Source organism: Pyrus communis, chromosome 13 (genome assembly GCF_963583255.1).
Source record: "Pyrus communis chromosome 13, drPyrComm1.1, whole genome shotgun sequence".
Lineage (NCBI taxonomy): Eukaryota > Viridiplantae > Streptophyta > Magnoliopsida > Rosales > Rosaceae > Pyrus > Pyrus communis.
Window position 1 is genome coordinate 20,973,048 of NC_084815.1, and position 70,069 is coordinate 21,043,116.

General features: G+C 38.0%; 9 protein-coding genes across 11 annotated transcripts; 2 read left to right on the forward strand and 7 right to left on the reverse strand.

Annotated features, from left to right (window-relative positions):
- Window positions 1-7,453: 7,453 nt before the first annotated feature.
- On the reverse strand, window positions 7,454-10,097 carry LOC137713629 (leucine-rich repeat receptor-like serine/threonine/tyrosine-protein kinase SOBIR1). Its single transcript, XM_068452952.1, has one exon. It carries the CDS (start codon window positions 9,877-9,879, stop codon window positions 7,981-7,983), a length of 1,899 nt encoding a protein of 632 aa, XP_068309053.1. The 5' UTR covers window positions 9,880-10,097; the 3' UTR covers window positions 7,454-7,980.
- A 6,702-nt stretch (window positions 10,098-16,799) lies between these two features.
- Window positions 16,800-20,262, reverse strand: LOC137713995 (protein SIEVE ELEMENT OCCLUSION B-like). Its single transcript, XM_068453355.1, has 7 exons — window positions 19,990-20,262; window positions 19,764-19,868; window positions 19,106-19,563; window positions 18,913-19,022; window positions 18,675-18,817; window positions 18,097-18,576; window positions 16,800-17,692 (listed from the first exon to the last, which is right to left on the reverse strand). Exons 1-7 carry the CDS (start codon window positions 20,218-20,220, stop codon window positions 17,072-17,074), a joined length of 2,148 nt encoding a protein of 715 aa, XP_068309456.1. The 5' UTR covers window positions 20,221-20,262; the 3' UTR covers window positions 16,800-17,071.
- Window positions 20,263-22,537: 2,275 nt separating this feature from the next.
- Window positions 22,538-24,546, forward strand: LOC137712877 (protein-L-isoaspartate O-methyltransferase 1-like). Of its 2 annotated transcripts, none has more exons than XM_068452057.1 (4): window positions 22,538-22,792; window positions 23,202-23,529; window positions 23,696-23,860; window positions 24,168-24,546. In XM_068452057.1, the coding sequence occupies exons 1-4, from the start codon at window positions 22,544-22,546 to the stop codon at window positions 24,416-24,418; spliced, it is 993 nt and encodes a 330-aa protein (XP_068308158.1). In that variant the 5' UTR covers window positions 22,538-22,543; the 3' UTR covers window positions 24,419-24,546. The 2 variants fall into 2 exon arrangements, with proteins under 2 accessions (XP_068308158.1, XP_068308159.1); XM_068452058.1 differs by having other exon boundaries at window positions 23,259-23,529.
- LOC137712878 (28 kDa ribonucleoprotein, chloroplastic-like) lies at window positions 24,509-27,036 on the reverse strand. Its single transcript, XM_068452059.1, has 4 exons — window positions 26,445-27,036; window positions 26,234-26,335; window positions 25,043-25,324; window positions 24,509-24,855 (listed from the first exon to the last, which is right to left on the reverse strand). Exons 1-4 carry the CDS (start codon window positions 26,886-26,888, stop codon window positions 24,790-24,792), a joined length of 894 nt encoding a protein of 297 aa, XP_068308160.1. The 5' UTR covers window positions 26,889-27,036; the 3' UTR covers window positions 24,509-24,789.
- A 347-nt stretch (window positions 27,037-27,383) lies between these two features.
- Window positions 27,384-29,087, reverse strand: LOC137712336 (putative pentatricopeptide repeat-containing protein At5g37570). The gene has a single exon (XM_068451433.1). It carries the CDS (start codon window positions 29,085-29,087, stop codon window positions 27,384-27,386), a length of 1,704 nt encoding a protein of 567 aa, XP_068307534.1.
- A 956-nt stretch (window positions 29,088-30,043) lies between these two features.
- On the reverse strand, window positions 30,044-30,445 carry LOC137712337 (uncharacterized). Its single transcript, XM_068451434.1, has one exon. It carries the CDS (start codon window positions 30,443-30,445, stop codon window positions 30,044-30,046), a length of 402 nt encoding a protein of 133 aa, XP_068307535.1.
- A 2,308-nt stretch (window positions 30,446-32,753) lies between these two features.
- Window positions 32,754-34,448, reverse strand: LOC137712590 (aldehyde oxidase GLOX-like). Its single transcript, XM_068451688.1, has one exon. The coding sequence runs from the start codon at window positions 34,446-34,448 to the stop codon at window positions 32,754-32,756; it is 1,695 nt and encodes a 564-aa protein (XP_068307789.1).
- A 975-nt stretch (window positions 34,449-35,423) lies between these two features.
- Window positions 35,424-40,371, reverse strand: LOC137712721 (E3 ubiquitin-protein ligase RGLG2-like). Its single transcript, XM_068451865.1, has 12 exons — window positions 40,156-40,371; window positions 37,949-38,237; window positions 37,637-37,721; window positions 37,421-37,561; window positions 37,215-37,331; window positions 37,028-37,125; window positions 36,811-36,890; window positions 36,628-36,733; window positions 36,392-36,519; window positions 36,109-36,286; window positions 35,942-35,998; window positions 35,424-35,852 (listed from the first exon to the last, which is right to left on the reverse strand). Exons 2-12 carry the CDS (start codon window positions 38,216-38,218, stop codon window positions 35,772-35,774), a joined length of 1,341 nt encoding a protein of 446 aa, XP_068307966.1. The 5' UTR covers window positions 38,219-38,237; window positions 40,156-40,371; the 3' UTR covers window positions 35,424-35,771.
- Window positions 40,372-55,849: 15,478 nt separating this feature from the next.
- Window positions 55,850-61,551, forward strand: LOC137712515 (rhodanese-like domain-containing protein 11, chloroplastic). Of its 2 annotated transcripts, XM_068451590.1 has the most exons (5): window positions 55,850-56,099; window positions 56,208-56,303; window positions 56,785-56,859; window positions 57,006-57,096; window positions 57,282-57,424. In XM_068451590.1, exons 1-5 carry the CDS (start codon window positions 55,938-55,940, stop codon window positions 57,287-57,289), a joined length of 432 nt encoding a protein of 143 aa, XP_068307691.1. In that variant the 5' UTR covers window positions 55,850-55,937; the 3' UTR covers window positions 57,290-57,424. The 2 variants fall into 2 exon arrangements, 1 of the variants encoding a protein (XP_068307691.1); XR_011065228.1 differs by lacking the exons at window positions 55,850-56,099; window positions 56,208-56,303; window positions 56,785-56,859 and adding exons at window positions 58,509-59,277; window positions 59,365-61,551 and having other exon boundaries at window positions 56,874-57,096.
- The last annotated feature ends 8,518 nt before the right edge of the window (window positions 61,552-70,069 follow it).

Below are 70,069 nucleotides of genomic sequence, written 5' to 3' on the forward strand. Positions count from 1 at the left end.
CACAAAAAAAATAAATAATGTTTGACGCCAGGCTGACATCACATAGCCTCAGGCTCTCGGGCTGGCAATTCTCCACGGGCTCGGAGCTCGGGCCTCCACCTTCACTCGGGCTTGCCCACACTGGAGCTGATCCTCCGGGCCTCGGGCCCCTGTTCTGTCCCCTGTCCCCCGAGCATTTGCCCACGCTGGGCTTGCTCTAATTAATGTGGTCCAACTTTTGTGCCTTGTCGGCTTATTTTTTTTAATATTATTTTTTATGGAGAAAAACTTATATATTACAGGTTCAAATCCTTTGTTTCTACCTCACACATTACTTGCAGTGCAGGTAAGTGTATGAACATGCATGCGAGTTTTTCTTATTTTTTAGGGTATATTTATCCGTTGGTATCTCTATTTAGTTGTGTGGCGGAATTTGACTCGATACATGGCTTGCATAAAAGAGCGCTATTTCTCTTCCATGGAGGAACGTTAATACACTACTTTCAAGCCTGTAAACCCTAATTTCTCATCCCAATTCGCACCCAGAAACGTTTAATTCCGTTTCCAAACACTTTGATTGGCTTTTTAGGGTTTAATTTATGCGTTTTTCAAGATCGTCTAGTCCAGAAGAGCTCTCGGTTTGAATTCCCGGCCAATTTCTGTTCCTTTCTCCATCACTTTCTAACTTCTTCTTTCTCACATGACTTGTCCATTTCTGTTTCCGTTTCCAGAGTGTCAAATAGACGAAGTCGCTAATAGTTTGGACCGCGAGGCAGTACTAACTGTTCTTCCACATTTTTGTTAATTGATTGCTGTTAAACTTTGTGGAAGTAATTTAGGGCAAGGAAGATTAGATTTCTGCAGCATAAACCCTAATTTTTGGGATTTACTGATATCAAATTCTGATTGGTGCAGGCCGGTCTCCGTTCCGCGATTGTTATGCAGTCTGTTGGGGATTAAAAATGCTTCACTACTTGGAGATGTTTATCTCACAAAGGAGATTGTAATGCAGCGGAATTTGATAGGCAAGAGAAAGAAAAAATCACTCAAAGTGTTATACAAAATTTTTTTTCTCACACAATCTTAATACAAGAGGAAACACTCAAACACACTCACACTTCACTCTTTTTCTCACTTCTTGCTCTCTTTCTTAGTTCTTGCTACATGGCAACACACACACACACACCTAAATTTATAGGCATGTTTGCCGACTTCACTAGCACTTTCTAGTGCATGTTAATGCACACACTGCACCGACATATGGCTTATGGCCATATAATATTACAACTTGCTAGAATTATCTAGCTTATTATGCATGCCTAATGCACCGACAACCTTTTGCTAGAATTTTCTAGCACATTTCATGAGTTTTCTATGGGCTGGATCATCTTCTTGGGCTGAAGACAAGATTACCATTCAACATCCCCCCTTAATCTTGTCTTGTGACGCCGATTGAGTTTCTTAGTCTGACAAAGTCTTCTTGTTTGAGGGGCTTGGTGAATATGTCTGCGATTTGGTCTTGAGACTTCACGTATTCCACTTGCACATCCTTTCTTGCAATGCACTCTCTTATGTAGTGATAACGGGTATCTATATGTTTGCTCCTGTTATGGAATACTGGATTCTTTGCTAGAGCTATTGCAGACTTGTTGTCGACATAGATCTTTGTTGGCTCTTCTTGTCGCATTCTTAATTCTTTCAGCAAGTTTCTCAGCCAAATTGCATGGCAGACACATGAAGTAGCAGCTACATATTCAGCTTCGCAGGTAGAGAGAGTGACAATCGGTTGCTTCTTCGACATCCATGTGAATGCAGTGTCTCCCATGAAGAACACAAATCCAGTAGTGCTTTTTCTATCGTCGGAATCTCCTGCCCAATCACTGTCGCTATATCCAGCAAGTTTGTAGTTATCAGAACTTGAATAAAACAAGCCAAAGTTAACAGTACCTTTGAGGTATCGAAGAATTCTTTTGGCCGTTTTCAAATGTGTAGTTGTGGGATTCTCCATGTGGCGACTGATTAATCCGACAGCATAGAGAATATCTGGTCTTGTGCAAGTCAAGTAGCGCAAGCTTCCAACTAGACTTTTGAAAAATGTTGGATCTACGCTTTCTCCTTTGTCATACTTGGTTAGTTTGACTCCGCACTCCATTGGCGTGCTCACGGGCTTGCAGTCGTCCATTTTGAACTTTTTCAGTATCTCCTTTGTGTAGCTTTCTTGGGAGATGAGAATTCCTTCTTCGTTCTGCTTGACTTCAATGCCTAGGTAATATGCCATCAACCCGATGTCGGTCATCTCAAATTCTTTGGTCATCACTCTCTTGAACTCTTCAAACATGCTTGGATTACTCCCAGTGAAGATTAGATCATCCACATATAAGCACACAATCAAAATATCTTCATCTTTGACTTTGACGTAGAGAGCATGTTCATGAGGGCACTTGATGAAGTTGTTTTCCTGAAAGTACTTGTCGATGCGACTATTCCATGCTCGTGGCGCTTGTTTTAACCCATAAAGGGCTTTCTTCAGCTTCAAAACTTTGTCTTCATGCCCTTTGATCTCATAGCCTGACGGTTGCTAAATGTAGACTTCTTCTTCAAGGACTCCATTTAGGAAGGCGGACTTCACATCCATTTGTTGAATCTTCCAACTGTTTTGAGCTGCCAAAGAAATTAGTAATCGTATAGTTTCCAACCGAGCAACGGGTGCGAATACCTCATCATAGTCGATTCCGGCTCTTTGACTATAGCCTTTCGCCACTAGTCTTGCCTTGTATCTTTCGACCTCTCCATTGGCATTTTTCTTTGTCTTGTACACCCACTTGACTCCGATGGCTTTGTGTCCTTTCGGAAGAATAGCGAGTTCCCATGTATCATTCTTCTGGATTGCTTCAATTTCTTCATCCATTGCTTTCCTCCACTTAGTATCTTGCACTGCTTCTTGGAAGTCGACTGGTTCACAATCAGCAAAGAGACAGAAAAGTGTAGGATTATCAAGTCTTTCAGCTACTTCATAAAGATCTCGTATACTTCTTGTGCGTGGTACTTCTCTTTCATTTAGACTCCCACTTGACAATGCTGATGCTGATGAATTACCATGATCGGTTGATGTTGGTGAAGCAGGTGGAGTAGTGGATTCTTGTTGAACCTCTCTTGCTTGCTCCATCATCCCTTGTTCATTCTCTTCTTCAAATTGAGGAAAAAAGTGAAGATCACCTGCATGCGGGCCAAAATCCCATTCTCCTTCTTCATCGAACATCACGTCTCGACTGATCACCGTCTTCCCATTGTTTGGATTATACAGCTTATAGCCTTTTGAATTTGTGTCATAGCCGATGAAGATGAACTTCTCACTTTTGTCGTCGAGTTTGATTCTCCTCTCGTCTGGTACGTGTACATGGGCTATGCTTCCAAAAACTCTTAGATGAGAAATACCTGGTTTTCTTCCACTCCATGCTTCTTGCGGAGTTTTTCCCCACACACTCCTTGTTGGAGACCGATTGGATAGGTAGACAGCACATGCTACAGCTTCTGCCCACAATTCCTTAGGCAATTTCTTACTTTTGAGCATGCTTCGAGCCATGTCGAGGATGGTTCGATTTTTTCTTTCCGCCACTCCATTTTGTTGAGGGGATCTTGGAACTGTCAAAGGTCGACGAATTCCATTTTCTTCACAAAATTCTTGAAATTCCTTCGAAGTGAATTCTCCTCCTCGATCAGATCTCATGGCTTTGATCTTGCAACCACTCTCTTTTTCTACAGCGGCTTTGAACTTCTTGAATGCTCCAAAGACTTCTGATTTCTGCTTCAAGAAATACACCCAGGTTTTTCTTGAAAAATCATCAATGAAGAGAAGGAAATAATTATTTTTACCCAAAGAGCTTGGTTTTATTGGACCGCACACATCGGTGTGAATGAGCTCGAGTGGCTTCTGGGCTCTTGTGGTCGACTCCTTTGGAAAGCTTTTCTTGAACTGTTTCCCAAGTAAACATCCTTCGCAAACTTGATCAGGGTGGCTGATACGTGGTAAGCCTCTCACCATCTCCTTCTTGGATAATAACTCCAATCCCCCAAAGTTAAGATGCCCAAAACGAAGATGCCAAAGCCAAGATATGTCTTTGTAACATATCTTGAGACACTTTGCAACATCGTTTTGAATGTTCATGGGAAACATCCTATTCTTTGACATTTTCGCCTTGGCAATTAATCTTCCTTTGTCATCTCTAAGAAAAAGGATATAATTTTTCGTATGAAAATCATAACCTTTTTCTAAGAGTTGACCCAAACTCAAAATGTTGCTTTTCATATTGGGCACGTAGTAGACATTCGAAATTAATTGGTGACCCCCATTTTCCAGGGGAATAAGGATGTTACCTTTTCCTTTTACGGGTATTTTGGATTCATCTCCAAAAGAAACGTTACCACTCACTGATTCATTGAGCTCTACGAAGATGCTTCTTCTTCCGCACATGTGGTTGCTGGCGCCGGTGTCAAGGTACCATGTATAGTCTTGGTCTCCATCATTGTTCTTGCATGCTAGTAGCACAACACCATTCTCTTCTTTCTCTTCTTTCACATAATTGACCTTCTCATCAAGTCTGTTGTTTGGAGCTCTACATTCCCAAGCATAATGCCCAAACTTTTGACAATTATAGCATTGAACTTGAGATTTTTCATACCTTGAGTTTGAGCGTCCTCTTCCGCGACCTTTTGTTGAGCTTTCTCCTCTTTCGTAGTTGCTATGGTTGTTTAAGTTCCAACCACATCCACGCCCATGTCCACGTCCGCGACCTCGACCACGACTTCTTCCGTATCGGCTTCTCTCGTTGTCGAAGCTTTCTTCTTTCTTCTTTGGCTGAACATGCGTCTTAAGGAGCTGCTCATCATTCCCTTGCCTCTTCTTATGTTTCTCTTCATATGCTTGTAGTGAACCCATTAATTGCTCTATACTAATTTCTTCCAAGTTTTTAGTTTCTTCAATCGTCACGACAATGTGCTCGAACTTGGGGTCCAACGAGCGTAGTATCTTCTCCATAATTCTAACATCTTCTAACTTTTCTCCGTTTCTTTTTAATTGATTGGAAACGGCTAAGACTCTTGAGAAATAATCAGAGATTGATTCAGACCCTTTCATTTGTAGAGATTCGAACTCACCTCTTAATACTTGAAGACGAACCTTTTTCACTTGTTCGGCTCCTTTGTAAGAGGTTTGAAGCTTCTCCCATGCTTGCTTGGCAGAGGTTGCACTCGAGACCTTCTCAAAGCCATTGTCATCTAATGCTTGGTAGATAAGGTAGAGAGCCTTCTTGTCTCTCTTTCTTGAATCTTTCAAACTCTCCTTCTGGGGTTGAGACAGAGTAGCTTCATCTTCTGGCTCAGTGTAGCCTTTCTCCACGACTTCCCAGACATCGTGTGCACCCAAAAGGGCCTTCATTTTGATACTCCAATTATCGAAGTTGTTGCTATCGAGCACTGGAACTTGGAAGGCTGCCATAGCATTGCTAGCCATAGCTCTGGTACCACTTTGTTGGGGATTAAAAATGCTTCACTACTTGGAGATGTTTATCTCACAAAGGAGATTGTAATGCAGCGGAATTTGATAGGCAAGAGAAAGAAAAAATCACTCAAAGTGTTATACAAAATTTTTTTTCTCACACAATCTTAATACAAGAGGAAACACTCAAACACACTCACACTTCACTCTTTTTCTCACTTCTTGCTCTCTTTCTTAGTTCTTGCTACATGGCAACACACACACACACACCTAAATTTATAGGCATGTTTGCCGACTTCACTAGCACTTTCTAGTGCATGTTAATGCACACACTGCACCGACATATGGCTTATGGCCATATAATATTACAACTTGCTAGAATTATCTAGCTTATTATGCATGCCTAATGCACCGACAACCTTTTGCTAGAATTTTCTAGCACATTTCATGAGTTTTCTATGGGCTGGATCATCTTCTTGGGCTGAAGACAAGATTACCATTCAACACAGTCAATGGAAATGCCTTAGAATTGAGCTGTGAACTTCTCCGGAATTTAATCACAGGTTCGCACTAACTTTTGGTTTCTTAGTTGAGATTGAATGTGATCAGAAGTTATGTGTGCTTATTCTGAGATTTTGAGAAGGATTTTGTGTTGTAGCAGAGGCTGTGCAGCGTGCTGCTACGATTGCTGAACCTGAATCGGAGGGCTTGAGTGAAATTGAAGAAACTCACTTGGAGCGGGTTCTCCCACAGTTGCTTTTGGGTTTTTGAGGTTCATGAGGACCCTAGCAGTGGCCAGGATCGGTGGCAGCCCCTTCTCTTTCTTCTTCCTTTCTTGCTTCTCTCTTTTCTTCTCCCTTCCTTTCCTCTTCTGCCCATCTGTTTCCGGCCTAATTTTCTTCTTCCTCTTGCCTCTGATCTAACTGACATTAGTCCTCCATCCGAAATTTCCCAATTCTGACTTTCCTTTTTCTCTTCCCTCAGCTGTTTTTCCACATCCATGATTCTCTTCAACCCATTTTTACCTCTCCCCAATGGTTTCGGCCTCTGTCGATCCCACAATTTCCTAGATTTGTAATCGTTCTTTTTCATCGCGTTTCGCAGCTTTCTAGGAGGTGTGTAGAGCTCCAATTCAGGTAATCACATCTCCACCTTCCATCTGTGTGCCATCGTTGACACTATTACTTGTGGGATGTATTTCCATTTCCTTTCCTCGGTGGATGCAGATTCGAGTTTTGTGGTTTAGTGGAGGAGGGTGGATTCTTCTTCTTTTCTGGAGGCTTTGTTTGGTTGGATCTCCTGTGGCTGCAAGAGGTGTTGGTCCGTGGTCGATGGTGTTGGACTGAGTTCCTAGGGTTTTTTGATTTTCTGTTTGTATGTATTGGTCTCAAACTTTGAGTTGGACCTTTTTGCTTTGGGGGTCCATATTTTATTTTTGTGCTTAATTGTAATTCGGCTTCCGTTTGTGTATGTTTGCATTGGTCAACAAATATGCTCGAATTACTGGAAAGGATAATGCTAGAGATAAGATAGAATTAATAAGACAAAAACATGTTTGCTTTGCTCAAAGGAGACCACCACATCAGTGTTAAAAGTACTTGCCACAGAAACGAAACCGAGGTCTTGAGTCAACCCTCCCGTCAACTTTTATCTACTTTGCCTTTGGAAATTGGAGTTTTATGTTTTGCTTTGAATTTCCTCTGGCACCATATGATTCACATGGTGCACCAAGAATTTTGTATTGTTTTGTTTGTGTTAAGGCAAACCTGTGGATAGTGATATTCGTAGTGCTTAGAATACTGTTCTTATCACGGAGCAAGGCAATGAAAAGCACTTACGCGGGGAAGTTGATTTGTTGCTTCATAAAAAGCACTTTCCTTTTTCTATGGGGGACAGTAAATTGAATGCATTTACATGGGACCTTCATTTCCATGGAGTACGCTTAGATGGACTTTTTATTTTCTCAGTGGAAGTTCCACTTTGTTTTGAAGCATGAATCTGAGGAGGCATGTTTACTGATGTTTGTGTTAGATGAGATAGACATCCGAATACGATTACGATTATGAGATAGACGCTGCAAAAGAGATAGAGGAAGACCTAGAAAAACTTGGAAAGAGACTTTAAGATAAGACATGGAGTGCTTATAGCTAACCGAAGACTTGGCACAAGGCTTAGATGTTGTTGTTGGTCACTTCTCGGTTCCCTGATTATCGAACAGGCTATAATGAGGTATGTGACTACTGGGAGTCTTCCTTGCCCCTCATTCCACTCTTCTTCCACTCACTCAACTAGCTCCACTAGGCGACCGGAGACTGGATTGGTACAGATGAGCTTTGTGGAAGATAGGCAGGGATCGAACTTCAAACAATGTCGGAATATCGTTCGAAGGGAACGCAATATTTTCTTATCCGTCCTGCTATTTTATAACATCATTTTCATTAAGAATACATATGAGATACAATTTATCTAGTTGGACTCCCATTGATTACAAACATATACTTGGATACTTAGTGCTTGATCTGAGCCAGCATACACCTAACGTCCTTACTGTTAGGCCTCTCTTTCGGGTTATCCAAAGTGCAAAAGCAAGCAATCTTGAGAACCAGGAGCATTTGCTCCTCATATCCGTTTCCTATCAATTTCTCGTCGATTGCCTGCTTAGGTTTCTCTGAAGTCATGACATTCCTCATCCACTTAACCAGACTCATCTCGTTCGTGTTCTGGAAAAACTCGTCGGATGGAAGCCTTCCCATCACCAGAACCCCCAACACCACCCCGAAACTGTATATATCACACCTGTCTGTGAACTTGAATGTCTGATGGTATTCTGGTGCGATATATCCAACAGTTCCCATCACATTCGAAGTTGAAATATGAGTATGCGCGTCCGGCATTGCTTTTGCAAGCCCAAAGTCCGCAATCCGAGCTTCCATATCATCATCCAGCAGGACGTTTGCTGGCTTGAGATCTCTGTGAATTATGTGAGGGGTGTTGTTCAAGTGAAGGTATTCAAGCCCTGCAGCAATTCCCAGTGCAATTTTATGCCTTGTAAGCCAGTCCAACTGTCTTGTTCCGTCCGCAACTTGATTCAATATGTCTTGCAAGCTCCCATTCTTCATGAACTCATAGACCAGGTAATGACAATCCAGTCGAGACACGTGGGCTAGCAGAGGAATAAGATTCCGGTGCCTAATTTTCCCTACAGTGTTGATCTCCGATCGGATTTGACGCATCTTCTTGTTCATAAGCTTACTTTCCTCATCAGCCGTCAGTTCATCGGCATCTTTAGGGGGTTGAATTATCTTCTTTATAGCAATCATTTTGCCGTTGCTTCCTGGCAATTCGGCTTTATAAACCTGTCCACATCCACCGCTTCCTATGAGTTCCAAATTAGCCAAGCCATCTTCTTTTTCCAGGAAAGCCAAGTCCTCTTTACTTTTGATCAGAGAACTGAAAATCGCAGGACCGCCATCTTTGCCGCCACCTCTTACCACGGCCAAGAGCAGTTTAAACAGCAGAGAGAACATCAACCCGGATACAAATCCGGCCAGTGCTCCGGCAAAAAATCCGAACAGCCACCCTCCTACCTTCTTTGTGTTATTCTTCTTCTTGTGCTTTGGTGTTGCAGATGGACCTGGAGCTAGAGCATTAGTTGGAGCTTGAGCAGTAGCAGCAGCTGTGGTGTTGTTGTGGCCTTTTGTGCTTGTATTCTCATCCAAAATGTAACGTTTTGGCACATCGGTTCCTGAAATCTCGACGCTTTCCATCGTTGGTAACGAGCCATCGAGGAATTCGTTTCCAGCGAAGTTGAATAACCGAAGATTACGAAAGGAACGAATGGAAGCTGGGATTTTCCCAGAGAAGAAATTGTCAGCAATGGAAAGGCTTTCCAGGTTGGGAAAATGCTTTAGGAAGCTCAAATTCCCCGAAAGCTTGTTAGAAGAAAGGTCGAGGGTGCGAAGGCGAATGAGGTTAGACAACCCGGCAGGAACTTCCCCGGAAAACCGGTTGTCTCCGAGGTTGAGAATCTCAAGCTTCCGGCAGTCTACGATTTGAGATGGGATTTGGTCACCGAGGTTGTTGTGAGCAAGAGAGATCTCTTTGAGCTCGGAGAGCCGCCCTATTGCCGGGCTCAGAAAGCCGTCGAGGCGGTGTGATTTGAAGACGAGCCGGGTGATTCGGAGGACGTAGGTGTTGTTTTCTGAGAGCCTGCGCTCACAGAAGACACCGGGAGTATTGCATGGGGCTGGTTGACTGATATGGAATTGGAAGCCCAAGGTTTTTTGGATGGTGGAGAGGGCTTGGAGATCGGAAGGGTCGAGATTGAGTCTTGCGTGGATGAGGAAGAGGAGGGAGAGGAAGGTGAGGAGGTAGAGCTGGGCGGTGCTGCCGGATAAGGCTGCCATTTGTGACCGGAATGAGTTTGAACTTTGAAGTAGTACTAGTTCGTACTTGTGTGTTGATTGGCTCGGTTGTTTGTATTTGTATTATATAGAAGGAGGATGTGGAATAATGGATGGAATGTGGAGGCCGCGGAGCCTCATTCACATTAAATTCCGTCTACGCGTTTTCACTTTGGTCATTTATCTCTAATTTGTGGGTTCATGTGCACACATACTGAGAAGAAGCTGCGAATTCTTTGGTTATTCTTCCATGAATCATCCCAATTTATAATGTTTTTTCAATAAATTATGGCTATGAAGGTCAAATATTATGAAAAGATCTTCATTTGAGTATAAATGTAAGAGTAGGTCGAAATTACGTTTTGATGATTCAGAGAAATGTGCTACTTTTGAACCTGTGTGAGTTTTGTTCACACATTTAAATAGATTAAAGTTAAACTAGATTAACGAGATTAAGATTGTTAAACGCCACTATACACGCTAACGGTAGATTGCCAAGTGCCAAATGGATTGTGTTTCATGATGTCATGGAATGAGGATCCTCTTTTTGAGAATTTCGGAGATCCTCTAATCGTATATGTTTATCTTACATCGTGTGGTCAGTTTTCGTCAAGTACTGTTTATATTTAATTTTAAATAACAAAATTTACAATGATTTTTAATCACACGATATACGATAAACGGATGTAATTAAAAGATTCCTGAGATTCTCATAAATTAGATCCGAAAATGATCCTCATTCCACATTTCCATGCTCCCTTCGCAGGGTTAAATAATTTCCTTGACTTCAAAGTTTCCAAGTCACCCCCTTCAAATCTCCATCGGTCAAGTCAACACAAAAGGGAAAGGCAAGTCTTTGCGATGTTTCTGGCCGTTAGATCAAGAATTTTAAATTAATTATTTGATGTTAATATGAAAGAAATTACAGAATTAATGGTTCCCGCCAGCTCACTGCTGGGCTCCACTCCCCCCAAGTCCCCTGCTTGCAATTTCTTATACGATCCGTTAACACGACACGAAAATAACGGGTTTCAGATCAACACGATAACTAATCAGATCATTATCGGGTCACACGATAATAACCCATTAATAACGGGTCCTTAACAGATTTACACGAGAATGACACGCAGGTAACCTGTTTCGACACGATAAGAAAAATGCTATTTTGATGATTTTAATTTTTTAAACTGCTAAAAAAAAACTTACTATAAAATGTATGCAATACATATAATGAATATGTATATATTGTTTATTAATTATTATTCTATATAAATTTTAAAATTTAAGTTTTATTTATTTATTTATTTTTATAGTATATTATAGGCAAAGATTGAGATTAAAAATCATAAAACACATTAGAAATAAAATTATCAAGTAATTTAAAAATACCGAACACATAAAAAATTATAATAATTAATTTCCCGCCTAATATTTCAAGAATTTCATCCATTTCCTGCCTAATGTTTGGGAAATTTTGCAGCCTATATCCATTCATTTCCTGCCTAATATTTAACCCAAAGAAACTCTAAGCGTTAGTCAATGTATCGTTTTGATGGGATACATATCCTATGAATCTAATTTCAATGATCCAACCGTCAAACTTGTTTATATATGCTTCGAGATCGCATACGCCAAAATTTACAAAAAAAAAAACATTCAGAGATCAAGTAATGAGACAAAACTTTTCGACGGTTACAAACGAAAAATCACGATTTAACGGTTATTTTAACTTTGAGTTTGATGATTTTTTACAGCTACACTCCTTGACCCTATAGGAATACAATGAATTAATTCGATCTTCAATTTAAAATATTTACACTAGTGGATACCACAAAATCTTATGTTATACTTGATGAAAGTATAAATAAACTCTTTAGTGTTAGAGAATCTATCGTTTTGATGGAATACGCATCCTACGAAACTAATTTCAATGATCCAACCATCAAACTTGTTTATATATGCTTCGAGATCACATACGCCAAAAATTGCAAAAAACAAACATTCAGAGATCAAGTAATAAGACAAAACTTTTCGACGGTTATAAACGAAAAATCACGATTTAACGGGTTATTTTAACTCCGATTTTGATGATTTTTTACAGCTACACTCCTTGACCCTATATGAATACAATGAATGAATTCGATATTCAATTTAAAATATTTACACTAGTGTACTTGATGAAAGTATAAATAAACTCTTAAGTGTTAGTGAATCTATCGTTTTGATGGGATACGCATCCTACGACACTAATTTCAACAATCCAACCATCAAACTTGTTTATATATGCTTCGAGATCGCATACGCCAAAAATTGCAAAAAACAAACATTCAGAGATCAAGTAACGAGACAAAACTTTTCGATGGTTATAAACGAAAAATCACGATTTAACGGTTATTTTAACTTCGATTTTGATGATTTTTTACAGCTACACTCCTTGACCCTATATGAATACAATGAATGAATTCAATCTTCAATTTAAAATATTTACACTAGTGTACTTGATGAAAGTATAAATAAACTCTTAAAGTGTTAGTGAATCTATCGTTTTGATGGGATACGCATCCTACGAAAGTAATTTCAACAATCCAACCATCAAACTTGTTTATATATGCTTCGAGATCGCATACGCCAAAAATTGCAAAAAACAAACATTCAGAGATCAAGTAACGAGACAAAACTTTTCGATGGTTCTAAACGAAAGATCACGATTTAACGGTTATTTTAACTTTGATTTTGATGATTTTTTACAGCTACACTCTTTGACCCTATATGAATACAATGAATGAATTTGATCTTCAATTTAAAATATTTACACTAGTGGATACCATAAAATCTTATGTTATACTTGATGAAAGTATAAATAAACTATTAAGTGTTAGTAAATCTATCGTTTTAATGGGATACGCATCATACAAAACTAATTTCAACGATCCAACCGTCAAACTTGTTTATGTATGCTTTGAGATAGCATACACCAAAAATTGCAAAAAACAAACATTCAGAGATCAAGTCATGAGACAAAACTTTTCAACGGTTATAAACGAAAAATCACGATTTAACAGTTATTTTAACTTCGATTTTGATGATTTTTTTACAGCTACACTCCTTGACCCTATATGAATACAATGAATTAATTCGATCTTCAATTTAAAATATTTACATTAGTGGATACCACAAAATCTTATGTTATACTTGATGTATCCTACGAAACTAATTTCAACGATCCAACCGGCACACTTGTTTATATATGCTTCGAGATCAAATACGCCAAAAATTGCAAAAAAAAAAACATTCAGAGATCAAGTAACGAGACAAAACTTTTCGACGATTATAAACAATCACATTTAACGGTTATTTTAACTCCGATTTTAATGATTTTTTTACAGCTACACTCCTTGACCCTATATGAATACAATGAATGAATTCGATCTTCAATTTAAAATATTTACACTAGTGGATATCACAAAATCTAATGTTATACTTGATGAAAGTATAAATAAACTCTTTAAATGTTAGTGAATCTATCGTTTTGATGAGATACGCATCCTACGAAATTAATTTCAACGATCCAACCGTCAAACTTGTTTATATATGCTTCGAGATCACATACACCAAAAATTTCAAAAAACAAACATTTAAAGATCAAGTAATGAGGCAAAACTTTTTGACGGTTATAAACAAAAAATCACGATTTAACGGTTATTTTAACTCCGATTTTGATGATTTTTTACAGCTACACTCCTTGACCTTATATGAAAACAATGAATGAATTCGATCTTCAATTTAAAATATTTACACTAGTGGATACCACAAAATATTATGTTATACTTAATGAAAGTATAAATAAACTCTAAATGTTAGTTAACGTATCGTTTTGATGGGATACGCATCCTATGAAACTAATTTCAATGATCCAACCATCAAACTTGTTTATATATACTTCGAGATCGCATATGCCAAAAATTACAAAAAACAAACATTTAGAGATCAAGTAACGAGACAAAATTTTTCGACGATTATAAACGAAAAGTCACGATTTAACGGTTATTTTAACTCTGATTTTGATGATTTTTTATAGCTACACTCCTTGATCCTATATGAATACAATGAACTAATTTGATCGTCAATTTAAAATATTTACAGAAGTGGATACCACAAAATCTTATGTCATGATGATCTATGAAAATTGAGGATTTTGTAAAAGGAATAATAACATGTAAGCCTTGAGTTCCATTGGCAAGGTTACATGGTCGTTTAGATATTTAAAACCCTCCAATTCTCATGAACAATGTTATTTATTTGAGTGAAAAATTAATAAAATTAATAATAATTATTGTAGAAGTGTGAAAAATGTAATCACTCGTAATAAAAAGCTTTAAAACTTTCATTAAGGGGTCAACTCCGAAATTTAGTATGTATATACTAATTTAGTATTATGTTTTACATTTTTTCGGGTCAAATTATGTTTTTCATTTTCATTTTTATTGATTTAAAATATATTTTTCTTAACGGGTAACGGGTCGGGTCATATTACCTGAAAATATTAACGGGTTGATTTCGGATCGGGTCATATTACCCGTTTACTTTAACGGGTATTACACGACACGACCTGTTAAGCTATCGGGTATGACACGAACACGAGAAACATGACATGAATGCCAGGTCTACCGTCAAGGCGTCAACCCTCGTCTCTGCTTAATCTTGATCTTGTTGAATTACCAGGAAATTATTTATTTGTTTTATCCTCTTATATTATCTGTAGGCTTCAGCCACTGCTGTAAACACTGATTTCTGATTGGAAAATATTTGCCACATAACGAGTCATTTCTCGTGACAGAATGGTAAACCTGTAATTTTCAAAGTTGTGTTTGAATATGTATTAGACAATGATTTACAATTGAAGATCAACATGTAAAAGTCTATAAATGTCATTTTATTTATTGTAGAAGTAAGTGTTGGGTTTTTTTTTTTATATTGAAAAGCACATTGGCATATAACGATTTATTCATCTGTATTAATAAATTACAGTTTGATATGTGACATTAATTATATTTGAATATGCATTTGATTGCTTTTGCACGTAAAAATAAATTGGTCTATTAGTTAAAATAGTTCAAGAGATTAACATAATTCCTCTATTTGGTCATTGACAATGAAAATCGATAGAAGTGGTCATGAGTTTGTCATGTACATCATTTTAATCATTTCGTGAAAAATATGTTAGTATTCTTGTTAAGTGGAAGAGTTGGTTTGACAAAAATAATCTTAAAAAGATGATCACGTGGTTGTTCATGATGTCACATGACAATTTAATGAGGATATTAATAGATTTTTCACTAAATGATTAAAATGATTTACGGTGGACGAACATAGAAACTACTGCTATCGATTTTCATTGTCAGAAATCAAATTAAAGAGTTTTCCTGTCACAAGTTATAAAATTTGAGAGAACAAAGATTTATATAGCTATATTGTTGCTGAACGTTATTGTAACTTATGTTTTTGTCTCTTTCCTATAACATCCCTTTGGAATATCAACAAAAGCCACTATTTAAAATTGCCACTATGTCATAATGTAATATGCCCTTCCAAAGTAAACCAGAATTAATTAACAAATGAATACATAAACAACATATACCCAAATAATATAAGTGATTAAACAAATCAACCTTAAGAAACAACGTTCATCTTCATCCTCGACCAATTAATGCGGTCCAGCTTTTGTGCCAAGTCGGCTGATTTGTCTTTTTTTTTTTTTTAATGGAGAAAAACTTACATATTTCAGGTTCATATCATTTATTTATATCTCACACATTACGTGCAGTGCATGTGAGTGTACGAACATGCATGAGAGTTTTTCTTCTTTTTTTTAGGGTATATCTATCTGTTGGCATCTCTATTTAATCGTGTGGCGGAATCTGATTTGATACATGGCTTACATACTCAGCCAGCACTCTTGGAAAACAATCAAATCGAGGGTCCAGGGGAGAATTGTCATTTAATCTTGTAAACTAATCTAGACCAAATTGGAAAAAGAGATACCCTAACTTCTATTTCCCCTTTTATTTAAATAATTTGACCTCTGGTTTAACCCCCTCCCCTATCCTGACGCTTAGAAAATTTTGAGCTCCAAGGCTTTGATATCTCATTCACTGCCCGAATTCTGCAACTGGTCTAGCAACATACTGAAGCCATCTCGAGTTACTATATTCCCAACAAAGCCTTGTGCTATCTCCAACCAGGTGTATTAGTCATGAATAACGGAATCCTTCTTTCTAATTCATTCACTTCAAGACAGGTTCTGAATGCCACGCAACATTATTCAACCAACCTCCACCGTATGTGTCTTTGGTGCGGCCACTGCAGAATTGTTTATACACTAAACACCTGTTTATATACGCTTGCTAAAAGACTTACTTTCATCTTTAGGGCAGCGTGAAACTAAGAAAGAGAGAGGTGCTTGAATAAGCTCACTCTTGGTTAGCTATGAAACAAGGAGTGATGAATCGCTAAGGCCAATCATTCCCTAGTCTCTCCTATATCCTATTGCTATTTTAGCTGGAATACTCTCTCACTTTAAAGTACGAGCCGCTACTTCATTTCGTATAGTGGTAACGTTTTCTCTTTCTTAGCGCTCTGCCCTCCTATATATTAAGGGAAATCTAAATTATGCGGCTTTCTCTTATACAATTAATTCATAGTTCAATTTCTTTCCCAATCATTAAAACTCAACCAAACGTCTGGTTTTGTTGGAACGAGAAATAGATTCACATTTCCGTTTGAGATTCCGACCAAACAAACGTGGCCTTATCATTGACAATCCGATTGTATGTGATTATATATTTATGGTCAAATTGTTTGCTAACCTTAGAAGTTGGCTACAAAATAGGCCTACAATAGACCGTTAGACTTGAAGAGGCAAATAATATAGATAAGAAATAGAGTAATTTAAGTACTGAAAATATTTCAAGCACTATTATTCCACATTCAATTAGGGTTTATAGCAACCCAATTAGCCAAAGACTCAGCAGCCCAAAACTTGGTGCTTATAGAGTCCTGGCAATTTTTCACAAGTTCACACAAACATTTATTTTTAATGCATGCCAAAACATATAGCTGTCTGGTGAAAGAGCACCATAAGTAATGTAATAAAACATGATTAACAACAACATTATCATGCTTAAGTAACCATGTCTCAATCGAGACAGCAGCGGAACATGAAGAACTTCTCCATCTCGCGGCCGCACTCAGCGCAAGCTATTTTGTCCGGTATGTCAGTACCGAACCCTGGGATGACCAAACGAGTGCAGTGGTGAGGCGTGTGACGGCGTAGCAGTTCATTTTTGAGTGTTGGGACGAAGCCTGAGTCTGCAGCTGCGGTTTTCCATGCATCAAAGTCATCCAAAGTGAGTAGAGTGAGGTGTCCGTTGGCCCTAGCCGTCTCATTCGAGCCTCTCCACACCATAACCCAACCTTGGTCACTTCCGTCATAGCTAAGCAATGTCATCACCTCCCTCAGTGTGTCATCGTTCTCTAGAGTCTTGCGCTGTTTCACCTTTGAGCACCGCATGCTGTCCATTCGGGACCAGAAGAACCAGTTTGACACGTAATCAGGCCAGTATCGACTGAGGTTCTCTGTTTCGATGACCTTGTTCACTTTCCTTATCTTCTCCTTGGTGGATGTGCTTCTTCCTACGTAAACTAAGTCCAAGGAGATGCCGGCGAGTTTTGCAACATTTTTCGCTCTGTTTGTGAACTTTCGAATCCAATCTAAGTCATCGCTTCCATACAAGCATATGTATCTCCCTTTTTCTATCTGACAAAGCAAGCAATTCCACGTTAGTTTTAAATCCCTTCAAAATTCTTAATGAGTAGATAGTTTTGAGAACGTGACGATGTCATCTTATCAGACAGTCTGACATGTTATACTATCAAATAATCAATTTGAATAACAGATTTATATGGATTCTTATTCAGGTGCTATTCGAGACAGAATATTTTAACATGTCACGCATCACGTTTCTTTGTTTGTTGATGTGTTGTCCTATCATGCTTGTATATGCACTTTTTCTTTTCTATTTATACGGTTGTGGTTTATGCACATTAAACATTATAATTGTTTTTAAGTACGTTAATATGTTATCTTGTTTGATAGTCTAACATGTTATGTTGACAGATGATCAACTTGAATGATAGATTAGTAACATGAGTTCTACTTACCCCGTCTAGAATGCTTTGATCAATGCCATTGGCGACGAGCTCAAGCCTCCAGCTCTCTGCATTCCACAGGAGTTGCTCTCTCTCATCGGTGAAAGGGTATGCTACATTGCCCCAAATCCACAGCATGTGGGTGGCATTCAGAGAGGACACCCTTCCTTGTGGATCCAATGCCACTACGATCATCTTCTTGTCAAATTGCCAATCATTTCTGACGAACTTGACCACCGGAGGTTCGATGATTAGAGGGTCATACACTGCATACCACGGCATCCTTGACTTCAAGTCCTCGAATCTAAAGCGCTTCGCTTCATCCCAAATATTTGGGTCCACGATGGGAAGCCAAACAAACTCGTATTCAACTTCCGGCCTGTTCTGCTGATCTTTGTAGATGTGATCGAGAACTAAAATCTCTTCGTTGCTCAGACTAAGATCTGTAATTAGCAGCAACACATGCTTTCTCCTCAACACTTCAAGGTTAAACTGTTTTTGCCAATGGAAGGATACATGAATAAATTTGAGGGTTGGTTTGGTTGGTCAGAATGTAAGAGTGGGAATACAAGATATAAGTAGACATTTACCCTTGACTTCGATGTGCCGATTTGGAGAGGTTGAATATCATCTTTGTGTGAAATTAGTGCGCGTAAATTCTTCATGTTGTCGAGTTGGAGGCTTCGGAAGAGGCGTCTCAGATTCTCATATTCTTCGTCATACCTCTTCGTCACTGGATCCCACAGTAAATTATGTTCAGTACTTTGTTACATTAAGTTGCAAGAGATAGAAGTCAATAGTTCTAGAGGTGAAAATTCAAGAACTTACCAATGTGTCGGCGACAATTTTCAAGTTCGTTCGAGAGGTGATCATGTATGTTGTTCAGCTTATGAGCCAAGCTCGAAAGTTCCCACACCTCTGAGGTTGATGCAACGTACCTAAAAATGAGTGGAAAGGAGCTGCTATTAGCTTAGGCATAGCTCGAAATGGATGCGATGAAATATGTTTTCGAATGGCTTACTCGTGCCTACTGCCAGTAAGGATGGCAATGTGGGAGGCACTAGCCAGTATGCCTCGAATGACCCAATATGTAGCAGCAGGAATATGCGCCAAGGCAATTGACAGCGGTGGTGTGTCTTCTGAAACGTAGTGAGACTGCATCTTGACCATCTCGCCGTACTCCACAATGCGCTTGGTGACATTGAGAATCGCCTTGATGAGGGTGTCGATTGCCTCAAGTTGAGGTTTTACTGAGGCAGCATGCTCTACAATGTCCGAGAGTTGCTTCAAGATTGCCACGGACTTGGCTAATGGATCGGTAGTGCAAAGCTGAGCCACCAGCCAGAACTCTCCATAGTTCACAGAAAATGCAGCTAGGGTCAGCACCACTTTCGCTTCCCATGGGTAGCTCGAAAGGGTCCTGAGTAACTCGATTGCACTCGCGTGGGCATCAGGGCCGCCTGAGCATTGGCAAGTTATCTGCCAGTACATGGAAGCACCACGCTTATGATTTGTATATTGCATAAAAGAATGTAACAGAACAAAGTAATTTTTTTCCAATGCTGAGCAGAGAATTTAATATATCGAAATCAAAATTTAACTGTACTCGAAATAAGTATGATATGCGTTGCATAAAAGTTCTTAGCCTTAGCAAAAAAAATTCTATGCTTAAAGAAAACCTCGCAGTAGATCTTTTGTATGAGATAAGACAATCCATGGAACACGACATCTACACTCGACAATGTGGTCCTGTCCTCCACAGTCTCTAAGTGTTCTCGAGTACCCTGCACCACAAGTAAAGCAATTTCGTGACCGAAACAAGCAGAGCTACTGCAATATATGAAGTGTTCTCATGCAACTAGGCAAAAACTAGCACAAAATAAAGAGAACGGGGAAAGGGACTACAAGTAAAACACCGGCATGGCCATGAGAAGCGCGATGAAATATTTCCTCGACAACTTGGAGAATTTGGTTGACATTGACGCTGTTATCGGATCTTCCTGGAGTATGAGTGTCCCGGATTTGCCTCACCAATGAACTGTCATCAGTAAGTGATGAGGATGATGTTCTTTTATCCCTCGGATTCGAAAGCTGAATCTGCTTCGGAGCTGTCAGCTGTTGTTGGCGGCTTGCCATTTTTCGGAACTTTGAATTAAAATGCTTAAGGGAGAGTGTAAAACTTTGGGATTGAGTGGCTTTACGGTTTCAAGAAACTGAGCCTTTATATAACAAGAAGATGATGGAATAAAAGTTAAAGCCTGATGAACAAGTACCTTGCTTGCAATTAGAGTCTAATTACAGTAAAAGCCAGGCAAATACTTGATAAGGATACAAGTTTTTTGTTACTTGGCAAATATGCTGCATTATCTTGAATCTGAGGTTTTCTGTCGAAAGGTATATTTAGAAATAGAGCTAATAGGTGAATAATGTCGAACACTCCAAGAAAGGAAAGATCCAAACTCGCATAAATATGAATGAACAATAGTCAGTCGTTGATATGTATGAATCTGATGTGCTCCAAAACGCAAGATAAGCACATAGAGGTGACATTTTAAAATTGAGAGAAAATGTTTAATCGTGTCAACCTCTCCAAGGGAGGAAAAATTTAAATTTGCACCAAATACAAATGTACGATCGTTAATTGTTGATATATATGAATGTCACGGTCCGAAGCATCGCTCCGACTCCAAAACTCGAAATGTTTCTTGTGAATATATGCCATGTCAATGTGCATACCTCAGTCATTTTAGGGCTAACAGTAACGATTAGAGAATTTTAATTAACTAAATTTCCAAATGTCTTAGTCGATTGATTCCTAAGAAAGAACCATAAACCCTATTTAAAAGTTGGGAAATCAAACTTTTGTCAAGCATCCAATTAAACATTAGCATTCTTTTCTTTTTCTCCCTTTTTCTTTTCTTTCTTTTGGGAAATTACACTCTAAATAGATTGCAGGAAAATCTGCTCCCATTGGTAGTCTTTTCTGCATACTTTATTATTTTTTTATACTGGTGTGAAGCATTTGGACTTTTTTTATATCAAATTAAGCAGTGAACTGTAAGCTTCCGTCCCAAACCAGTAATGTACGATCTTGAAGAAAGGAATCACGTGAAGAGACATTTCTGAATGAAAGAGAAAAGCAAGGGACACAGGCAAAGTTGAGGTGACTGAGATACTATATACATGACTATACTAGGAGGAGGAATTTGATGGTACGGGCGCACTGTCAGTCACTGGCGATTTGTAACAATGCTACAATGATACGGTACGGACAATGATTGAAATTTCTCTATACGGTCGGAAAAATGAGAGAAAATATGAGGAGGGGGGGGGGGGGGGTGTGAACTCTAAACTTCACTCTATGTCGAAGAAACTCTTAAATTTCGGCTAAAATATATCGATTTCGTCGATATTCCTGACATGTCGCCATATGACATTCCCTAAAGTTTCATTTTAAATTTATGTTTTTGGACAAGTTTTCATCATTTACATTGAAAACAACCTATATCAATATCGATATTTCACCAATACTACTGTGTACAATACAACATAATTAAAGTGCACCTGTATCATATAAGTTGTTATTCTCTTCTAAAATTCTTCTTATCACAGTTTAAACCGACACGTAAGAAGGTAGTAAGAACAAAAGATAGACTAAATGCTTGAGTTTTTTTCTTCATTCACTTTTCCTATTGTAGGATGCAGTGCAAGGGAGCAAAATGAACAAGAGAAAAAGAGAGATTCCACCATGCTTTTGTTTGGCATTTGGTAATTGGAAAACTTTACCACACAAATCACGTGTGCTCTACAATACACATGCTTGTTTGATCCCCAAGGCATGAAAAAAAAATTGGGCACCTCCTACCATGGACCACCATATAAAGACATGGGCTTGGGTTAGCATATGGGTTGGCCCAAGAACCAAACTAGCTAGGCTTGCAATAGAGGATGATGTAAATTGGGCTGGACCAAACTGGCCCATCTCAATATTTTGACCCGACTAAAGTTGGGCCGAGTGCATTTTCATTGTTGTATTGCCCGTCCATAATGGTTTTTAGATTTGCATTTTCGTTCGATCAAGATTTAACCCTGACCTCAAGTTGCTTTGTTTGTTTGTTAAGCCTCGATGCCGGTTGAAGAGATTCCGAACGGGTCAGCGCTTCATTGAATCCGAACTTGAATCCGAGTTCGGATCAAGCTTTCCTTGGACTAGTATATCAAATTTTGGGCCCTACAAACCATCTCTACATCTAGGGCTTTAACAAATCCAGCCCAAAATCAAACAAACAAAATGGCCCAGCAAACTTGACCCAATATGTGTGCGGCGTAAGTCGGTGATTGGAAGACAGAGGGAAGGAAGACACGTGTAAAGTGGATTCTTGGCGGTGAAAGAAGAGAGAAGAAAGAGCTAGAGAGAGAGAGAGAGAGAGAGAGAGAGAGAGAGAGAGAGGGAGAGAGTATGTGGCAAATGAAACGCGGTCTTTTTTTATCCACCGCAGCAGCAAGAGCAACAAGAAGTATAGCTTATGGTTCCCTCTATCCAGCGCACACTGTGCAACACCGCTTAACCTTCACCACTCCCTCTCATCGCCATAGTCGTCGTCACACGTTCGCACTCCTTCCAACTACCGCTCTCTCCTCCTGCCCCCTCCTCCAAAACCCTAATTTCCTGACGGGGAACCGTAACTCCCCCTTCCGCGGAATGGAGGTATCTCTCTCTCTCTCTCTCTCTCTCTCTCTCTAAACGGAGCATTTGAGTTTCTGGATTTTTGTCGTTTCAGCTTATGACCGTATAAAAAATCAATCTTTTTGTTTGTATTGATTAGTTTCTTATACTTTGTTGTCAACCCATTAGAGCAAAATTTCATTTGTTATTTGGTATTAAGTTGGTTTTTATGATTTGTTAATTGTGGTATCATCTAACTCTTGTAGTTTTGTTCCCAAATAATATGGATTTGTGATCATTTTAGTCTTCGATTTGAATCGCTTTGTTGCTTGTTTGTGTTTGTAATCTGATTAATGATGGTAGGATTTGGATTTTCAACCTATTTCCGATGTGGGTTCTTCTTGTTTGTGTTTCATTTGAATCATTTTGTTAGTTTTGAATCTTTTGACAGTGGAAACTACACCGAAATCGGGTTTTTCTTTTCGCACTTGTTTTGTTTAATTTGCAGCGATACTGCTCCGGGAGTAGCATTAATAGGAACAAGGGGATGGTGGATCATCTGAAAAGTTATGGAGTGATTAAATCCAAAAGGGTTGCTGAAGTGATGGAGACTATTGACAGGGCTTTGTTTGTGCCTAGTGGGAACCCGCCGTATGTTGATTCCCCCTTGTCAATAGGTTATAATGCCACCATTTCTGCACCTCATATGCATGCAATGTGCCTTCAGTTGTTGCAAGAGAATCTGCAGGCCGGAATGCGTGCTTTGGATGTTGGCTCAGGCAAGATTGTCTATTACGTGTTTGCAGATACCACATTCTCGTAAATGAAATTCACGTTTTGACGTTTGAATACTATGGAAACCGGAATAGTTTGCAATTGATATGCTTCATGTTGAAGGCAGTCATAGAGATCCTGACACTTCCTTTAATGTATTTTGTTTTGCAGGGACGGGATACTTGACGGCGTGTTTTGGGTTGATGGTTGGGCCGCAAGGCCGTGCAGTTGGTGTAGAGCACATTCCTGAGTTGGTTTCTTCTTCAATTACGAATATTGAAAAAAGTGCTGCCGGAAAATTATTGAAAGAAGGTTCCCTTTCTGTACATCTCGGTGGTATGTTTCTGAAACCCAGGGTCACACCATTGGAATTGAAACCAAGTAAAAGGAAAAACAAAACTTCACTACATCTTGTCAATTTGTAACGAGAAAAATTGCTCAGCTGTGGTTTACTAGTGTGTTTATGCACCGGAAACAAAACACAAGCGTTTCATCCAATTTGTTGCCAAAGTTTGGCTGCTATTCACATGATGTATCGAGTATTACCATTCGCAATACGTCTTTTTTCCATTATCTTAAGAACGATTTTACTCGTGCAGAGTGATGATTACTCGTTTTATTGATTCGACAATTGTTGATGCAGATGGACGGCAAGGTTGGCCGGAATTTGCTCCTTATGATGCCATTCATGTCGGTGCAGCTGCACCAGAAATCCCGCAACCACTTATTGACCAATTGAGGCCGGGAGGCAGAATGGTGATTCCGGTGGGAAACATATTCCAGGATCTGAAGGTTGTGGACAAGGGCTTGGATGGTTCAATCAGCGTCCGGACTGAAACTTCTGTTCGGTATGTTCCTCTCACAAGCCGAGATGCTCAGCTGCGAGGCTCTTGAGGTGCCATAGCCACGATCTCTGTGTACAGATAGATAAACTTTTGCCTGTTTGTACTATATTTACCCGTCGTGACGGTTTTGCTTAAGATCTTTAGTTCGTGAAATGAAATGATTTCAGTGTCATACAATACAAATGAAAATATAATGCGTTTCAATTGCTCCACGCTTCATAACAAGATAGTAACCACAACAGCAGTTCCCCAAAATTAATGGAGTCAAAACTTGGACACTACGTATCGTTTCGGACTCGAACAATAATCCTACAAGTAGAAACCACAAAAAAAAAAAAAATCCTCGATGAAGACGGCTAACATATAACTCATCTGAAGAAAAAGGAACCCAAACGGAACTTAGGTTTCATCACGGCTTCGTCAATAAGGACTGCGCCTTTGTCTTTCTTCGGCAACATTTACTCTGATCGCCCTGCCATCGATACTCTGCAGCGCAAGCCAACTCAAGTAAGACGGTATTTACGTCGTTAAGCAAAATCGAACAAACGATACCAACCGTAATTAACTTAACTCCTGTCATGACATCTTCCGAATTTGGTTTATCTTTACATGCATGATGCAGAATTACCTAAAAAAACTGTACATGAAGGTGGAAAATGTAAACGCTTAATACCTGTCCATCGAGCGCGCCAATGGCATCATTCATTTCGCTTTCACTGGCCATGGTAACAAAGCCAAAACCACGGGATCGTCCAGTTTCTCTGTCAAAGACTACTCGAGCCTCCACAACGCTACCATGTTCACTGAAAATCTGCTCCAGTTGAGGAGTATCCACAGTCCATGGCAGGTTACCGACATAGATTCTAAAAGCAGATTCAAATGAACGGGGTGGGCGTTCTTGGCGTGTTCCTCTTGGAGCAGCCCTGTTGACAGTCAAGAGCCTTCCATTTAAATCCTGTTCGAAGCATAAAACCGCAAAAAATTAGAAGCAAAGAACCCTAAAAACATTATATATAATCCTTTCATTAAAAACTGATATAATAGTATGGAAACATTGAGAGCAATATACTTGAATAATACTCTATTCATAAGCGGCAGAAGTTGAACAAGCAAGCTAGACATTGATTGGAACCTATGAGCAACATACTTAGTGTATTATACATCCGGAAAACCTACTGAGCACTTCTCAAGACATACACGAAAGCACATATTGGAAGGTTTTAAAAAGATTCACCATAAAACAAGTGAACAATACTATTCTATGAGTATGAGGTGCTTTAACACCAACCCGAGGGAGAAATTGCCAAGAGAATGACAGAACTGGTTTGGCGACATGTAATGCCATAGACATTGGCAACTTCATATGGCTTCGGTTTATGCATTTTGCGGGAAAAAAAAATTGAGACTAAACTAATTGTTCGATGTTTAAAATAGCTAAGATGCAAATTTTAGCACTGCAGGGTTGGGGGAGAAAAACAGTTTGGCAACCCAAAATTTGTCTTGTGTGCCAAATTTTAGCATTTGGCAACTCCCCATTGGAGTTGGTCTAAGAACACCTAAATTCGTATCAACAATGTACGAATCACCTTGCAGGTTAGACATTAGTATGACCAATTTCTCCTGAATACACTGACTTTTTTTACTTAAACCTGCACCCCAAAGCGATTCATTATCAATTACCCTCCACAAACATAGGCCATGTTCATCCATCATTTCATTGGAGTTTACTTTATCATATCAAAAGATTATATCTTTCTCGAAATATATCGAGTCTTATTTCATTTCACATTCATGCCATAACAACATAGAAATCAACATCACTAAAAGAACCAACTTCGAGAACCAAAATCTATAAGCGACTTACATAACGACTGAACAGTTCCACAGCCTTATCAGCTTCCTCAACAGTGCTCATGGTCACAAATCCAAACCCACGACTCTGATCAGTGTCCCTGTTGTAAATAACCTACGAACAACAAAAACACAAACAAAAAAAACCTCAAATTTCCGAACACCATCAAAACCGAAAGACAGGAGCTTTTCCAAAACAAATCCAAAGAAATTCAAAGCCTCACCTCAGCAACCTCGACAATTCCAGCCCTTTCAAAGAGCTCAGCCAATTTCTGACTATCAACATCAAAAGGCAAATTCCCAACAAACACCTTGGCCTCCTCCGGAGGATCGACATTCGACACCTCCTCTCTCTCCTCAAAGACCCCTTCTTCCTCACTTCCCTCCGCGCCGTCAATGGTGAGCGTGCTGTCTTCCTGACCCCAGTCCGAGGTCTGGGCCACAAAGGCGGCGACGGAGGAGAAGTGGGTTTTTCTCCCGAGGGGCAGCGGCAGCGAGAAGCGCGAGGAAGGGGTGCAGGTGAGGCGGAGCTTGATGGGTTTGGAGGGAACTGAGAGAAATGGGTTGGAGGTTTTGGCGGCGGAAAGGTAAGGGAGGGAGACTAGGCATGAATCCGCCATCGATAAGGTCTTGAATAGATTGGAAGTTGCAGAAGAAGCCATAGCCATTTTCTGTGGGAGAGGAGAGGGAGTGAAAGGGTTTTAGGAGGAGGTGTGAGAGGATAAGGGTGGAGGGAGAGGTGCCAGAGGAGTTCGAAGGAAATAAGGGTTATTGGGAAGAAAGAGGAGAGAGGAGGTTTTGTTTTATGGGCTTTGGGATGTCCAAGCAAAAGTTGTAAAACTCAAGGCCCAATTTGTGATGAAATTGTGGGTTGAATTTAAAACTCAATCTATTCAAAAGAAATAGAAACAACATGAATAGGGCCCCATAATGTTATAGTGTAACTTTGTAAGTGATTTCGGGTTCGTTTGAGAGTGTTTCTGTAGGAGTAATTTTACTCGTAAGCGGTTTTGGACTTCCTGGTTTTCAACACCCTAAGAAGAAACACCATTGTAATGACAACGTAATTCACGTCTGTCAGTGGCGGCACCAGCAACATAAAGTGTGCATTATAATGCAATTCAATGAGAACAGCCTGCCAGATTCGACCATAGAATTGCTATCTAAGTTTGGTTCGTCGTTTGAGCTGCATCACCTTTGCTAATTTCAACCCAACTGCACCCAGGAAGCTTAAGTGCATTTTCCCCGTTCATTGCTTCCCGCACTTTCCTAGCTTTATCCCATTGTTCTTTCGACGCATAAATGCTTGAAAGTAGCATATAATTTCCAGTATTCCCAGGTTCTAAAATGAAGAGTTTCTCAGCAACACTTTCTGCAATCTCTACATTTCCATATGTTCTACATGCTGCAAGAAGGGCTCCTAATGCTCCTGGCTGTGGGCCCATGGGCATTCCCTTGACCAAATCGCAGGCCTCATTTAGTTTCCCAGCTCGTCCCAGCATATCAACTATGCAAGTATAGTGATCAGCATCAGGCTCAATGTTGTAACCTTTAACCATGCTTTCCCAGTACCTCATTCCATCTCCAACAAGTCCTGCATGGCAACAGGCTGTGAATACCCCAACAAATGTAATGCGATCAGGTTCAATATCTTCTGCCAGCATTCTCTGGAAGATCTCCAGCGCTTTAACCCCATGACCATTTGAAGCAAGACCTGTGATTATTGCACTGTAGGCGAAAGCATCCTTTCTGGGGATCTTCTCAAATATGGCGCATGCCTCTTCCATATTCCCACATTTGGCATGCATGTCAACTAGTGCAGTAAGCACTTGTTCATTCTGTTCTATGCCTTCTCTATCCACATATGTTCCAATCCAGTTTGCCAGATCTGCACGACCCAACTGTGCCAATGCAGAGATCACCGCTGTCATGGTGAAAGCATCCGGCTTTACTCGTGCCTTTTCCATTCTCTGGAAAAGTGAAAGCGCTTCACTTGGCCTCCCATTTTGTGAATACCCTGATATCATAGCCGTCCAACAAATCAAACCTTGCTCAGGCATTTCTTCAAAGAAACACTTAGCCTTATCCATAAGACCGCTTTTAGTATACCCCACCAACATTGTAGTCCAAGAAACAGCATTCCTCTCAGGCATCCTATCAAACACAGCCCTTGCCGAAACCAGATCCCCACTATTTACATAACCCACAACCATGGCGTTCCAAGATATCACATTTTTTCCTAACATCCCCTCAAACAAAACCGAAGCACTCTCCATATCCACCCCACCTCTCGCATGAGCCCCCAAAACCGCATTATAAGAAACAACATCTCTCTCACACATTTCATCAAACACCTTCCGCGCCCTCAACACCTCCCCACATTTCCCATACATATCAATCAAAGCGTTCGAAACCGGAACACAAAACCCAAAACCCATTTTCACAATGCGTCCATGGACCTCAATCCCACCACAGAGATCACCCATCGCAGCGCACGAATTAAGCACGAAAGGGTACGTATAGTTATCGGGTCTAATCCCAACCGAGACCATCTGCGAATACAAACTCACCGCCTCGGAACAGAGCACGGAGATCTTAGAGAAAGCCCTGACAGCGTGGTTGAAGAGGGATAGATTTGGGTTGGGGAAAGAGGTGAAGACGAGGTGGGTATAACAAGGCGAGGAGGAGAGAGAGGCGTAGAGAGAGATGAGAGTGGAGGCTAAGGAGGCGTTCCCGTGGAGGTTTGAACGGACGATGTGGGCGTGGATTTTTTTGAGGTGGCGGAGCGATGTGCAGGATTTTAGCAAAGAGGCGGCTCCGTCTGCTTTGTTGTTGGGATGGTTTTTGGCGACCGTTGCTGCGTTCATCTCACTTCTTAGAAATTTCAAAGTTCGTTGGTTTAACGGCTCTTTTCTCTCTATTCTTTCCCGGTAAAAGGAGAGCGTAAGGGCATTTCGGTCTTTTTAGCCGTGTGCGGAGCTGCATGAACTCACTTGGATGTTAAGAATTTCATGCATGAAATTTCTCATTTGGATGAATTCACTTATTTTATTTCTTATTTAAACTTCATTTATTTTTAGTGAATATGATTTTTTGTCGTTATGTTATCATTGTTTGTGTATCTAAACTATAACTTTACTTTCTTCTCATAAAAAAAAAACCTATAACTTTACTCTTTTTAAAAAAAAAAAAAATTATTTTACATAAAGATTGTCGGACATAAATAATATCGTAATATAGTAACAATACACATAGCCCTAATTTCTCACAACATACTTGATGTTCAGAGTGTGAATTCCATCATTTCTAGTCAATGTCATATTTTACATCGCTTTATTTTCTTCAATTTTTTCTCCTCAGACCTTTATTTTGTCTTACATCGTCACTGTGTTAAGATTTAAATTAATGAAGATTAACTTCAATATTTAAACTCGGATCTTCAATTCATACCAAAAGAAACGAGGAGAAAAATGTATAAGAAAGGAAAGAGAGTTATTTGTTGCAACCTCTTAAAATGTTTGATAACTTACTTAGCGTGTCATGTCAAGCATAAGGACATCGAAATAAAGTGATGCAAAAAAAAAAAATTATATCAAAAGCAAAACAGTAGAACTTTCATGACTTAAATGTCGGCAGACATTTAAGCATCTTTACACCATCCATGAACATATGAAATCAGCACAGACAATACTACAATACATGTGTTTACTTCAGTTGCTTAGGACATTGCATCCGCTCATCCTTTGCTTTTTCATGGTTTATAGAAATTTATAATATCGTCTTATCAGAGGGGGCGGATTGATACTGCTGAGTAGAATTATGCTCAAGCAAATTTTTCAAGAGGATACCTTGAGGGGAAATTACCATGACACCGATGACCCATATTATAAGGTCTCTCACCACATTTGAAAGGAAGAGGGTTTGCCTGCATGAACAAATAGTTCCCACCAAACAAGTCATTCATGTGAGCCTGCCCATGCTTCAGTCTCTTCAAAGCTTTGCTCCACGAAACTTTAATCCTACTGAAAATCCTAGCTTTTCTCCTCAGGAACCTTCTCAATCCCTGAATCCGAACCCTCGGCCGCCTTCGACCGGTTAGCTTCCTGATCTTGGACCAACCCCTTATCTTCTTGAATTTAATTGCTGTGTTTTGCTGATCTGTTTCTTCATCAAAGAGACCTTCGTTTCTCAGTCTTTGGTAAGCAAGTTCTGAGACTGAAGCCATTTCAAAGTGGAAATGGTTATGAGCTAGAAGGAGTTGTGAGAGGAATTAAATCAGTCTTTTTTTGTTTTAGTTTCTTTAATTTTGTACAATTTAAAGTGAAAGAAAGTAGTTTGCAATGAATGCAGCTGAAATATTTGGTAATGGTAGTTAAAATTCCGTGACAACTTAAGGCTTCCTAGGCTTTATCATGCTACGATCTCTTGTGATATTTCTCTTATGTTGAAAGATGTTTCAAGTTCAAATTTCTCGTGCCCCAGTTATATGATAATCAACAAAAAAATATCTTGCCAAATAGTCTAGAGTATGCAATGTTATCGAACTATAATATTTCAACCACACGTTTAATTAAGAACTTATCAGACTAATATTCAGATTGATAGTAGAACATAACATACATAACTATCTAACAAAAAATTTCCCATGGTTATTTGGGAATAGTGGCTGTTTTGGGCATGTGCAATAGGTGCTCTTGCACAAGACTCCCAATTCTAAAAGCCCCCTAAAAGATGGTATCATTTACATATGTACCAACTTAGTTTGTGGCAAAAAAAATTCATCAATTTTTCTAGATTCTGTATGTAAATAAGAGAAATATTGCCTTCATATGCATAAGAGATCATTTTTATATTTTTAGTAAGATTATGCTGGCTTTGCTTTAAATTTTGTTTTCATTTATTTGTTTCATGCTTTTTGTTGATTTAAACTGTAACTCAAGTAATAATTCTTCATTTAGATCTTTTACTAAAACAACTATGGACACATAAATTAGTTTTGTAGCAAAAATATTTGTATAATGGTCAGTTTATTATCTTCCCACATGACCCCTAAAATGTAAGAGCCGTCCCAATCTAGAAAGTCAAAACGAATCAGGATGTATTGAAACTGGACGTAATTTCGTAGAGCTGCTCAACCAAAACCGTCCCCACCCTTAATTTATACGAAATTGACTTTCATGGCCCAGAAACCAGCCACGTGCGAACGCACCAACGTCAATATCATCTTCTGTAAGCATAAGTGCGCAGGTCTAATAAAGGCCTGGTTTAAAAATACTTAAAAAAAAAAAAAAAAAACTTTTGCTCATAAGATCATCTCCAACCCTTGGGCTAAAAACCAAATTTTTTAGCCCGAAAAATTTACCTTTTAGCTCAGAAATAGTTTTTCTACTCCAACTCTTCTGGCCTAAAATTTTAGCCCGGGATTATTAAATAATGAATTTAGGCTAATTTTTTTCTTAAATTAACTTCTTTTTTAAAAAAAAAAAAAATTATGTACACTATCATAAATTAATTTTATGAACATTTTAATCTAAAAATATTTAAATTCCAATCAATATTGAAAAATCACTAAATCTTTCCACAAAGCAAGCCTTAAACGTCACCAATCTTTTAACTTTCACCAAACTTTTGTATGGATGTTTGAACAAATACATAGGTATTTATAGAGTTTTTTTGGTGAATTTTGAGTTAAATAATTTTTGAAAATTATTTTAGCTGTTGGATTTAAATTTGGGCCGTTATTTTTATCGTTAGATTTGATTATATTTGATCTCAGTTGTTGGATTCAATCTATTTTAAAATAACATTTAAAAAAAAATTGAATCTAGATTGTTGGATCAACCAACGGTCCAATAATGTCAACCGCCTGATGAACAAAAGATCCGTTGGGCTCATAATTGCTTCCAACAGCGGCCCTGACAGTGGGTCCCACCTTGTCGGGCGCTGAAGGCTAACGCCCGCGTGGTGTGAGTGGCACTAGTGACCGGGCTGAGAATGGGCTGGGCTTGGGCGCGTCCACGCTTTTCTGGGCTAATTCTTGGGGGGAGTTTGGCCTGGCTTTGGCATTTGGCTTTTAGCCAATGATTCGGCTTGGATTGAGTTGGGTTTTTTTTTTTGGGTGGGGGGGGGGGGCCGAGGGGGAATGAATGGGGTAATTTGGCTTTTACCCCAGGGTTGGAGAGAGTCTAAGTGCTTTTAAAAATATATTAGTTTTTTTTTTGTCACTTCTTGGAAGCACGTTTAATTTTATTTTTATTTTTTATCAAATATAATAAAAAATAATTTTGATAGCGCTTTTAATTATTTTTAGCACTTTTAAAGAGGTTTGTAAATTTTTAACAGAATTAAAATAAACAAACAGATAAATAAATAAAAAAAATAGAAAACCCTTTGGTTATAATCATGAGAAATACATTAAAATGGCTTCTTTCTTTTGCAAACATGAATTATTCTCATCCCCATCTAACATTTTTGGGGATCATAAAATGGGGATCATATATATATAGTAGCAGTACTAAAATCAACAGAGGACCTCAATGATGCATGAACCTAACCCACTCAGACATGCTAGGAGTCCCACCATTCACAACAGTAAGCATGTAATAGCCAGGGGGTGCAACATTAGCAGATGGAGGAGCCTCCACAACTGCGTGTACCAAACCACCCTGCGCCCTAACCAGACTCTTGCACCTCAGCTTGAGCAGTCTCTGGTTCATGGATATGGAGTGCGTCGTGAAAGGCGGCGCGTATGCGGTAAACTCCACCACATCGCTTGGCTTCCTCTCCAAGAGAAACGTCACATTAAAATCTTCCCCATACCTCACACCATTGTAATTATTTTGACCATATTGTATGGTCACATTAGTAGGTCTATATGTATGGTATTTCCTTCTCATGTAGTGTGGGACAAATGCTTGGAGCCTAAGCTCAGTTGGGTAGGTCACATTGCTGAAAGTGTACCTGTCATGAGGGTTTCCGCCACCAACTAAAACCCGCCCATCGGGCAAAAGAACGGCTGAGGAGTGATACATTCTTGCAATTTTCGTGGACTTGAGGACCGAGAACCTTTTGCCTAGTTTGTTATTTGGTTTGTAGAGGTAAGGCCGGAGTGAAGCATTTCTTGCATTGTTCCATCCACCCGAGCCACGCTTCGCACCGTTGATGATTAGGACATTTCCGGTTGGGAGGATGAGCATGTCGTTGAGAAGGCGAGGGCCGGGCATGTTCTCCATGTTCCACTTGTGACTGTTCCCTGTGATCACCATTCTTCCACAAGAGCTCAGGCCTTTCAAGAACCTGTTTTGTCTTGTTGCTCTGTAGGCTCCTGAGGCAGCGCCGCCACACACCATGACTTCCACTTTTTCAAACCTGTTTGCATGGTCCAGAGGGAGGATCACTGATGAGCCGGAGCCTGGATAGTTCCTTGAGCCATCACCGGGAATGCGTGGGAAGGTCTTGATCACCCTGTTGCGTTCATAATCGAAAAGAATGGAGTTTCGGTTGGCAAAGATGAACAAATTTCCATCTGATGAAAGGTGAAGGAAGGGATAGAGGTTGTTCCCTCCTTCGTTTCGGTCATAAGTTTGGTGCAAGAACGAAAGCTCATGAGAGCCTTCATTGGATGACATTTTTGGAACAAATTCGTAAGTAAATGTCCTTCTTCCACCAACCACAATAACCCTATCATGTTCCGGGAGCAATTGATTTGAAGCGTACCAACGATCCTTAGATAACGATCTTTCTGACTGCCTCCAATTACATTTTCCATCACCACAAGGTCTATAGTATCGAATTCTTCGCGTGCCACTCCCATATCCGCCTGTCTGCAGAAGTGTCCCGTTGCTCAAGAAAGACCCCGAGGAGCACCAGGTATCAGTGTACAGCCTCAGAGGCCTAACTTTGTTGCTAGAAATGTCGTACTCCACGGAGTGAGCATAGCACAACGAGTCTGCTACGTCATCACGGTTATCTGTGCATCTGTTTCCGTTGTGGCGCCTTCGAAGCCTGTACCCCGAAGGGCCTGCTTCTGTTTGATCAAACATGATGACAGTGTTGTGGTGTGTCAATGCCATATGCATGGCCACCACACCGGTGCTGTTTAGTAGCAGTTGCCATTGCCCTTTCCGGCTTCCTGCAACCGTGCCGCTAAACCCGACACAATGCAGTATGAAGAACAAAGCAGTTATCATGGATTTGATCACAAAAGGGAAGTGATTGTGGTGCGCCATGAGAGAGTATGAGTGTTTCTTTGCGTTTGATTGATGTGAAAGACTGCAGTCTTAAATATATAGGCTAGTTGGCTAAAATTTAGTCTGCTCACTCCCCCAAAAAGTAGCAGAATTTTTTGAGACAGATTCTTTATGTGAAAGTTTTGGAGCTTAATATGGGGCGTTTGGTTATGTAACGTACAACTTATTCGTTCTTCATGCGTTTGAGTTCAAATCTTATGCACTCAAAATTCTTTGTGACCTCTCTATGACTTATTTATTTGAGTGAAATGTGTCATTTAGACTTAATCTATCTTTAGTTTTTAATTTTTTAATTGAGAAGATAAATTGAAATACTGCTAAGTGGAGTTTAAATAAATGACCATGTGTCAACAATTAAGATAGATCACAGAGAGACCACATAAGGTTTTGAATGCAAGAAATTTGATCTTCATGCGATCAAGAGTAATTTTTTCGTGTGACTATCACACTTGGTGTTACAATTTCACATGGGTTATAAACACATATTTTATTCATTATTGATATAAGTTAAAACTAGGTTGGAAAAGTATCAATTCTAACATTCCGTCATATTATAACACGTGAATTCTAAACATCACGTGTTACTATGAGGACTCATTAATCTCAGTTATAACTTAAGTTGGAAAAAACCAACGTTTTCATCTATCCATATCATAAAACGTGAATTAAAAGCACCATATCTGGAGTGACAACCACACTCAAAAGTTTCTCATGAAAGTATTTGTCTTCCCAGAAAATAAGTCATCTTATCCTATGAATTCTCCATGTTTATTGCTTATGAAGAGTGAGCCTTTGGGTGATACCACAAGACTCCGCCAAACTTGGGCAAAATGTAGGTAATTTTATTTATTTTTTTAATTTACAGCGTCAGTAGGTGCACGACATGTCATTTTTATGTTTGTATTAGGACATAGTTGGTCTCGAAACGACATGCTATAGCTGATGAGTACTTGGTAGATAAGCCACAAGGTGAGATTTACTACTGACTCATTACAAAATATGTCTTGAGTACATATATGAGGCATACAACCAGTTATATGTTGAATTTAATTGGACAAAAGTGGAAATAAGTAGACGCGAAGACAACGACATGAAACACAAATGCAAACACAGAAGTCGCCATAGGAGCAATTCTAGCTGTGGGCGTCCAAGTCCGACCAATATCTCCAAATGTCGACATCCTTCATCCAGGAAAAGGGAAGATACGTACAAGGGACTCAGTTCCTCTTGGTGGAAGACATTGCAAGGAATGGAAATGAACTCGGAGTTGAAGTTGCAGCGGTCCAAATTTCATGTCAACATTTAATAGAGCTTTATTCGGGTGATTATGCTGGTTCTGCATATGGGACATAAGTCAAGATCTTCTCCACAGTCACAGCATGTCTGCAAACAATATTAATATCCAACTCAGTTATTCGTTGTTCAAACTTTCATCCAATTCCATAAGGTGTAAAAGACGTATAAAGCATTACCTGATGTCCACAACCAAATGCCATATTCTTCGGATCGGTTAGGCAAATGGGACAGACCTGCAAGAATCACAAAAATTGTCTAAACTTGTCATCCTGACGAGATTTTGCTGTCTGTGCCATAATATATTAATCCTCCTCATAAAAAGAAGTAGAAAGAGGGCAATTACATGATTGTCAGAAGTTGAACCGGCAGGATGTGCTGTGCTAACAAACTCATCACGTTGCCTAGAAGGTGCACTTGGACGAAAACTACTTGATCGCGAAGTTTTGGGGGAGCTAAAAGAAGATAAACCATAATGAGGTGGGGGCAGAGGTACCCTATCTATAGCCTTCCCTCTTGTGGCACTGTATAAGCAATGAAACGAAACAATGATTTGCAAATGAACTTATGTCACCCAAAGCTGCAATAGCAAATCCTCAAAGCCCATTAGACTTAAGTTAGATTATTACCCTAATATATTAAGTTCTAGTGTTGCTTTATACTGTGAAGGTATTTCCATCAGTGCTGCAAGAGCAAATTCTGCTTCTTTTCTCGAACGGTCAATATTCTTTGCCATAATTTCCGTAAAATTCACAAACTGCAGAGGACAAAAGAAGCACTTTTCAATTAAAGTTTGAAGAGATAATAGATAATAAGGCATACATACTCCATCAAGATGATACCCTCTATCCCTAAAAATACTTGCCTGAAAGTTATCGAAGGCCCGAGCAGGGATGTTATCATCAAATTCTTTCATCATATCCCATGGTCCATCTCCGACACCAACTAGTATAATTGATAAGGGATAGTCGCTACAATATAACAGGAAAATCATGAAATCTTTCACTGAAAAGAACAAGACTGAGGAAACAAACATTCTAAGATTTACCTCGCTTTAACAATTGCTTCAACAGTTTTCCTTTCCTGCGGGCTTAACTGGCCATGCCCGGTATCAACACTTCTGGTCACCTGTGACAATTTGTAGTCTACATTATACAAAATAATTAAGAGCGCAATCATATTGCTATGCAAATCACTTCTGCTCAATCAGAATTTTTCACACGGGTATAAGTATAACTGTAAGATAGAGACGAGAAGCAATATACCTGCCCATCAGCTATTATCACCAACACATGGTACTGACCGCCACTTTGCTCAACAATAGTGATGCCCATTTCAATAATAGGGGCAAAGGATGTGGGACCTGCCACGAGAAAAAAGGGTATGAATCTCCATAAGCAAATAACCAACCAGGAAAATAAAAAGGGAGAAGGAAGTGAAACAAATGGCAACCGGCAAGTCGTAGCTGAGGGACTAATTCTCTATATCGTCTCAATACGTCTTCAAAACCATTGCAATAAGATCCCTCATCCGGGTAGAAACTGAAAACTTCTTGGTCATGGGTAGATGCTGCAAATATATGAAAATCATGTAAAATCTCTATTGCCAAAACTCGACAAGCTAAATTTGAAGAGTAAGACGACTGTTAGATGAAATACCATCTCCAAATCCGAAACAGGGAATCAAGTTATCTTCATCAAAGGAAGACAATGTTTTCCCTATAATTGCTATTCCCTGTTCATAGGGATTTTGCTCTTCTCCAATGTGATGCAAGCTTTTCCGATGAAATGACCTTGTACCTGATGGAAAAGTAAGTCAAGAATGTTTCACTATAACTTAAGAAAAGACTTCTAAGCACCGAGAGCAGGGCAAACCTGTCCACTCGTTGCTTTTTGTGAAATCAATGCCAACAATAAGATTGGATGACTCAAGACCAGCACGCGCCAATGCATCTGTGACCTATCGAAAGACAAAAGTGAGAATGTCATGATAATTACTCAAGTAACATAAGCAGTTACAATGATTTCACATCATATTTGCTTCAAAGACAGATGCCATCAGTATAACTATTGAGTACATTGTGACTAAAAGAAAGTTCTCCGCGACAAAAGAAATTGGCTGCACTTCTTTTCAAGAAATGTTCGGCAATTGTATCAGTTCAATTACCATAAAATCTTGCATTTTACCTGGTCCAGGCTATTGTAATCATCATTTATTCTCCCAAACTTCGTACCCAACCCTGTATTCGACCCTGTTGGCCAAGCACTGCCATGGCTTTGAGGTGGAGGTGCATAATACTGCTGTGGCCGGTAGTCCTGGCTTGGCGGTGCATATGATGGTATCAGTGGTGGCTGTGCATATGGTGCCTCTTGATAACTCTGATGACTCCAAGAACGTGATCCGGTCCCAAAAGAAGGATGTCTCGAAGTTGAACGTTTTGAACTCTTCCCACCCATCAGTTATTCTACTAGAACACTGCACATTCAACAAACATGAATTAATAATTGTTACAAATCAACCTCCGTTTGAGTTCACACTTTGAAATGCTCGTTCTTTTCATCTAACAATCACTAAGGATCACTTTACAGGAAATTAACTAAATCAATTATCCCGTTTGATTCAAATATGAACATATCATATAAGGCTTTTTATTCAAAATGATCCCATAACTCCTCGCTTTTGTCCCTGACAATGAAATCGATAAACATGGTTCCTAAGTTTGTCCATCGTAAATCATTTTGGTATTTCCGTGAAAAATCTGTCAATATTCTCGTTAATTAAATTGTCATGTGAACGACCACGTGATCACTTTTTTAAAGGTATTTTTGTCAAACCAATCCCTCCATTTAACGAGAATATTGACAAATTTTTCACAGAATGACCAAAATGATTTACGGTGTACAAATTCAAGGACCACTCCTATTGATTTTTATTGTTAGGAAACAAAGTGAGTAGTTATGCCAATCTCAAGGACTATTTTGCTAAAAAGCCTATCATAGAACCCAAGAAACAGAAAGATTATAATAAGGGTTATTATACAAAATGTTCCTGAGATTTGCATGATCAATAGAAATGGTCCCTGAAATTGTCCACCATCCAATTTTGGTACTTCCGTTAAAAACTCTTTGGGCAATTTTCAAAGTTTCGTAACTCAATCAATTTTTAACCAAATTCCACCCATAATATATCAAAAATGAAGATAAGAAAGTGTAGAACAAGATTATACCTATTTGGAAGCCCACTGATTGCCGGAGATGGCCGGAAAATAGCCTGAAAGGTGACTGTTCCGCAGGAAAACTGGAAAACTCACCGGAAACTGGGTAAACTTTAAACGTTCATAACTTCTTCAATACTCAACAAAATCGAGTGATTCAAAAACGAAAATCATACTTCTCGACGAGATGAAGAGAATGATATCTTTCTTTACTGCTAACTTGCCGTGGTTTGGCCGAAAAACTGCTCAAAAGTGGCTAACTCGAAAATGGTTAGCCACTTTCGAGCCGTTGTCTGACCAAACCACGATGAGTTAGCCTTCGAAAAATGTACCATTCTCTTCGTCTCGTCAAGAAGTATTATTTTCGTTTATGAATCACTCGATTTGGTTGAGTATTGAAGAAGTTATGAACGTTTAAAGTTTACCCAGTTTCCGGCGAGTTTTCCAGTTTTCCCGCGAACCAGTCATATTTCAGGCTATTTTCCGGCCATTTCCGGCCATTTCCGGCAACCACTGGGCTTCCAAATAGGTATAATATTATTCTATACTTTCCTATCTTCATTTTGATATATTATGGGTCGAATTTGGTTAAGAAATGATTGAGTTACAAAGCTTTGAAAATTGTCTAAAATCGTTTTTAACGGAAGAACCAAAATCATAGATTGTGAACAATATCATATACCATTTCTATTGATTTTGAATCTCAGAAACCGTTTCTATTGATCATGTAAATCTTAGAGACTATTTTGTATAATAACCCATAAAATAATCTCAAGAAAACTGAACAAAACAATTAACACAACCAGGGCCATCCATTCCAATTTTCAAGCTTCATTCACAGACAAAGAATCGGTCCGAATTCGATAATGCCGACAAAATTAAAACGATTTCATATTTGAATTAGTGAAATTGAACACAAACCAGAAGACATCAGCACAATTCAGGCCAAAAATAAAATGCAACAAATCAAATACATCTTTTAGCCCCCTATAAACAAATAATGCAATTTCTTGTTCCAATTCATGATAATTATCAATAAAGACCCAAACTTTTTCACAACCCACATTCCATTTCAGAGAAAGACACAAAAACCCAAATCATTAAAATAAAAAAAATAAAATAAATAAAAGACTTAAAAAAAATTACAAAAATGGCAGGAAAATGAAGAAGAATTGGTACCTCTCAGACCGACATTTTTCGAGAGGAAGATGATGCTTTGGAACATATCCGAGTTGACGAGGTTGTTGTCAATCAGAGGGCGGAGAAGTCTATGGGCTGAAGTGGTAACTGGGCAAACGTTTGTTGTTGTTGCAAGTTTGCAACTTGGCGACTGAAGAGCGTAAGTCTGAGTCTATGAGAGACAGACAGGTCGACACTTGCGTTCGTAGTTTACTGGTGAAGGTTCCTACGTAGTTTCCTTCTAGATAAAAAAGGTCCCTTGCAGTGTTTTTTCTTTTGTGTTTTGGCTGGTAGTGTTGCCCTCCACCGAATTGGCTTGGTTGCTTTTTTGGTGCACATTACATGGATGCATATCCTGAATTCGTACATGAGATTTGTAGTTTAAGTGATTCATTATTTAAGATCTCGTATTTGATTTTTGTTTTTATAATATTGAATTGGTCAAGAAATGGATGCTACGTTGTGTTATGTGGCACGGAAATTTAGTTATTTAATATTTTTGAAATCGTATTGTTGTTAAATTGATTCAATGAAATTTATCTCGTACAACTGAAGATTTCTTAAAGAAAAAAAAACTATTATTGTTGTTAAGACTTGTTGGTGAATATTTGATCCTTAGGATCTCAAATTCATCTAATTTCTTATATTTTTTTATGTGTTTTATTTGTATTTTTATTTTATATATATAGATATAGATATACACACACTTGGTTAAAAATGAAATGATGGTTAAATATGATAATCATGTAATGTCTCAATGTAAACCGAGTTAAGACGAAAATGCAATGAGACATTTCTAATAACAGTACCTTATGAATTTGAAAATTTTCCAATCCAATTTGCCAATCATCTCCACAACAGTAGGAATTTGAGGCACATCGAATTGGATTTAGGGGAATAAGGGTAATTTTTTGTTATTTCCTTTTCTTCCGTCGAGAATATGATGAATAATAGGTTTTATTATGTAGGTATTTTATTTGAATCAAACACTACTACAAAAGGGGGCTATAGTGTCGGAGGGTGGTGTCGCTTTAATCTAATATAGTAGCGGATTAGGCAGTTGCGACACTAACTGAATATGACGTCGGATTTACTGTCGCTTATAAGCGTTATTAAATGTTTATGTCGCTTTTAAACCGACGTAAACATATATTTTAATAATTTTTAAATACTAGTGTCGCTTTTAAACCGACGTAAACATTATTTTAATAATTTTTAAATACTAGTGTCGCTTTTAAGCGACATAAAGTGTGTATATATATATATATATTAAATTAAATTTTATATCCCTAAAAACTATAATAATTATATATATATATATATATTAAATTAAATTTTAAAAAATTGGTGATCATTGGATTGGCTTAAATATACATACGATTCAATTTCTTAAGTGTTATACATACAAAATAAATTAATTTAAATCTACTTAATATATATATATACACACACACCATTAAACTTGATTGGATACGAATTCTATGAAACTAATTTCGACAGTTATAAACGAAAAATCACGATTTAACGGTTATTTTAACTCCGATTTTGATGATTTTTTACAGCTACACTTCTGACCCTATATGAATACAATGAATGGATTCGATCTTCAAATTAAAATATTTACATAAGTGGATACCACAAAATCTTATGTTATACTTAATGAAAGTATAAATAAACTCTAAGTGTTAGTCAATCTATTGTTTTGATGGGATACAAATTCTCCGAAACTAATTTCAACGATCCCAACCGTCAAACTTGTTTGCATATGCTTCGAGATCACATCAGCAAAAAATCACAAAAAACAAACATTCAGAGATCAAGTAACGGGACAAAGCTTTTCGACGGTTATAAACGAAAAATCACGATTTAACGGTTATTTTAACTCCGATTTTGATGATTTTTTACAGCTACATTCCTTGACCCTATATGAATAGAATGAATGAATTCGATCTTCAATTTAAAATATTTACACAAGTGGATACCACAAAATCTTATGTTATACTTAATGAAAGTATAAATAAACTCTAAGTGTTAGTCAATCTATTGTTTTGATGGGATACGAATTCTCCGAAACTAATTTCAACGATCCCAACCGTCAAACTTGTTTGCATATGCTTCGAGATCACGTCAGCAAAAAATCACAAAAAACAAACATTCAGAGATCAAGTAACGGGACAAAGCTTTTCGACGGTTATAAACGAAAAATCACGATTTAACGGTTATTTTAACTCCGATTTTGATGATTTTTTACAGCTACACTCCTGACCCTATATGAATACAATGAATGAATTCGATCTTCAATTTAAAATATTTACACAAGTAGATACCACAAAATCTTATGTTATACTTAATGCTTAATGAAAGTATAAATAAACTCTAAGTATTAGTCAATCTATTGTTTTGATGGGATACGAATTCTTCGAAACTAATTTCAACGATCCCAACCGTCAAACTTGTTTGCATATGCTTCAAGATCACATCAGCAAAAAATCACAAAAAACAAACATTCAAAGATCAAGTAACGGGACAAAACTTTTCGACGGTTATAAACGAAAAATCACGATTTAACGGTTATTTTAACTCCGATTTTGATGATTTTTTACAGCTACATTCCTTGACCCTATATGAATAGAATGAATGAATTCGATCTTCAATTTAAAATATTTACACAAGTGGATACCACAAAATCTTATGTTATACTTAATGAAAGTATAAATAAACTCTAAGTGTTAGTCAATCTATTGTTTTGATGGGATACGAATTCTCCGAAACTAATTTCAACGATCCCAACCGTCAAACTTGTTTGCATATGCTTCGAGATCACGTCAGCAAAAAATCACAAAAAACAAACATTCAGAGATCAAGTAACGGGACAAAGCTTTTCGACGGTTATAAACGAAAAATCACGATTTAACGGTTATTTTAACTCCGATTTTGATGATTTTTTACAGCTACACTCCTGACCCTATATGAATACAATGAATGAATTCGATCTTCAATTTAAAATATTTACACAAGTAGATACCACAAAATCTTATGTTATACTTAATGCTTAATGAAAGTATAAATAAACTCTAAGTATTAGTCAATCTATTGTTTTGATGGGATACGAATTCTTCGAAACTAATTTCAACGATCCCAACCGTCAAACTTGTTTGCATATGCTTCAAGATCACATCAGCAAAAAATCACAAAAAACAAACATTCAAAGATCAAGTAACGGGACAAAACTTTTCGACGGTTATAAACGAAAAATCACGATTTAACGGTTATTTTAACTCCGATTTTGATGATTTTTTACAGCTACATTCCTTGACCCTATATGAATAGAATGAATGAATTCGATCTTCAATTTAAAATATTTACACAAGTGGATACCACAAAATCTTATGTTATACTTAATGAAAGTATAAATAAACTCTAAAGTGTTAGTCAATCTATTGTTTTGATGGGATACGAATTCTCCGAAACTAATTTCAACGATCCCAACCGTCAAACTTGTTTGCATATGCTTCGAGATCACATCAGCAAAAAATCACAAAAAACAAACATTTAGAGATCAAGTAACGGGACAAAGCTTTTCGACGGTTATAAACGAAAAATCACGATTTAACGGTTATTTTAACTCCGATTTTGATGATTTTTTACAGCTACACTCATTGACCCTTTATGAATAGAATGAATGAATTCGATCTTCAAATTAAAATATTTACACAAGTGGATACCACAAAATCTTATGTTATACTTAATGAAAGTATAAATAAACTCTAAGTGTTAGTCAATCTATTGTTTTGATGGGATATGAATTCTCCGAAACTAATTTCAATGATCTCAACCGTCAAACTAATTTCACTATCAATTGATGGACAAAGTGTGGAGTGTGTGTGCTGTATAGCGCACAAATATGGCCCTCAACTTTTATTATTTTTTTGCTCTTGTGTAATACAAATTCTCAGAAGTATCCTTCCAATTAATTGAAGAGATCTTATTTTGGGACCAAGAGGTATTATACGGAATATATGTTTTCTTTTTTAGAAGAAAAAACCAGGTGGTTTGACTTGTGCAAAAATGGTGCTTTGCACACCCAAAAACCTACCCTTATATGAGTGTCGCTTATAACCGACACTAAATTATTTTTTTAAATATTTTGAAATCCAATGTCGCTTTAAATTAGTTTTTTTAAATATTTTGAAACCCAGTGTCGCTTTTAAGCGACATATTGATTTAAATTAGTTTTTCGTTTTATAACCATCGAAAAGTTTCATAGAATTTGTATCCCATCAAGTTCAATGGTGTGTGTGTATATATATATATATTTATTAAGTAGATTTAAATTTATTTATTTTGTATGTATAACACTTAAAGAAATTGAATGGTATGTATATTGAAACTGATCCAACGGTCACCAATTTTTAAAATTTAATTTAATATATATATATATATATAATTATTATAGTTTTTAGGGGTATAAAATTGTTACATTAATATATATAATTATTATAGTATTTTTTAGGGTTATAAAATTAATATATATAAAATTATAGTATTTGAAATATTAGGCGGGAAATTTCCCGCTTGTTTGAATGGATGGAGAGACTTAGTGTCGGTTTTAACCGACGCTAGTGTCATTAAAGCGACGCTATGTGAATTTCAAAAAGTGTGTCAGAAGTTGGCGTCGGTTAAAAGCGACGCTAGTTTCATTAAAGCGACGCAAGTTTCATTAAAGCGACGCTATGTGAATTTCAAAAAGTGTCAGAAGTTTGTGTCGGTTTAAAGCGACGCTAGTTTCATTAAAGCGACGCGAGTTTCATTAAAGCGACGCTATGTGAATTTCAAAAAAAGTGTCAGACGTTTGTGTTGGTTTTAACGGACGCAAACTAAGTACCCATATTTAAACCCCTCTCTTTCCCATTTCAACCGTGCTTTCATTTCTCCCCCAATTTCAGACTTTCTTCTTCTCCTTCCCCATTTCATCTGTGCGTCCCCTTCTTCCTCCTTTTCATTTTTTCCTCAACTCCTTCCCCGTTTGCTTTGGATCACCAGTTTGAAGATCAACATTATGAAGAACTCTAATTCGAGGAGGAAGAGCTTGAAGGTGGTTCATTTTTAAATTATTATGATTATTAATTTTAGTTTCTATTTTGTATTCTAAATAGTTTTATGCTTAAATTGAAAATTTATTTTTGTTTCTTGGTTTTTAATTGTTTTTTTTGTATTTATGCATGTTGGATCTGAAGAGCAAGGATACTGGAAATCGCAGATCCATAATTTTTTAAAGGTATAAAACCTGAGTTTAATCTATAGAGATTAGAGCCTTAATGTTGAAGTAGTAAAGTATTGGAGCACTGATCTGATGGCAAGCATGGCAGCATGGAGTTGCTAGTATTATATATGGCACTATGGAGCTACAAAATATGTGGTCTTCGACAAAGGCAAGCACAGGAAAGCATGGAGGATGAATTTTTGTAAATTATATGGAATGTTAGATGTAAAACATTTGTATATTATGGCACTATTTTTCTTTTGAATTATTTTTATTATTGTTTGTTTTGGCCTAAAATTGAAATTTATTATTTCGATTATATAATTTTTTTGAGTTATAATTATTTGAGAACGAATACAGAAACAGATTTCGACTTTTTTTAAAATTATTATTATCAAAGGTGGTGTCGCTTTAAATCGTCACTAGTTTGCATATTTTATTTATTTAATTGTTCTCTAACGTCGATTTAAACCGTCACTAGTTTGCATATTTTATTTAGTTAATTGTTGACTAGCGTCGCTTTAAACCGACGTTAACATCAGCGTCGCTTTAAACCGACGCTGCGTAGTGGCGGATTAAGCGAACAAAGCGACGCTGAAGCCCTTTAGTGACGGTAGCAATGGCGTCGCTATTCCAATCCGACATTGCAGTGTTTTATGTCGGATTTTTGCCAAATTTCCGACAGAAATCGGGGTTTCTTGTCGGTTTTTGGTCCGCCGGTGATAGCCTATATTGTAGTAGTGAAATAACATTTCTTCATTATGTAGGTATTTTATTTTGTATGTATCATCATATATATTAGGTTTTATTATTATATGTACAAATAATAGGTAAACTAGTATCGAATAAAATACATATTTTTAGGTAGGTATATTATTTTGCATATATTTGGGTTTGCTTTATTATGTAGGTAAATTATTTTGCATGAATTTTTATGTATATCATGCATGTTTATTTATTTATTTATTTATATATATGTGTGTGTGAAATAATTTACCAACATTTATATGCAAAATATAATTTTATTGGCTTAACTAAGCATGTATTACTACATTTATTAGGCATGTTTTATGGTTATTATATATAATGCAATGAATTTATTATTATTTTTATTTTTGTAAAATCATTAATTCTCCCTTACAATTTGTATGGAATTAATTGTGTAAATCAAACATTCAAATAGGGGTGTTTTGGGCATCGAAAATTTTTAAATGTGTAAAGTTAAATATAATTAATGAATTTGCTAATGTGGAATCTAGTCAATGAGTTTTATTCCAGTAAAAAACTTATGTCAGGTTTTATGTATTACCCACACACACTTTCTCCACAGCCAATTTCAATTTTGACAACTCGAAAACAAAGACACGATTAATAAACCCAATCCCATTGATTGGCTTGATTACTGGCTTGCTTAGTACCGGTAACTCCTGTGTCGATCTCTTTTTCAATGTGATCAAGCCGGAGAAAGCCAGCCCAGCTGATGTGGAGGCCACCTGTATTTATCTGAAGCAACTGCTGCCGCTGGCCTGGTCCCACAATCCCCTAACTATTCTCAAACTCATCTGTAATCTACGAGATGAAATGTTCTATGTGGAAGCATTTGACACGGCAGCGTATTGGCTCCACCACAATCACCCGAAGACCCTAATGTGCAACATCCCTTCTATATTGCCGTGTCGTTCGGGTGTTTTATTGATCCTGTCGAGATTTTGTACTTTCTTCTACAAGGCGGAGAAAGGAGCAGGGGGGGGAGGAAGAAGAGGATGATGCCACCCTAGCAGAATTGACCAAGATGGCTATGGAGAAGTATGGGCGTGACCCGAATTACAAGTTGTTACATGATAGGGTTACAGATGTTTACGTGGAACATTTGAAGTCTGATATGGATATATTGAAGTGAAGTTTTAAGCAATCGGATATTGATGATGATGAACGGTACTCGTTGGCCTATGAGATGACTGATGCTGCTGGTGTTGTGCTAGGATAGCACCAAATCAATTTTGGAACCAACTCAAGCTAACCCACAGGAAATATATCAAATAAAATGCAAGAACAAAATATAAAAGACACAAAGATTTTAACGAGGTTCCTCCACAGTCAGTGTAACTGGAGTACGTCCTCGGAGCAGTAGGAGCTCACCCAATAATCCACTATCAACCAAATGGGAGTTTACAAAGTGTTGGCAATCTCACAACCCAAAAGCCCAATACACCCAATAGCTCTCACACACCAAAGAAACAAATAGAGAACGAAATATAATGAATAATTTCTTCTCTATACATATAGCTCAAAGCTATTACAACAACAACTACTTTGGTGGATGATTACTAACCAATTGAAGCAACAACTTTCTTCTTCTGTTTTAGGCTCTCTGCAACTCTCCCTTGCTCTCTGAAGAAAAGCTCTTTCTTCTCTCTTCTTTCTTCTCAACCGAAATGAGCTCTCATTCTCTCCCTTAAACAATGAGGATAATTGCTATCCTTTAATTAAAACCCCAAAGCCATCCGTGGCTTTTCCCATGGGTCAAGACAAAAAAAACAATTCCCTATTTTCCTCCCCAAAGAAGGAAAGATGTTTTCTTCTTTTTGGTTTGTTTATTATAAAGATATGGCCACTTGGCCACATAATCCAACAATCTCCACCTTGGCCAAGTTCCGAAAACGCCATGATAAACCAACCAACACAATTGACACAAAAAAACACTCCCAAACACTAGCAAGAGAACAACTCATGCAGAGCCAATTCTCCAAAACTCCTACTGCTCAACGCCTTCTTTATATAGGCAAAATGTGAGCCAAGTTCAAGCAATGAACAAACTTGGCTACACCAACAACCTTAGTCAACATATCAGCGGGGTTGTCTTTAGTTGGAATCTTTTGGAGAATGATTTCCCCTTCACCAACAACTTCACGAACAAAGTGATAACGCACATCTATGTGCTTGGTCCTCGCATGATGAACCTGATACTTAGCCAAATAAATGGCACTCTGACTATCACAATGCACCTCCACCTGCTTCTGATCAACCCCCAAATCTCTAATCAGCCCATGTATCCAAATGGCTTCCTTTATAGCTTCAGCAACTGCCATATATTCAGCCTCTGTAGTAGACAAAGCAACAGACGACTGCAAAATGGACCTCCAACAAACTGGCCCTTTAGCCATAGTAAACACATAGCCTGTAGTAGACTTCCTTCCATCCAGATCACCTGCATAATCTGAATCAACATAACCAACAACAAAATGACCAATACTAGAGTCATCTCTCTCAAAGCATAAACCAACGTCTCGAGTACCATGGAGATATCTCAATATCCATTTAGCTGCTTGCCAATGCTCTTTACCTGGATTATGCATATATCGACTCACCATGCCAACTGCATGAGCAATATCCGGTCTAGAGCATACCATTGCATACATCAAACTACCAACCAAATTTGCATATGGTATATCTTTCATTTGCAGCTTCTCTTTATCAGTTTTAGGACACTGTAGAGAACTTAATTTAAAATGAGGAGCCAAAGGGGTACTAACCGGTTTGGTTGAATCATGAACTCCAAACTTCCGAATCAACTTCTCAAGGTATTGTCTTTGATTCAAGCATACCAAACCTTTCTCTCTGTCTCTAGTGATCTCCATGCCAAGGATCTTCTTTGCTTCACCAAGATCCTTCATCTCGAACTCATTCTTCATTTGCTTCTTCAATTTCTCAATCTCTTCGACATTCTTTGAGGCAATCAACATATCATCAACATATATCAATAAATAAATGAAAGGCCCATCTTGCAACTTCTTGAAGTACACACAATGATCATATTGACTTCTAGAATAATTTTGGCCTCTCATAAATTTATCAAATCTCAAATACCATTGTCTTGGAGATTGCTTCAAGCCATAAAGTGATTTCTTCAACTTGCAAAACAAATTTTCTTTCCCTTTCACTTTATACCCATCCGGTTGACACATATAGATCTCTTCATTCAAATCACCATGTAGGAAAGCCGTCTTCACATCGAGTTGCACAAGTTCAAGATCATATTGTGCAACAAGAGCTAACATAATGCGAATTGAGGAGTGCTTCACAACTGGAGAAAAGATTTCATTGTAGTCAATGCCTTCCTTTTGTGCATACCCTTTAGCAACTAATCTTGCTTTGAATCTGACATTGCTTTTCTCAGCAACATCTTCCTTCTTGGCATACACCCATTTGCAACCAATAGCTTTCTTACCCTTAGGCAATTTAGCTAACTCCCAAGTCTTGTTCTTCAAGAGAGAATTCATCTCATCACCCATGGCATTGCACCACTTCTCCTTTTCCTCACTCTCAATGGCTTCCTCAAAATTGGATGGAATCTCATCAGTGATAATAGGAAGAGCAAAAGCAACATAGTCACTATACCGAGCTGGCTTGGTAATATTTCTCTTTCCTCTGTTCTTAGCAATAGACTTTTGAGGTGAAACTTGCTCTTCAACTTGAATAGAATCTTCAAGTTCAACTTCTTCAACATCCTCATGGTCTTTCACTTCTTCACTTGTAGTGGCTTCGACATCAGCGGAAATAGGATTTGAAGTACTAGAGGCAACTTTCTCAAGCTCCACCTGTTGGACATCTTTCACATTCTTCTCAGAGTCTCTAAACATATTTTCTTCATCAAATGTCACATCTCTGCTGATTACAAGTTTCTTCATCTCCGGGCACCATAACCTGTAACCTTTGACACCACTACTAAAACCAAGAAAGATAGCCTTTTTGGCTCTAGGATCAAGTTTATTTTCAGTTACATGAAAATAAGCAGGTGAACCAAAAATACGAATATAGTCATAATCAGAAGAGGGTTTTCCAAACCATACCTCCATTGGTGTCTTACCCTGAACAGCAGCTGAGGGTAACCGGTTGATGATGTGACATGCATAAGTAACTGCCTCTGCCCAAAATGACTTGCTCAAACCCGACTGAGATAACATGCATCTAACCTTCTCAAGCAAGGTTCGATTCAATCTTTCTGCAACTCCATTTTGTTGTGGAGTTCCCCGGACACTAAAATGTCTCACAATCCCTTCCTCTTTGCAAACTTTAAAGAAAGGGTCAGATGTGTATTCACCACCATTATCCGATCTCAAAATCTTAATCTTTCTCCCAGTCTGGTTTTCAACCATTTTCTTCCAACCCAAGAAAATGCTCAACACCTCACTCTTGTGCTTCATAGTGTAGACCCAAGACCTTCTTGAATAATCATCAACAAAGGTCACGAACCAATGTCTACCACTCAAAGAGGGAGTCTTTGTAGGACCCCAAACATCCGAATGCACATAATCAAGAATGCCCTTCGTCTGATGTACAGCAGTACCAAACTTCACTCTAGTTTGCTTCCCCAAGACACAATGCTCACAGAAATCAAGCTTACAAGTCGTGGCACCTTTTAGAAGACCTTGTTTCACAAGCCCTTGTAGAGCTTTCTCACCGGCATGGCCTAATCTCATATGCCACAGTCTAGTAGTATCAGAATCGGATGTGCCCATATTTTCTGAGACTACAGATGCTTCACCTGTCACAGTGCTTCCTTGTAATAAATACAAATGGCCACATCGAGGAGCTTTCATCACAACAAGTGCACCATAAGTCACCTTCAATGTCTGCCCATCTGAATGAAACCTGAAGCCCTTGGCTTCCAAAGTTCCCAAAGAAATAAGATTTTTCTTCAAATTCGGTACATACCGAACACCTGTCAACTCTTTAACCATGCCATCATGCAACTTCAAACGAACTGTACCAATCCCTTTTGTTGTGCAAGGATTGTCATCTCCCATGAACACAACACCGCCATCAAACTCTTTCAAGCTTGAAAACCAATCCTTGTGAGGAGTCATATGATGAGTACAACCCGTATCCAACACCCACTTAGTAGCACAATCAAATGATGAGGAAGTGGTTAAAGCAAAATCAGAAAAATCTGTTTCAACCTCAGCAACATTAGCTTCAGAACTTTCTTTGCCTTTGGTCTTCAATCTAGGACAATCTTTCTTCCAATGGCCCTTATTACGACAAAAGGCACATTCATCCCTTTCCAAAGGTTTTCTACCTTTAGAGTTTCCTCTAGGTCGAGACTGTGATTTTTTCCTGCTAGAAGATGATCTCCTCTCCGATGATCTACCTCTAACAAATAAAGCTTCAGAGGTACTATCATGATTTTTATCTCTATGCCTCATTTCATAATTCATCAAGGCATTTGACACATCTTCAAATTTCACAGTTTCTTTACCATGCATAATAGTGGTAACAAAATGCTCATAAGAGTCCGGCAAGGAATTCAACAATATTAAGGCCTTATCTTCATCCTTAATATCCTTATCTAAATTTAACAAGTCGGCAATCAACTTATTAAAAGCATCAAGGTGTCTAATCATTTTTGTACCTTCTTTGTATTGGAAGCGGTAGAGCTTTTTCTTCAAGTGTAGCCGGTTCTCTGCACTCTTCGTCATATACTTGTCTTCCAATTTTTGCCACAACACACTTGCCAAAGTCTCCCGCATCACAAAATACTTCTGAGTTTTTGCAAGGCACAACCGAATTGAAGAGCAAGCCCACAAATTTAATTTCTCCCATTCCAGTTTCGACATAGCTTCAGGCTTCTCTCCCAAGGCGGCAAGAAGATCTTGTTGAGCCAACACATCTTTAACCTCACATTGCCACATCCCGAAGTTGTTTGTGCCATCAAACTTTTCCACTTCGAACTTTGCATTTTGCACCGTAGTTCTTGCAAACCCGGAGCTGCTTCCAAAAGGATTCTCATCTTGCCCGTCTGACATCTTTGGCAACTAGACAGTACCCAAGAGCAACCAGTGCTCTGATACCAATTGTTGTGCTAGGATAGCACCAAATCAATTTTGGAACCAACTCAAGCTAACCCACAGGAAATATATCAAATAAAATGCAAGAACAAAATATAAAAGACACAAAGATTTTAACGAGGTTCCTCCACAGTCAGTGTAACTGGAGTACGTCCTCGGAGCAGTAGGAGCTCACCCAATAATCCACTATCAACCAAATGGGAGTTTACAAAGTGTTGGCAATCTCACAACCCAAAAGCCCAATACACCCAATAGCTCTCACACACCAAAGAAACAAATAGAGAACGAAATATAATGAATAATTTCTTCTCTATACATATAGCTCAAAGCTATTACAACAACAACTACTTTGGTGGATGATTACTAACCAATTGAAGCAACAACTTTCTTCTTCTGTTTTAGGCTCTCTGCAACTCTCCCTTGCTCTCTGAAGAAAAGCTCTTTCTTCTCTCTTCTTTCTTCTCAACCGAAATGAGCTCTCATTCTCTCCCTTAAACAATGAGGATAATTGCTATCCTTTAATTAAAACCCCAAAGCCATCCGTGGCTTTTCCCATGGGTCAAGACAAAAAAAACAATTCCCTATTTTCCTCCCCAAAGAAGGAAAGATGTTTTCTTCTTTTTGGTTTGTTTATTATAAAGATATGGCCACTTGGCCACATAATCCAACAGCTGGCTGTTGCCTTTCTTACAACTCCATGGACGCCAAAACCATCAATGCCACTTTAATATGTGAAAGCATTGCAAGGAAGTTTTTTCCCCGAGAATCATATCCGGAATATCAAGGTACTGATGACGCTCAATACGCTGAAAAATTTGAAAACCGGCTCAGGAAGGAGGTTTTGGATCCCCTGCAGAAGGCCGGCAGTTGTGGACGCCCCAAAAAGCAAGGAAAGCCCTGCGAGGTTGAGACATATTTGGAGGAGGTGAAAGCGGACAAGTCCAAGATTGAACCCGGTGCTTTGCTTCCACCTCAGATCATGGCCTTTGCGGGTCATCCCAATGTTGGGGAAGTGGCTGAGCTTCAATGGAAAACAATGGTGGAGGACATGAAAAAACAAGGCAAGATGAAAAACTGTTTGGCTGTATGTGACAACGGCATAAAATTCGTAAGGGGAAAGGCGACTGAGGTCTCGCTGGCTTTGCGACTTTTGGTGTCTGAATTAACCCAAGAGCCATGGAACGGAAAGGTGGTCAGTTGGCACTCAACTCTACAAACAATACAAGGCCATGATCTAAAGTCCAAGTCCGAGTTTGTGACGATGATGGACTTCGAGGTCACTGGAGAAGACGAACTTTATATTGAGAAAGCGTTTAACTCAGATTTTGGAACTGGCAGTGAATGACAATTTGCTGCCAGAGCAGATGGTCAAGAAGGTGTTTGTGTTCAGCAAGCAACAATTTAGCCATGAAGCTTATTCCTTATGGGAAGATGATTACAATGAAATAAAGAGGAAGTTTGAGGCAAAAGGGTACGGCGATGCGGTGCCACACATAGTGATTTGGTTTATGTCAGATCATTGCTTCGATTCGGAACCTGAGAAGATAGGGATGCCTTGGACACAACGGGGGTTGACTATGTTGAGTGGCTTCTCTGAAAATTTGCTCAAGTTGTTATTGGAGAATGAAGGGGAAATTGGTCCAGAGCATGTCATGGAAGCAGCCATCTCTGAAGAAAAATATCAAAAGCTGGCTGTAGTGGACTGATCTAAGACGATCATATCCATCATCCATTTTAATTATTTTTTTTCTTCTAGAGGGGATGGTATGAGGGAGGCTTGATTTTAATTAGTTTTTAATTCATATTGTCTTTACATGATTATCAATAAATAGTGGCAATATTAACCATAGTTTAAAAAGGCGCGCGATAGTGGACAATATGGCGCGTTATATCACATTATGTAAGAGATTTTGTAATATAACGTTAAAATATCACAATATCTCACATAACATTTAATTTTTACACAAGATTGCACAATTTTGCGCAATATGCCACACCAAATTTGTTTGATGTTCCTTTAGCTGACGAGAATCACCACATCCATCCTTACACTGAAAATGACTACACTACTAATAATATTTTGCAACAAATTGAAAAAGAGGAAAATGAAAGACGTGTTAGTACGGTGATGATAGTTTGCATGTTGATGATATTTTTGATGAGGACGATAATTATAATGAGTTAGTCTAGTGTATTTATGAGTAAAGTATAAGATGATGATATTCAGTTCTATTTACGCTATGCAAGTTTCGATTAACTTATTCGAAACCGGTACATAATACGATATTGCATAGCAGAACCTCTCACACAATGCGATTTCAAACTATGAAATAACTGTAGAGATGCTAAAAACTGTGCAAATGCACTCTAAGAGGATGCTTATAAGTTTATTAACATTGAAATTCTGCTGCTTCCCTTATTATTGGTTTTGATTTGGAAAATAGAAACGTGTTGTAACTTGTACCCGACAAACATTTCTTTTGTTCAAATTCAGTTATCTCCAAATTTAAGCAGCTCCTATATTATTTGAGGACGTAAATTTCATAAAGCTCCAGAAACCACCTTAAACAATATTGGAGCTGCTTAATCCATCTCATTGTTTGTTCTTTTGATTGTATGAGGGGTGGTGGTGCAATTTCCTTGACCGGATTTTCTCTTTAGAGGTTTAATTTAAGGAAAACTAATGAAAATGGTGTGAAAATTTTGAGTTTTAACAATAATGACAAATAAAGGGTAAAATGAATAGTACCTGGATTGACTTTTTAGTGTAAAAATGTGGTTTTTCGTTAAATTAAATAGTACTAAGAGTTTTTTTGTTAAAGTTTTCTTTAATTTATGGTGAGGTTTTAGTGAGGTCACTGCTACTATCCTTCCATTTTGAAACCCTCTTTGTTGAATGAATCCCATTTTCAATTAAAAAAAAAAAAAAGAAGGCTTTTTAACTAAAATGATCTTTTAGATTGACATAACTTCTTATTTTAGTTCTTGACAATAAAAGTTGATAGAAGTGTAAATCATTTTGGTTATTTCATAAAAAATTTATCAAGATCTTCATTAAATTGTCACTGTAAATCATATGGTTGCATTTCAAAAAAAAATTGTATGTTCTAAATGAGGATGGCCTAATTGCATGTAATCTCATTTAATAATTTCCACTGATATAAAAAAAATATTAACTAAATATTGAATTTATAAGGTAACAAATTATGCTTTACTGCAGTTGCAAAAAACAATTATATCGATGTAGTATGGTGGGGATTCAATTCCACTTATTCCCCTTCCCCTCCAATGTCAATAACAATTCTCAAGAATACATTATCATCAATGTGTACTCAAATATTGAAATTGGTTACAATACGTACATGTACAATTATTTTTAAATATATGTATTTAATATATTACTAACTATCTGACCGTTGAAATGGTGATTTGATTAATACTTGTAAACTTAAAAAATATCCCATGTTTTTCACAAAAAAAAAAAAAAAAAAAAAAAAAAAAAAATCCCATGTATCCAAATATTTCATTATTTTGTCCTCCAAACGCAGCGTTTCACACCAGCAGTGGACTCTTCTGGCAACAAACGACACTTTTAGCTGAAAACCCAATTCCGAAAACTTTCTCCAATTTCCTCATCGGTTTCTCACTCAGTTTCGTAAAGCTCTTTGGCAATGGAAGCTCTGGGATTTCCTTCTCTCAACACCCTCAGCATTTTGTGCTCAAGTTCTCAGAAACGAAAAGCCACCAAACCACCATGTCAAAGAACACATTTTTCAAGCATTTCACCTCCCTCTTCCCTAAAACTCACACCCTCTTACAGAAGTTACCATTTTGTATGTAAATTCTCCACTTTTTTCATGTTGTAATTATTGGGTTTGTTCTATTTTAATGCTTTTTAGTGTTTTCTAATGTGGGTTGTTCTTGTTCTTGATGTTGATCAGCAGAGGAGTGCCACTCGTATGCAGGGTGACAGTGAAGATTACGAGTTGAAGCAAATGAGGGATATGGCTGCTGCCAAAAAGAGATGGGAAGCTCTGGTATGTTGCTCGATTCCTAAGAAATTCGAAGACCGAAAAAACAAAACGATTTTTTATGTAAATGTGTTTAAGTGAGCTACTTAATGGGAATTTGAGAGAAGAAAGTAACATTCTTTTAGTTCTGTTTTTGGAGGTTGTATGATTTGTTCTGCATATGCTAAGTTTGAACTTACTGGGACTTGTTGATTTTATTGTCTATTTGAGCGATAGTCTGCACAGAAGTAATCTAAACTACGGGAGAGGGATTTGAACTTGGGATTTGTAACTTTATTGAGTCATTAGGATATGTTAAAATGTGTTACATTTGGAGTTTTAACCGGTTAGTAGAGGTTAGGGAAGGAAAGGTTAAAGCTTTAACACCAAAGGAAGCTGAGTATGCGATTCAGCTATCTAACAAAACCCTTCTCGATGTGTTTTTTCTTCTCTGAAGTATTCTGTGTTATTATGCTTGAATTACCCTCTTCTTTCCCCTATTTTATAGGCATGGGTTAAAGGCTCGATCTGGATTCCATTAATTGATGTCGGTCAACTTGGGCTACCCCAAAAATCTGCTAAGGTATCAATCTCTTCCTATCCTCACGAATGTAGCTTCTCTGGTTTTCGCTTTGATTTTTATGGAAGGTATGAGATTTCTTTAATTTTTTGTTTGGTTTATGATTTTTTTGTGGATTGGACCATCTGGGGGCTGTGGGTTTCTTGAAGCTCAGAAGCTTCGGATTTTATGGAACAAATGGGTCTCAGAAAAGCAGATTACACTGCAGTGGCAGCGTAGGACCTGGTGGGCCCGGATTTGGTATTGTTCTTACCTCTGTTTCTTCAAATTTTTAATTTCTTTTATATGTAATTTCTGTGCTTGCTGTTGAAATGAATATTCTGGTGGAAACTGTTGTTTTATATGAATTGGGGTTTTCACTAAATTAACAAAGATCAAATCTTTGTGGTTCTTTGTTGTTTATCTCAACCTTGCTTCACCTGCAGCCGGTTGAAGATGACGTGGTCCTGATCCTCGGTCGCTTCTGCGACAGTTCCGAACGACGGATTCAGTTGCCAAGCTCCGACGATTCTGTCTGTGGCAAAGAGAATTCAGGAAGAGTGGAAGATCCGGGAGAAAGATTTGCCAGGCAAGTTCTTCCGTTTTTTATTTTGAATTTCCTTTTAAATAACTGTTTTGAATTAATTGTAGTGAAGTTTTCACATACTTAGCCTATTCATTTTTATCAAATATTTTGCACTGACTATTTCATGATGCTGACTGCTGTAAGTAATTTGGTTTTGTACTGAAAGTTGGAGTTGAGAATATATGGAATATAGTTGTTGGATTGGTGCTTGTACTATAGAAACTTAGATGTGCTTACCCCCTTTTCGTTGACATCCACGGATACAATATTTGTTAGAGCTCATGAGACAAGAATGGATTGTGTGAGAGCTGTAATTGTTGGGGCGGAGGGTACTCCTTACCATGATGGTCTCTTCTTCTTTGATGTTTGCTTCCCCAGTGGCTATCCCAATGTACCACCAGTATGTGATAATTTTGAACGCCTAGAATTGATTTATATCTGTTTACATCTTTGGCCTCACTGGGAACTCCGTTATGCTGAATGTCTACTACCACTCTGGTGGCCTTCGATTTAATCCAAATTTGTACAAATGTGGAAAAGTATGCCTTATTCTTGGTTCTGGACAAACCAAATTGCATGTGTATTTGGTGGTTTTCTGCATTTTTTGCATCTTCATTTTCCTACTTTTGTGGTCTTTGTATTCATTTTACTGGAACAACCCTGCTTCTTTCTCATGGTCCTTAAACATGCGCAAGTTTGTATTTTTCTGATGGATTATACTATTGGGAACTTAGTTACTTTTTTTTATTTTTTATATTTGTTTGTTGGGTTTGTTGTTTTCGGAAAATTATTGAAACTCTGTATTCTGTTTATAGAGTGTTAAATAAGTATATGATTAATGGGTTGAATTTTGTTTTCGAAAGGACTGTTGCATGTTTTGTGTCAATTTGGCTGTGATAGTAAGATTACTTCATGGAACAGTGTAATTGTTGTGGCATGTGAATGTCGAATTTTTTCTTAATTTAATTTTGGAAAGAAATGTGTTTAACTGTAGAGCTATATGATGAAGTTAGCATCCTTATAGGTTGGGAACTCAATTAGTGCAACCATTAGTTGTGCACATGTCTGAATATTGGTGCTTTTTCAGGAAAAGGTGCTTTTTGTTTTCTGGAACCGTTTGGAGAGCACACGGCTTGAGGATCTCTGACCCAAGGTAAAAGGTAAAAGGGAAAAATCTCTGGCTTCCTTTACTGATGTAAGCTTGCTTGAAAGAGAGAAACAATAACCAAAAATTTATCTGAACAGAAACAAGAATTTTGAAGCCAATTACATTGGATTAAGAATTCCTTAGGAGACAACTTGCACTCGATCGACAGTTTTATTTATTTACCTCTGTTTTCTTGCTCAGAAAATATTATTTCCAGCCCTCAAAGCTTAACCAATTGAAATTTCTATTCGGTCAACAACCAACACATAATTCCAATAAAAAAGAAGTAGCGAGAAGCAGAATGTAACATAGAGACACATACATGTGAAACTTCATAGCTAGATTTTATTATTTATCATAACTCAGTACAGAAAAATCACAGACGCTGCCTTGATAGGTTTAGGGTTTTACCTGAGATAAGTTGCAGTGCACTCTCTGTGCTAAACGTTTTTGGATCCAAAGCAGTTGGGATGCTACGTTATAAAGATTTTTCCTTTAAATTTCTGGGTTCTTTTGTGATTTCATTTTATCTGAATTATTCGTTTAATGTTTCAGATGCACTACGTTGCAGACTATTATTCTCTTTTGGCTATAACAAGAAACTTGATTGTATTTGTTTTGGGATCTATAAAAGGATATTACATGGAACATATCTGGGCTGTTGATACCATACTTGGATTCTAAACTCTCCAAAGCTGCCTTCATCTGGGTTATTTTCTCAACATTCTCTTTTTCGTTTACGGTTGGTTTCGTATACCATTGCAAGTGTTAAATTTGTGATTTGTTGTTTATGTAGTGAAAAATAGGATGGTTTTATTTTTTTGTGAGACTTAAGAGGTTACCTTCTGCAAACGCATAAATGGACTTTTGAAGAAGGCTTTTGACCTCTCTATCCTCTACGATGCTGAAGTTGCCCTCATGATCATCTTCTCTCCCTCTGGCAGGGCCTGCCAATTTACAGGTCACGAGTATGTTTAATTAACAAATAACTCAACTAGCTAGCTAGGTTTGATGATTATCTTTTCAATTAATATATGGTTTTGCTAACGTGTGATACAGCATAAATAGGACCATTTCCCATGTATAGAGGTGAAGTAGGGTTGCCTGAAATCAAACAACTTAATTTTGTGTTCCAATATCACAAAGAATGGTGCAGGAATTTTGATATTTGGATAGATTTTATGAATTGTTCTAGAGCTAGAGGTTGAAATGATTTTATTCACTTTGACCTTTTCTAGAAGCTATTTGTTAATGGTTGTTAATTTGGCAAAATGAGTTTTTCATGCTACCATTTTGTTTAAATGTAGAAACAAAAACTAATATCCATGAAAAGAAAGATGAGTTACAAGGAAAGATGGGATATCCGTTTAAGCTTGATTGAAAGTTAGAGTGTAATGCTTGGTGATCGTCTATTGCTACAAGAGGAAATGAAAAAAAACTTTGATATTTGATTCTCCACATTGTCATTGCTGATTCGTCTATGAACATTTAAATTTTGGTTTGCCTTTATCAATCTTGAGTTCACTCTTTTCTATTTTTATTATATATTGTTTTCAATTATATAATTGCAGCTTTCAAAAGAGGAAGATGTGTATTTTTGTTTGGTGAGAGAGGGGGGAAGATAGTCAGAGAGGTGAATTATGTTGACAAATGGGATGGTGGATTATAATGTTGTATGAAATAGTGTGTTAGGATTTTGTATCATGTTGTGTGAGTTAATGTTTTCTGTTCTATGTTGTGAATGATTTTGCATTCGTTGCTGCCAGGTTTTTGTCCCAGTGTTTATACAATACTTTGTAATATTTAAATGTAAATAATTTCAAATTTTTACAGAAATGGGTATAATGTAGACATAATTATGTGAATTACTGAGTTTTCGAAAGAAAGTAATTTCGATTTTTTGATATTCGGGCGGGCAAAAGAAGTGGAATTGAAAAGCAGAAAGCTTTAGACAAAGCACCCAAGCTTCAGGTAATAATGGTGAATGTATTTTTGTGTAGAATTTGGATAAATTTTTTTGTTTTGTCAAATTACATTTTGCTGTGCTGCGTGGTGTAGAATCTTCCTAGAATCAATGCCTGAGATGACTGATAAAGGTTAAGGTGTTATTTGATTGTTTTATCTGTTTTTAATTGTTGGTGCAGAGCTTGACAAAATTGTAACCAAATGAGGAATATTTCATTTTCTTTATTTGTGTTTGTAATGATGTAATTCAGGTTCTGCTTATTGTGATTTTAAATTAAATGCCTTACTTCGTCTAAATCTTTTTGTGCCTTTGATTTGTTTACCAAAATCTCAGGAACTCATGATTTGAATGGGTTTGAGGGTTAGTTTCTAGGAATGTTCCATTGGTGTTCTTTTTCTTCTACACAGTACCAAAATCTCAAGTCCCCATTTGATCCTCGAGTACGACCCAATCATATTTGCTGTAATACAATCATATTCTTGAGGTTTGGATTTGTTTACTCTCATGCTTCTGCCCATTATATGTTTCTGTCCTATCAGATTTGCTCATGTTTTCGTTGTTAGAAAGAACATGCATGTTCTCTAAACTAAAATACACTTCTCAGATTGCTGTGATTATTAGATTGGATTATCCTTATTTGCCTTCATATAATGGTGGGTTTAACTTTTCAGGTGAAAGTTTTTACTCAACCTCATTACTTGCAAAATTTTGTTCAGTCAACATTCAATGCCCTGCCATCAGATCAAGTTAAAGGTACGAATTACTAAATCATACTATTTTCGTCACTTTTTATTCCTTGCTGAACACAATGGAGTGAATTGTCTTCATTTGCATTCTTGCATTTGAACTTAAGTATGTTCTTACCTGACATTTGTAAGCTTTTGATTAGTCATCAAATATGATACATTTTCTCCGTGTTTACAAACTTATGACATGCAATCGGTTTCTTTTTGGTTGGGTTGAAATGATATTGATTGTGCTGTTATAAAGCTTCTTTTTATAGTTAGGTTGTTAATAGATTCTTTTTTTTGGTTGGTCCGATATGTAATAGATGAGATTGTTTTGTTTGAATCAAAATTTGATCTTTTTTGTGTGAAATTATAATGGAATCGCAAAGTTTTCAGGTATCTCTTTTTTGTGTGAAATATGTGTGGATTGCATCTAGCTTTTGTTTCTTCTCCGTCTTATGCTGCATCTTTTTTGCTTTGAACATTAGTGCTTCAAAACTTAGCTGCTGAAACAAGAACGAAACACTTTTTATGTTTTTTTAGGTGGCTGGCCTGTAGGACATATATTTTACCATCTTAACTTCAAGGGCAATATATGTGTAAATGCATGTTGCTTCTGTTTCTCAGGGCAACAGAGCATTTTTTGCAACCACATCTTTTGTAATCAACTTAGTTGAATGTATATAAAAGTCAAGCTGCTTATCTTACCGACACCGTTCACTCATCTATTCCTTTTGTTCGTTCATGATTATGTTGAATTTTTTGCTGGTTAACTGTGTTTTATCATGTAGTTAAGACTGATGCATTCAAGTCCTGCAGAAATGTGCGAGCATATTTACTAGTCATTTCTAAGCCAATAGGAATATCAAAAGTTTTCCAACTTGTTGGCATTGCCTTGTAACTCCATTACTTGTGACAGAGATCTTGGATTCATTTCACAAGATTGTAGAAAAATTAGACATTGACGAATTTTATGAAACTCAGGACTTTTATTTTTGCTTGGATTTCAGATTTGTATACTCGTAAGTAGGTTTCAGTTTTCATGATCTTACAAATCTCCATATTTTGGCCTCCGAAGTAAATATCACCGACATCTCCACACGTCCAGCCTTCCAAACTAAAAATCGAACGTCTACTAATCCTGTTGTTTGATCAGATAAACTATTTGAAGGTGTACATAGTTATACCGTTGAGAACTCGTATCTTAAAACCGATTGTAACTTCGTTCATAATAGGCGGAGCAGTTACACTGTGATCCTTCTAATGTTACATCAAAGTCTGATTTCTGTTTCTCAGAAGACTGCTGGTTTAGACCTCATACAGAATTGCGATCTTCCTCTGCCAATGGAAGTCCTTACGCTGTAGGACAAAATTTTTGTGCCGAATAGGTTGCTGTTGTTCGGTAGAACACCTTTGAACTGTTACCATCCAATTCGGTTAATCATTTCCGAATAGTGATGTTTTTGTTTTGAGTTTTCTACCTCTTCGGCAAACATCTGCCGATAGTTCAAAAGTTCGGTTGGATAGTATCGAACTATTTGCATATCTCCTATTTACAGTCAAAATTCTAAAAGACGTTAGGCGCTAGTGGAGCGGTTGGCTGGCGCCTAGCGCCTAGACGGCCAAGCGGGGTCTAGGCGGACTAGGTGGATTTAAGTAGATTCATTATATTTCGTGTAAATAAATGTCGGTTTATACTTAAAATATATATAACTTTATCATAAACTACAAAATAAAATGACATTTATATTATGAAATATTGGAACATAATGAAAACATGGGGAACAAGTATATAATGTGTGTTAAATTAAATATTCAACACGTCTCTTACAATTTATTAAAAAAAATAAAATGCAAAATGAAGTTATCTATTTTCTGTGTAAATGAGTCGCAACTTAGGCGGATCTGGGCGGGCTAGGCGGGTGCAGGCACCCGCCTCAACAGGTATATGCACTCTTTCTTAATTTTCAAACGTCTAGGTATTAATCGGGATGATAATTAGCCACCTAACACCTAGACGGAGATTTTTAGAATAGTGTTTACAATAGTTGCAGGACGAGTAAAGTTTGAAAGATAACATTATCATCTACGTGAGCACACGTAACCTCAACCCACAAGAAACGAAAAATCACCGACAACTTTTTGCTATATTCTTTGAATAGCTATGGCAAATTTGAATCCACATACATGTCTCGAGTCAATTTTGTTTTTTTTTTTCTGTTTTTCCAGCACGTCAATTTAAAGAAACTTGGGAACATCAACAGGAATCTTCCTGCTTCACCATAGTTAAGATCAGGCCTGCAGATTCTTGTCAGATAAAGAAACAAACACTAATTTAACGTTTTATTTTCTTCAAGAGATAAGTCAGCTAGTCCGCCAGTTTTACTCTTCTTGGGGAGAAGACAACAAAAATTGGAGCGGTGCATGCATGCAAACAGTCACGATCTTACGTGTGTCCCTATCTTGGCTTATGTTATGAAACTTATCTTGCTTACTTTAAATTAATTCACGTGATTGTAAACGTGAATTTCCTGTGATCAATAACACAAGAACACGTATATAAAGTAATAAATTGGATTTCTTATGGATGCTTGGTGGTTCTTTACAAGTGTGGCGAAGAATGCAGAGAGCTTTCTAAATCTTCTAAGTGTTTGGGAATTTGAGGGTTTGGGAGCTTCAACGTCTTAGTGTGAGAATGATTTTTTTGGCTCCCTTCTTTGTCTTGGAGCCTCTTATTGATAGGCTCTCCAAGCCTTGCCTACGAATGGATTTGGCATTGATTGTGGACTTGATTAATTGATGGACAAATCAAGACTTGATTTGTGGCTTAATTCGTGACTTGGCTCAATCAATTAATATTTGATTTATTTAAATTAAAATCAAATAATCCCTTGCCGCCAAGTATTGACAGTGTCCCTCTTAATGACTCGTCTGGTTTTATTGAGTCACATGTTATGTGTACGATTTGTGAGACAAATGATGCATGCATGCCACATAAGTCCTAGCATGTCAAAATTTAATGTGTTGGTGAACATTTATTTTCACCAAAATTTCGCTGTCTACAATGATAATGCAGCTGTTTCTTTTCCAATGGTACATCTAAGGCAGCAGCATTAGACAAATGAGTTGATCAATTGTTTCAATACAGCATATGGGCTATAGCCTTAATCTTTCAAAATAAATATGGAATAGCAACAGCTCTGAGAGGATCTTTTCTATGTGTGGTTAAACCAGTAGATTCAGTCATGTCTAAATCCTCCCCGCTTGCTCCACCAGGCAACGCCGAGTCAAACTTGTGCACGATATTTGCCAACGCAATCTCATTGACAGCCATGGCAAATTGAATTCCCGGACATACCTCCAACCAGCACCAAATGAAATTAACTGAAAGTCATTCTCTTTATAATCTATCTCACTATTCAAGAACCTTTCTGGCTCAAACTCCCCTGGATTTTCATACAGTTTGGGATCTCTTCCAATTTGCCATGCATTGATCATAACGTGTACCTTGACTTTAATTTTGTAACCACCTATTTCCACATCTTGGGCCGCAATCCTGAGCACTAGTAATGGAACTGGTGGCTGATTTGTGTGTTTATATAAACCTACTTAGGGGGTAGGTGGTGTTCTTTCCTTAGCAGATGTGCCATAGTTATCCCAACGCAAATTTCATTTTCCTTACCTTGCTTCTGTTTTCTTTTCCTTTGACTTACATTTTTTTTTGGAAAGAAACATTGGTAGATTGATAAACTTCAAAGGGTTACAAAAGCCAATTAAGGCAGTACAGAATCCTCAACAAGTAAATCAACGATTACAATTGGAGGGGGTAACCAACCATTCACTAGCATGACCAGATATAATACCGACACGAGCAAGCCGGTGAGCAACTCCATTGGATTGGCGTCGAATGTGGGTGGATAAAGCTCCATGATTGAGGAGATAAGGGCCTTGATGTCCTCGACAACCTAACCAATTAAGGACAGATTGGGGGAAGGATCCTTCAAAGCCTCCAACAATCTGGAGGGAATCTGACTCAAATAAAATATCTTGAAAACATATTTTATTCTCTTTGAAATAATCATATTATTTTAACAAAAATAATACTAGGCGATGTATAGGACATCTGTAAGACATAAGGGTTCAAATTGTTGATGACCACTGGCTCAATATAATGAGCTAAAACTTTATAGTTCTTCATCTAAAATATGCTGTCCGTAAGAGGAAATAAGAGTCACGTAATAGCAACTTTGGTTGAATTGTTGCAGCCAATTTAGAATACTGCACTACTGTTGGGGTTTAAAAATACTTCACTACTTTGGAGATGTTTATCTCACAAAGGAGAATGTAATGCAGCGGAATTTGATAGGCAAGAGAAAGAAAAAAACACTCAAAGTGTTATACAAAAATTTTTATTCTCACACAATCTTAATACAAGAGGAAACACTCAAACACACTCACACTTCACTCTTTTTCTCACTTCTTGCTCTCTTTCTTGCTCTCACCTCTTCTTGCTACATAGCAACACACACACACACACACCTAAATTTATAGGCATGCATTTTGCCGACTTACTCTGCCCACCGACTTGGGCATTGCAGCAATGACCACATGATTTGCTGCCTCTAGATCTTTCTTGAATGCACACCGACATTGGCTTGCATAATACTCCCACCGACTTCCATTGCTGGAATTTTCCAGCTACTATCACCGACATAGATTGCTAGAATTTTCTAGCATTTGCACAATAGGCTTTGGGTTGGATCACTTGTCATGGGCCGAAGACAAGATTACCACTCAACATCCCCCCTTAATCTTGTCTTGTGACGCCGATTGAGTTTCTTAGTCTGACAAAGTCTTCTTGTTTGAGGGGCTTGGTGAATATGTCTGCGATTTGGTCTTGAGACTTCACGTATTCCACTTGCACATCCTTTCTTGCAATGCACTCTCTTATGTAGTGATAACGGGTATCTATATGTTTGCTCCTGTTATGGAATACTGGATTCTTTGCTAGAGCTATTGCAGACTTGTTGTCGACATAGATCTTTGTTGGCTCTTCTTGTCGCATTCTTAATTCTTTCAGCAAGTTTCTCAGCCAGATTGCATGGCAGACACATGAAGTAGCAGCTACATATTCAGCTTCGCAGGTAGAGAGAGTGACAATCGGTTGCTTCTTCGACATCCATGTGAATGCAGTGTCTCCCATGAAGAACACAAATCCAGTCGTGCTTTTTCTATCGTCGGAATCTCCTGCCCAATCACTATCGCTATATCCAGCAAGTTTGTAGTTATCAGAACTTGAATAAACCAAGCCAAAGTTAACAGTACCTTTGAGGTATCGAAGAATTCTTTTGGCCGTTTTCAAATGTGTAGTTGTGGGATTCTCCATGTGGCGACTGATTAATCCGACAGCATAGAGAATATCTGGTCTTGTGCAAGTCAAGTAGCGTAAGCTTCCAACTAGACTTTTGAAAAATGTTGGATCTACGCTTTCTCCTTTGTCATACTTGGTTAGTTTGACTCCGCACTCCATTGGCGTGCTCATGGGCTTGCAGTCGTCCATTTTGAACTTTTTTAGTATCTCCTTTGTGTAGTTTTCTTGGGAGATGAAAATTCCTTCTTCGTTCTGCTTGACTTCAATGCCTAGGTAATATGCCATCAACCCGATGTCGGTCATCTCAAATTCTTTGGTCATCACTCTCTTGAACTCGTCAAACATGCTTGGATTACTCCCGGTGAAGATTAGATCATCCACATATAAGCACACAATCAAAATATCTTCATCTTTGACTTTGACGTAGAGAGCATGTTCATGAGGGCACTTGATGAAATTGTTTTCTTGAAAGTACTTGTCGATGCGACTATTCCATGCTCGTGGCGCTTGTTTTAACCCATAGAGGGCTTTCTTCAGCTTCAGAACTTTGTCTTCATGCCCTTTGATCTCATAGCCTGACGGTTGCTGAATGTAGACTTCTTCTTCAAGAACTCCATTTAGGAAGGCGGACTTCACATCCATTTGTTGAATCTTCCAACTGTTTTGAGCTGCCAAAGAAATTAGTAATCGTATAGTTTCCAACCGAGCAACGGGTGCGAATACCTCATCATAGTCGATTCCGGCTCTTTGACTATAGCCTTTCGCCACTAGTCTTGCCTTGTATCTTTCGACCTCTCCATTGGCATTTTTCTTTGTCTTGTACACCCACTTGACTCCGATGGCTTTGTGTCCTTTCGGAAGAATAGCGAGTTCCCATGTATCATTCTTCTGGATTGCTTCAATTTCTTCATCCATTGCTTTCCTCCACTTAGTATCTTGCACTGCTTCTTGGAAGTCGACTGGTTCACAATCAGCAAAGAGACAGAAAAGTGTAGGATTATCAAGTCTTTCAGCTACCTCATAAAGATCTCGTATACTTCTTGTGCGTGGTACTTCTCTTTCATTTAGACTCCCACTTGACAATGCTGATGCTGATGAATTACCATGATTGGTTGATGTTGGTGAAGCAGGTGGAGTAGTGGATTCTTGTTGAACCTCTCTTGCTTGCTCCATCATCCCTTGTTCATTCTCTTATTCAAATTGAGGAAAGAAGTGAAGATCACCTGCATGCGGGCCAAAATCCCATTCTCCTTCTTCATCGAACATCACGTCTCGACTGATTACCGTCTTCCCATTGTTTGGATTATACAGCTTATAGCCTTTTGAATTGGTGTCATAGCCGATGAAGATGAACTTCTCACTTTTGTCGTCGAGTTTGGTTCTCCTCTCGTCTGGTACGTGTACATGGGCTATGCTTCCAAAAACTCTTAGATGAGAAATACCTGGTTTTCTTCCACTCCATGCTTCTTGCGGAGTTTTTCCCCACACACTCCTTGTTGGAGACCGATTGGATAGGTAGACAGCACATGCTACAGCTTCTGCCCACAATTCCTTAGGCAATTTCTTGCTTTTGAGCATGCTTCGAGCCATGTCGAGGATGGTTCGATTTTTTCTTTCCGCTACTCCATTTTGTTGAGGGGATCTTGGAACTGTCAAAGGTCGACGAATTCCATTTTCTTCACAAAACTCTTGAAATTCCTTCGAAGTGAATTCTCCTCCTCGATCAGATCTCATGGCTTTGATCTTGCAACCACTCTCCTTTTCTACAGCGGCTTTGAACTTCTTGAATGCTCCAAAGACTTCTGATTTCTGCTTCAAGAAATACACCCAGGTTTTTCTTGAAAAATCATCAATGAAGAGAAGGAAATAATTATTTTTACCCAAAGAGCTTGGTTTTATTGGACCGCACACATCGGTGTGAATGAGCTCGAGTGGCTTCTGGGCTCTTGTGGTCGACTCCTTTGGAAAGCTTTTCCTGAACTGTTTCCCAAGTAAACATCCTTCACAAACTTGATCAGGGTGGCTGATGCACGGTAAGCCTCGCACCATCTCCTTCTTAGATAATAACTCCAGTCCTCTAAAGTTAAGATGCCCAAAACGAAGATGCCAAAGCCAAGATATGTCTTTGTAACATATCTTGAGACACTTTGCAACATCGTTTTGAATGTTCATGGGAAACATCCTATTCTTTGACATTTTCGCCTTGGCAATTAATCTTCCTTTGTCATCTCTAAGAAAAAGGATATAATTTTTCGTATGAAAATCATAACCTTTTTCTAAGAGTTGACCCAAACTCAAAATGTTGCTTTTCATATTGGGCACGTAGTAGACATTTGAAATTAATTGGTGACCGCCATTTTCCAGGGGAATAAGGATGTTACCTTTTCCTTTTACGGGTATTTTGGATTCATCTCCAAAAGAAACGTTGCCACTCACTGATTCATTGAGCTCTACGAAGATGCTTCTTCTTCCGCACATGTGGTTGCTGGCGCCGGTGTCAAGGTACCATGTATAGTCTTGGTCTCCATCATTGTTCTTGCATGCTAGTAGCACAACACCATTCTCTTCTTTCTCTTCTTTCACATAATTGACTTTCTCATCAAGTCTGCTGTTTGGAGCTCTACATTCCCAAGCATAATGCCCAAACTTTTGACAATTATAGCATTGAACTTGAGATTTTTCATACCTTGAGTTTGAGCGTCCTCTTCCGCGACCTTTTGTTGAGCTTTCTCCTCTTTCGTAGTTGCTATGGTTGTTTAAGTTCCAACCACATCCACGCCCATGTCCACGTCCGCGACCTCGACCACGACTTCTTCCGTATCGGCTTCTCTCGTTGTCAAAGCTTTCTTCTTTCTTCTTTGGCTGAACATGTGTCTTAAGGAGCTGCTCATCATTCCCTTGCCTCTTCTTATGTTTCTCTTCATATGCTTGTAGCGAACCCATTAATTGCTCTATACTAATTTCTTCCAAGTTTTTAGTTTCTTCAATCGTCACGACAATGTGCTCGAACTTGGGGTCCAACGAGCGTAGTATCTTCTCCATAATTCTAACATCTTCTAATTTTTCTCCGTTTCTTTTTAATTGATTGGAAACGGCTAAGACTCTTGAGAAATAATCAGAGATTGATTCAGACCCTTTCATTTGTAGAGATTCAAACTCACCTCTTAATACTTGAAGACGAACCTTTTTCACTTGTTCGGCTCCTTTGTAAGAGGTTTGAAGCTTCTCCCATGCTTGCTTGGCAGAGGTTGCACTCGAGACCTTCTCAAACCCATTGTCATCTAATGCTTGGTAGATGAGGTAGAGAGCCTTCTTGTCTCTCTTTCTTGAATCTTTCAAACTCTCATTCTGGGATTGAGACAGAGTAGCTTCATCTTCTGGCTCAGTGTAGCCTTTATCCACGACTTCCCAGACATCGTGTGCACCCAAAAGGGCC

Excerpts from the sequence above, each read along its gene's own strand:
- LOC137713629 (XM_068452952.1), bottom strand. The coding sequence starts at position 9,879 with ATGGCAGCCTTATCCGGCAGCACCGCCCAGCTCTACCTCCTCACCTTC.
- LOC137713995 (XM_068453355.1), bottom strand. The coding sequence starts at position 20,220 with ATGGCAAGCCGCCAACAACAGCTGACAGCTCCGAAGCAGATTCAGCTT. Across the intron at positions 19,564-19,763 it reads TACAAAAGATCTACTGCGAG|ATAACTTGCCAATGCTCAGG; the intron begins GTTTTCTTTAAG and ends ATGTACTGGCAG. Across the intron at positions 19,023-19,105 it reads CTTACTGGCAGTAGGCACGA|GTACGTTGCATCAACCTCAG; the intron begins GTAAGCCATTCG and ends ACTCATTTTTAG.
- LOC137712877 (XM_068452057.1), top strand. The coding sequence starts at position 22,544 with ATGTGGCAAATGAAACGCGGTCTTTTTTTATCCACCGCAGCAGCAAGA. Across the intron at positions 22,793-23,201 it reads CCCCCTTCCGCGGAATGGAG|TGGAAACTACACCGAAATCG; the intron begins GTATCTCTCTCT and ends ATCTTTTGACAG. Across the intron at positions 23,530-23,695 it reads TGCTTTGGATGTTGGCTCAG|GGACGGGATACTTGACGGCG; the intron begins GCAAGATTGTCT and ends TTTGTTTTGCAG.
- LOC137712878 (XM_068452059.1), bottom strand. The coding sequence starts at position 26,888 with ATGGCTATGGCTTCTTCTGCAACTTCCAATCTATTCAAGACCTTATCG. Across the intron at positions 26,336-26,444 it reads GAATTGTCGAGGTTGCTGAG|GTTATTTACAACAGGGACAC; the intron begins GTGAGGCTTTGA and ends TGTTGTTCGTAG. Across the intron at positions 24,856-25,042 it reads TTGGCGCGCTCGATGGACAG|AGTATCGATGGCAGGGCGAT; the intron begins GTATTAAGCGTT and ends CTTGCGCTGCAG.
- LOC137712336 (XM_068451433.1), bottom strand. The coding sequence starts at position 29,087 with ATGAACGCAGCAACGGTCGCCAAAAACCATCCCAACAACAAAGCAGAC.
- LOC137712337 (XM_068451434.1), bottom strand. The coding sequence starts at position 30,445 with ATGGCTTCAGTCTCAGAACTTGCTTACCAAAGACTGAGAAACGAAGGT.
- LOC137712590 (XM_068451688.1), bottom strand. The coding sequence starts at position 34,448 with ATGGCGCACCACAATCACTTCCCTTTTGTGATCAAATCCATGATAACT.
- LOC137712721 (XM_068451865.1), bottom strand. The coding sequence starts at position 38,218 with ATGGGTGGGAAGAGTTCAAAACGTTCAACTTCGAGACATCCTTCTTTT. Across the intron at positions 37,722-37,948 it reads ATTACAATAGCCTGGACCAG|GTCACAGATGCATTGGCGCG; the intron begins GTAAAATGCAAG and ends GTCTTTCGATAG. Across the intron at positions 37,562-37,636 it reads AAAAAGCAACGAGTGGACAG|GTACAAGGTCATTTCATCGG; the intron begins GTTTGCCCTGCT and ends CTTTTCCATCAG.
- LOC137712515 (XM_068451590.1), top strand. The coding sequence starts at position 55,938 with ATGGAAGCTCTGGGATTTCCTTCTCTCAACACCCTCAGCATTTTGTGC. Across the intron at positions 56,100-56,207 it reads CTTACAGAAGTTACCATTTT|CAGAGGAGTGCCACTCGTAT; the intron begins GTATGTAAATTC and ends GATGTTGATCAG. Across the intron at positions 56,860-57,005 it reads TACCCCAAAAATCTGCTAAG|CTCAGAAGCTTCGGATTTTA; the intron begins GTATCAATCTCT and ends GGTTTCTTGAAG.